The sequence below is a fragment of the Bubalus kerabau genome, chromosome 8 (assembly GCF_029407905.1).
Source record: "Bubalus kerabau isolate K-KA32 ecotype Philippines breed swamp buffalo chromosome 8, PCC_UOA_SB_1v2, whole genome shotgun sequence".
In the NCBI taxonomy this organism is placed as follows: domain Eukaryota; kingdom Metazoa; phylum Chordata; class Mammalia; order Artiodactyla; family Bovidae; genus Bubalus; species Bubalus kerabau.
Window position 1 is genome coordinate 69,436,301 of NC_073631.1, and position 72,089 is coordinate 69,508,389.

At 44.2% G+C, this 72,089-nt stretch overlaps 1 protein-coding gene and 1 long non-coding RNA gene across 3 annotated transcripts; one reads left to right on the forward strand and one right to left on the reverse strand.

The window, feature by feature from the left end:
• Window positions 1-17,471: 17,471 nt before the first annotated feature.
• On the reverse strand, window positions 17,472-47,044 carry MTURN (maturin, neural progenitor differentiation regulator homolog). 2 transcript variants are annotated; one of them, XM_055590502.1, is made up of 3 exons: window positions 46,522-47,017; window positions 34,011-34,133; window positions 17,472-19,227 (listed from the first exon to the last, which is right to left on the reverse strand). In XM_055590502.1, exons 1-3 carry the CDS (start codon window positions 46,681-46,683, stop codon window positions 19,117-19,119), a joined length of 396 nt encoding a protein of 131 aa, XP_055446477.1. In that variant the 5' UTR covers window positions 46,684-47,017; the 3' UTR covers window positions 17,472-19,116. The 2 variants fall into 2 exon arrangements, with proteins under 2 accessions (XP_055446477.1, XP_055446476.1); XM_055590501.1 differs by lacking the exons at window positions 17,472-19,227; window positions 34,011-34,133 and adding an exon at window positions 41,156-42,537 and having other exon boundaries at window positions 46,522-47,044.
• Window positions 47,045-50,651: 3,607 nt separating this feature from the next.
• On the forward strand, window positions 50,652-66,280 carry LOC129659275 (uncharacterized). Its single transcript, XR_008717925.1, has 3 exons — window positions 50,652-51,616; window positions 51,745-51,876; window positions 65,998-66,280. It is a non-coding gene; the product is annotated as an uncharacterized LOC129659275 (long non-coding RNA).
• The last annotated feature ends 5,809 nt before the right edge of the window (window positions 66,281-72,089 follow it).

Here is a 72,089-nt window from a genome sequence, read left to right on the forward strand (position 1 = left end):
TGTTTTCCAACCACGTTCTGAGAAGCTTTGGGGTTCACGGTGACCTCTGAAACCGTTGAGGAGCAGATCCCAGAAAAGGGTCCAGATTGTCCCCCCAGCTCCACTCTGATGAATGAGCTCCACTTTGTCAGTTTCATGCTTTTCTGCTCCATTCTGTGTTCAGTTTGCTGGACACAAGAGTTCTGCTCTGAGATAAATCTTAAAAACCACTTCCTCATCCAAAATGCCAATAGGAATTTGGCCAGACGTCAGGGAGAGATAGGCAGTAGGAAGGTGTTCCCCAGTCCTGCCCTGCTTTCCAGTGTAGACTGCAGCCAGCATTCTTTGGGAAGCCTGCTAGGTACCTTTTGTCATATATCATATCATTAAATCCTTACAAGGTGTTCTTTTCCCTCATTTCCAAGGGAGAAAATAAAAATGCAAAGAGGTTAAAGAAGCACAACCAAGGTCACACAGCAAGGGCAGCTTGGACTCAAGGCCAGGTCACTGGATACTGAGATTGGTTCTCATTCTCCAAGCGCGACTGCTGGTCACACCTGAGCAGATAGCCTCGCCCTGCAGGAGAATCACCTATGGGGGCATTGCAGGGGTGTTCAGATGGTACTTTTGGACTCACACATAGAAGGCAGCTGGCTTCTGTGCCACCATTTGCTCACACCAAGGCCTGGGGCAACTGATTTGTTTCTTCCAAAGTGAGTCATAGTCATGAGAATTAGAAAGTTCTAATTCAGAGGGGCTTTTCCCTATTTGCTAAATCAGTCAAGCTGGGAAGATGATCTCATCACACTGGTATGTAGGAATTGTGAGCTGAGAGTACAAGTAACTGAATCCCAACCCTATAACCATGTGAGCTCAACCGTACGGTCTTAGGCAAGTCTGCCCCTTCCAGTCTTTGTCAAATGCCTAAATAAATGGCCAGACTCACTACTTATCATCCAAGTTGGACTTGGAAACTGCACTAGATGATATTGAGAAATCTTTAAGCATCTTAGAAAGATATACTCCATAAGTATTTCGCCATTAATTGCAGCATTGTTTATTCATTGACTAAACCATGCCACAAATGTTTTTGAAGACTCATTTTTGCCTGTAGTTGTACCAGATTTTACCAGGTACTAATAACACAACTGTGAGCAAGACTGATGTGGTCCCAGCCTTCAGGGAGCCTACAGAGGGGTCGGGGAACCTCTGCTAATGGTCTATCCTATGTTGATCATACAGAAGTATTGTTAAGTATTTATTATATGCTGGGCACAATACTAAGTGCTACACACAAATTATTTCACTTAATTCAAACTGTATAGTCCTACAAGGTAGGAATAATGATCTTCAATTTACAGAAGAGGAAACTAAGTTTCAGAAAGTTTAAGTAACTTGCCAAAGTAGAGTCTCCTGTTACTAAATGGCAGGATCTATCTGACTTCAAGGCTCTTAGCTTCTATCAATAGGTATCTACGTACATATATATCCACACACAAGGAATTTCTCTGTTACAGCGCCTGCAAGGATGTCCAGCCTATAATGAGTTAATAAAAAGTCATTAAATAAATATGCCCATGTGGATCAAACTAGAGAGAGGGGTCCCAAGTGTTGAGATGAATGAGGGTGGTGGGAACTGTGTGAGCATTCTGAGGAGATGGGACATGTGGGCGCCATCCAACTGCGGCCTGAGATATAGGTGTAAACAGAGGAATACCCCAGACTGTCTGAGCTGCTGAGAAGCCACAGCGCTGGAAACTGTGGTGGTGGTTGTTCAGTTGCTAAGTCGTGTCCGACTCTTTGAGACCCACGGATTGCAGCATGCCAGGCTTCCCTGTCTTTCACGATCTCCCGGACTTTGCTCAGACTCATGTCCACTGAGTTGATGATGCCATCCAACCATCTCATCCTCTGTCACTGGCTTCTCCTGCTGCCCTCAATCTTTCCTAGCATCAGGGTCTTTTCCAATGAGTTGGCTCTTCGTATCAGGTAGCCAAAGTATTGGAGCTTCAGCTTCAGCATCAGTCCTTCCAATGAACATTCAGGGTTGATTTCCTTGCTGTCTGAGGGACTCTCAAGAGTCTTCTCCAGCACCATAGTTTGAAACCGTCGATTCTTCAGCGCTCAGCCTTCTTTATGGTCCAATTCAAATTGTTGGTGTCGGAAGTTTTCAGGGTGTGATGGTGGTGACTGGGGGGATGGGAATGACAGACACTAGCCATCTGTCCCAGCTGTCATCACAGACATTCCATCAGTCCATCCCTGCTCCATCGCACAGGCTGGAAGCTCTGTCCACGCCAGTGGTGTGGAAGAAGGTGGCTCCCTGAGAAGGCTGCCGTGACAGCGTGCTGGCTGCTTTCCTCCCGCTCCTCCATCACACCTGTCTCTCCAGAGCGGTAGCCAGTTTGCTGGGCCAGCCATACAGAGATTATTTACCAATGGTCTCTGAGTGCAGGACGGGGTTAAAAGATGACAGTTGTCAGCTGCCTTTATCACAAGGCATCATATTTGCTCCTCCCTTCGTCACTTCTATGCTTCATCACTTTAGCTGCTCGGCTTTAAATAACACTGCTTTAGAAAAGTATGTTAATTTAAAATTCCCATTTCTTGCTTGTTAAAATCAGGTTACTCAAGATCCCTGGCTAAAAGAGTTTTTAGTTGAGGCAGTCATATGACAAAGGTGATATCACTGTTACCTGTTACACTGTTCAGACAATAGCAAGGCATTGCTGAGGATCCAGGCTTGCAGAGAAGAAAAACCCAGACACTGGAGACTGACAGAGTTGAGTTAAACCCCAGGTGTTACTTCCTGTGGCAGACTGACTCAGATGGACCCCCTCATCCCCGCTCCTAGTATTCACACACTTGTGTAGTCTCCCCTTGAGTGTGGGCTGGCCTAGCAACTTCCTTCTGACCAATAAAATATAGCAAAAGTAATGAGATGTCACTTCTGAGATTAAGTGCTAAGAGATTGTAAGCTCTGTCTCATTCGCAGACTCTCAGTGGCCTTTTCAGCCCCACACACATTGATGATGTGAGCAGCCACATCACACAGGCCCCCAGGACAAGAAACTAAAGTGGCCTCCGGCCAAAAACTAGCAAGGAATTGAGGTTCAACAGCTCACAAGGAACAGAATTCTGTCCACAAGTGAGTACCCTGGAAGTGGATCCTCACCAACTGATCTTTCAGATGAAACCCCAGCCCTGCCTGACACTCTGATATCAGCTAAGATGTGCCCAGGGTCCTGAAGCATAGAAACTGCCAGATAACAGAGGTGAGTTGTTGTAAGCTTCTGTGTTTGTAGCAATCTGCCATACAGCAACAGGATACTAAGACACTTCCCTTCTGGGTGAATTTGGGCAGGTTAATTCCACTTCATAACCTCAGTTTTCTCATCTGTCAAAAAGGCACAGACAATAATAAAAATGATAATATGTCTGTCTTTGGGGAAGTGAATGAGAAACTGTGCCTCAAAGTGTGCACATGTTGAAATCTCCTGAATGAGCAAGGGATCTGGGCTCTGCCTGGGCTGGCGTTTGAGGAAAGGGGTGTGTGGGGTGGTTGGAGTTACTCAGGAGTAGGAAGGACTTCCCCTCAGCTCTGAGTATCTTGGAGCACACGGGTCTAAAGGCAGGATGTCCCCTTATATGTGAAATCTAAAAAGAAATGACACTAACTTATTCAGACTTGGAGAATGAATTTATGGTTGCTGGTGAGGCGGGGGAAGGGATAGTCAGGCTGTTTTGATCCCTAGGTCAGGAAGATCCCCTGGTGAAGGGAACAGCATCCCACTCCAGTATTCTTGCCTGGGAAATCCCACAGACAGAGGCGCCTGGTGGGCTATAGTCCATGGGGTCACAGAAGAGTCGGACATGACTTAGCAACTAAACAACAGCAGCTAATGAATGAAATCCTGAATGTTGCCTAAGGAAACCTTGCTGCTTCCACCAGAAACATCCCAGCTGCATGCTGCAGCTCCCTCCAGGAGCTGGGCCTTCAGGAAGGTCTTGGGAAAGCCATCAGGCTACCTGATAAACCACTGCGATTGCTGTCCTGCACTAGCCCTGGCCACCATGCTACAGCATTTAGCTGGAGGGCAATTACGCTGCCCCTTAAGAATCAGGCACAGCCAGAACTCAGTAGCCACCTATGGTTTATAACCATTTCCTTACTTATGTCAACTGGAGCTAGACAGTCCTTGGTTTTCGGTGCAGTTCATTCTCCTAAATCCAAACCCGACATAGTTCCCTGAATCTGGCAGAGCTCAGCTGTAAAGTCGGAGCAGGAACGTACAAGCTGCTGCTGCCAACTCGTCTGACATCACGCCAGGGCCACCCTACCATTGTCTGTGGCAGAACAAGGCCTTTCTTTGGCAGAGGTTTGCAGCCCCGCCCATCAGTGCCTGCTGGGAATCTGGCTACTTCTCAGCAGACCCAAGAGCCTCTGAGTGCCCCAGGAATGCCTTGTCTATAAATAGAAGTCCTTTGCAGGGTTTCCATGCTTGGCAGCCTGAACAGCATCTGTACCATGTTATACATTCTGCACAGAACCAGCTGCGGCCTGGTGGGAAAGATAATCTTGGGAGAGGAGCCTGCGCTGCCAGTGGGCAGCTGTTCAAACTCCCTAGCCTGGGGCCATCACAGATAGCACTGGGGGCAGACCCTTGCTGCAGGCAGCTGTGCTGAGTTTCACAGCCAGGCCAGGCAGCATAGAAGTTGGACTGGGGAGTACTGAACCTGATTCTTTTATCACTTCAGACTCATTTATCTCCGCGGACAGAGATTCCAGTTGGGTCTTTGTAAACAAGTTACCATGACTTGGGGGCTACCTGAGGTCAACACAGACCCTGCTGGAAGAAGATGCTATCTGTGGACCTGGTCCCAATCAGAACCCAGTTCTGCCACCCAGTGGCCCGGCTTTGAGAAGATGTCAGAGCTCTAATACAGCTCTCTCAAACCAAAATCCCTGTTCCGCATCTTTGAACATAGCAGGGAAATGCCAATTTTCTACAGGGTCTAAAGCAGAAGGGTCAAGTTTATGACTGGAGTGACCATTCCTGGGAACCAAAGCCTGATCCAATAGCCTCAGGCAGAAGGGCAGGCCTGCAGTGGGAGAGCATGTCCATGCAGCACTGAGAAGGGGGTGCAACCCTAGGAGCAGGAATCAACAACCAATTGGAAAGGAAAATGGAACAAGGAACAAACAAGGTTCTGAGAACACTGAATCCCAAAGGCCAGTTGTGCTAAGAGCTTTCATAGACTCAGTCACCCAGCATTGGTGGACTGGCCATAATGAGCACTTCAGGAATGTGCCCTACCCGCTTAGTGATGACTAAGTTGTGGGGCTGGGGGGTGGGGAATGGTGTGGATTCATGGAAGATTCTTTTAAGGAGAGAGTGTTGGAAAAAGAGGCCTTAGAGTTCCAGGGTTCCTATGACTCTGAAATCAGGTGATGGAGGCTGAATATATATAGTTCTAGATGCAGAAACCTGGGTGACTTTATGCTATAGATTGAATGTTTGTGTTCTTCCAAATTCACATGTGGATACCTAATCCCAATGTGATGGTATTTGGAGGTGTGGTTTCTGGAAGGTGATTAGATTGTGAGGGTAAAGCCCTCACGTGTGGGATTAGTGCCATTAAAAGGAGACCCAAGAGTTCCCTCAGCCCTTTCACCATGTGAGGACACATGAACCAAGCAGAGCCTCTTTAGACACTGAATCTGCTTGATCTTGGACTTCCAGTCTCCAGAACGGTAAAAAATAAATGTCTGTTGTTTATAAGCTACTCAGTCTATAGCCTCCTATTATAGCAGGTTGCACTGATTAAGAAACTTTAATAGAACAATGTCACATCAATCTCTCACCACTGGCTTGGAGGCACATGAGCCATTTTCCTACTCTCCAGCCTTCCTGCTCAAATGGGGCCATTTCTGAGTCTTCCCATAGATGGTGTGTAGCCAGGCAGCCTTGGAGAGCAGCACCAGCCACCAGAAAGTGAGTGTCTTATGTTGGGGGGTAGCTTCTCTCCTGACTTGGAAATTGTACAGAAAGTAGAAGGGGCCACAGCATATATCCTTGCCTTCCCACCAGGATGTGTCTGGGGCCAGGGCTGCTTCATGACTGTCTTTACCTACTGATAACACTTCCTGGAGGATCATTCAGGGATTATGGGGTAGAAGCAACGAGACCTGTGCCATGCATCCACTCGTGGGAAGTGTGTCCAGCTCACAAACTGGGTTCCAGGATGACAGTAAGAAAGGCTGGATGAAAAGGTGATTCCTAATCTCATTCAAAGCAATGTCCAACTCTTTGGACTCATGCCCCTTCAGCAAATGGCTGGAACAAAAAATAAATAAAAACAGGGTTGTCACCTGGGTGGCACCCTCCCTGGGGTCAGCACCCTGGACCACACACCCAGGGTCTCACGACCTCACGCTGGCAGCCTCAGGCCAATACTGGCAGGTGGTGGCAGCTAAGTGGACACCTTTGGTGGACATCTGGGCCTGTCTGTGGACACTGGCCCACCAGCTCCCACTTGGGAGTCTTGCAGCATTAGCAGGGATGGCTGCGAGTTCACCTAGCAAGAAGAACACCAGGTGTCACCAAAGATGAGCCTATCAAACACATATAAGACACCCCAGAGGCCAACCTCAGAGTATTTGGGGGGAATCTGAGGAGGACTGAGAACCGCTCAAGTGAGCATCAGAGCCAGAGAAATGAAAACTTGTGTCTGTAGCTGTGGCTGTCTCCTCACCCGCAGGCTGGCGGGTTTGGGGAAGATGAATGACATCAGTAAATGTCCAGAGGTTGGGAAACAGAATTAGTAACCCTGCCAAGAGGATCAATAGTTTCTGCCTCCCTGTGACATCACTGCTCCAAAGCATAGCACACTCTGGCACCAGATGAAAAGTTCTATTTCTAGAAAATCCACAAAGTGCCATTGTCTTGATGATGAACTAACACACCAAGGTCATTGTATCTCCCAGCAGCTGCTCTGCCCAACTCCACATCTGTACAGCTCTCCCTGGGCAGCAGGCAGGACCGTCCCCGGGAGAGGAGGTCCAAGCGGCAAACAGCATTCCTAACTCAGTGTTTGTTGTCTTGTGTCAAAATTCTGTCTGGAATCGCCAACACTAGCTTTCAAATGGGACTTTCAAGAGCATGTGGCCAACTTTGTTTATGCTTTTCCAGAGCTAGAGAGTGTGGAGTCAGAGCAAGGTTTGAAATGCACCCCAGGGAGTCAGCTTTCATGCATTAAGTAAAGGTTTGGCCCGAGTTCTGAAGGGACTGGACCGCGTGGTTGGGCTGGATGAGCTCATTAGCACTGAGCTGGATGATGGCTCTGGCTCACTGATGGATAACAGACCTTTTTTCAAAATCCTGGGAGGTGGAGGTCGAGAAGATGCTTCTCACTCACCACAAGAAGGGTGCTGGTTTGTGTTTCCTTCACAACAAGAGCTTTACACCAAGCCACTCATATTCCCTCACTACAGGAGTCATTTGGGAGCTGACCAGAGTCAGAAATAGTCTTTGAAGGAAGGAGGAAATCAAGAGAACTGGAGAGTTTAGCTCTATCACCAAGTTTTGCCAAATCACCAACTTTCTTTTTGCCTTTTTTTTTTTTTGCTGCATGGCATGTGGGGCTTAGTTCCCTAATCAGGGATGGAACCTACGCCCGCTGCAGTGGAAGCATATATTCTTAAGTCCTGGAACGCCAGAAGTCTCCCAAATCACCAGTTTTAACCATACTGTAAAGAAAGCTACGAAATGGCATGGGTTCAATATAAATAACACTTTCCTACACAAATTTTCCTATGAGTTAAGACTACTTGCAAAGATGAAGGACATATTTCTGAAGTAGTAATGTTGTCTATTAAAGGACTGCATTACATCTCCATGTTAAATTTAGATGAAGTTTGAATGATAAAGGGCTTCCCTGGTGGCTCAGACGGTAAAGACATCTGACTTGCATTGAGGGATACCTGGGTTCAATCCCTGGGTCAGGAAGATCCTCTGGAGAAGGGAATGGCTACCCACTCCAGTGCATCTTTGAGTGAGATGTGTAGATGCTTGGTCAGGATTGTTGTGGCTAGGCAGATAATCATGTCACTGGATGGACTGGGATGAGATGTTAGTTGTTAGGAAAGGGTTACTGTAACGGCTATAGGCATATGTCGTGTGGGTTGATGGGAGCTGGGTAGGTGTGTGGATGCATAGGTACAAGCCGAGGTGGCTAGGCATGTTGCAGGGTGGGATTACGTGAGGCAAGTAGTGTGTGGCAGGGTGGGATGGAGCTAGGTAATTAGGCTGTGCTGTGGCAGATTGGGACATGTATTCTTGCCTGGGAAATCCCATGGACAGATGAGCCTGGTGGGCTATAGTCTATGGGGTGGCCAAGAATTGGATGCAACTGAGCGACTAACACTTTCACTTGAATGATACAGGGCCCAGTGGCAGGTGAGGTGGGAGAGGAGGGAGTGGAGGCCCATTGGGTGTGGTGGCAAAGCCAGACCTGGGTGCGGTGGGGGTGGGGGTGGGGGGGAAGTCCTCAGTAGGGGGCCCCTGGTCAAGTGCAAGTCCAACCTGAAATCCCATTGCAGAGCAACATCGGGGGAGGCTGTGTAGTCTGTGTCCCTTCAGTTGTTAGATTTCCATTTCTGATAACAGGGCCTAGGGGAGTCAGAAACTGTTAAACTGGACGTTTTCCAGACATGTTTTAAAGTTGATTCTCCTCAAGAGTTTGTGTTTTTATAGCGCCCTGCAGCCCAAGTGGCCTGTACCATTTCTCAGCAGAAGAAACTCAAGATTGAAAAGACCAAAGCTATGCAGGAATCAAGACTCACATCCAAATCCCCTCTTCTTCATCACCATGTGACACTGTCCCCTTGTCTTTCTGATCCCGTGCAGTTTCATGCTCCCTGGAGAATTCCTACCCTCAAAGGTTTGGTTTTGACTCAGCTCCTTCATCTGATGCCAGCATCATTCGGAAAACAGAAAAGCACGGCTCCAGGGATCCAGCACTGATTCTCTGGAGCCCCTCGACAGCGAGCATGCTCGCTGGGTCCCACAGGATCCCAGCCATGAGGGATTATGCAGGATACTGGGGACCTCAGAAGCAGGGAAAGCAGGTTTGGGGCACCAACATTTCTAGGGGATGTGATGTGACCGGCTTTTTTTCCCCACATTAGCGGAGGAAACAATGGCAGAGATCATCCAAACTAGCAAGTGAGACTCAAGAGTCGATGGAATTTGCCTTTGAAGTGTTTTCCAATCCGCACACCTGAGAAGTACGAGTGGTGCTGGGGTTACTGAGGGCGTGTGGGAAAGGGAAGTATTGGGAATTTGGTATTAGCAGATGCAAACTAGTATATAATAGAATGGGTAAACAAGGTCCTACGGTACAGCACAGGGAACTATATTTATTATCCTGGGATAAACCATAATGGAGAAGAATATGAAAAAGAATTTATATGTGTATTGTTGTTGTTGTTATTTAGTTGCTAAGTTGGGTCTGACTCTTTGGCCCCAAGGACTGCAGCACACCAGGCTTCCCTGTCCTTCACTGTCTCCCGGAGTTTACTCAAACTCTTGTCCATTGAGTCATATATGTGTGTGTGTATATAACTGAGTCATTTTGCTGTCAGCAGGAATGAAACACGATATTGTAAATCAACTATACTTCAATAAAATTTTTAAAAAGCAAACCTTGAGATACAGAAAGATTAAAAAAAGGAGGGATATCAATCATAACATCTACCTTTTGTTGGAAGGATTGTAGGAGCCTAAAGGAGCTTAGTACAGTGCCCAGTACTTAGAAAGGGCTTTATAAAGTTTGTTAAAATAAACTATCACACATAACAGTGCACACGGCTGGGGTAATATTCATTTAGAACTATTTGCTCGATAGGAGAATGATCGAAACCTCCTCGGGCTATTCCATACTCACAAAGGATGCAGCAACACTGGGGAGCCAGGTAACCTCAAACCTTGTCCACACCCAACAGAATCAAAGAACACCATTCTGAGATCTAGTGGTAGCAGCGAGATTGCTGTTAAAAGTGAAGTGAAGTGGCTCAGCCGTGTCCGACTCTTTGCAACCCCATGGACTGTAGCCTACCACGCTTCTCCGTCCATGGGATTTTCCAGGCAAGAGTACTGGAGTGGGTTGCCATTTCCTTCTCCAAGGGATCTTCCCGACCCAGGGATCGAACCTGGGTCTCATCACATTGTAGGCAGACGCTTTATCGTCTGAGCCGCCAGTGGTGGTAGCGAGACTGCTGTTAAGCCACTGCTATAATGTTTCTCAGGGCAGCAGGGGCTTCCACTATGCTTGTGACATGTTTTTTGTCCTTTCCACTAATCTTCCTCCTCAGGGAGGGGGTCCCAGCTCAGCCAAGTCACCCAGCAAAGGACAGCTGTCAATCCTATGACCGTGATGTGAGTTAGACCTAACGCAGTAGAAACAATTAAAAACCTGAACAGATGGAGAAATGGGGAGAGAGGGAAGGAAAGGACTTCCTGTTCCTTCTTGAGCTAAAAGGAAACCCTGGGGCAACTCTGGGAGCCACTGGGAAGCCCCAAGGCTCCCTGGTTTTGGCTTTGTCCTCCAGTGGTCTGTGACATTCTATGCTGCTACTGCATCTTGTGTCCTGGGGCTTCCAGGAGCCTCGACCAGTTTTTAGGGGCTCCCAAGTACCTTCTGGCCAGATGTCCTACAGATGTGCAAATCCTTCCCCACCCACCCCTGGTCTGTGCAGGCCTCAGGGAGCCTGACTTGAGACCTGCTGGGACCCGTCCTTGGCACCCAGAAGTTGGGTTGGAAGCAACAGGGCTTCACAAAGCCTGCCAGCTGATCACCAGAAAGGCCTGGGCTACCTCAGAACACAGAGCGGTCTTTCACCTTGCTCAGAACAAAATGAAATATGCCATCCATCTTCTCTCTGGCACTTCCCCAGCCCTTCTCAGAGGGAGCTAAATGCCACGCTTCATTGATCGGTCAATAAGTCGTGTTTATTGAGCTGACAGTGTGTACGTATGGGGGTGGGGGAGCTGCAGAGAAAGATGGATGAGAAAGGAAGAAAACCAACTGGGGTCAAATGCTAGAATTCATGTATAAAGAAGGGACTCTACACCTTTCCCTCCTATGCATAGCTGGGCTGCTTGCTTCTTTCCTGCCAGGCTGGGGGTCTGCTTTCTCGCCTTTCCCAAAGGCTCCACAAGGAAATGGGGGAGAGCCTCGCCAGCACTAGGAAATCCTTTCTTTATGTGGTGCTGACCTCTAGAGGCTTCCAATTAAAAAGCATCCCAAAGGACCAACTTTATTTTACAGCCTGTTTTTTACATCCTGCATAGTTGCCATATTTTCCTGGAAAACAAGGAGGAAATTTCTCTGCTCCTTTAAATGCTGCCTAATAGGAAATGCCAACTTTATTCTTTGACTGCCTAATTACAGCCTGCTCAGATTTTTAAGAACACCATTGCTTTTTGCTCCAGAAAAGGGAAAAAGGTAGGTTAGAAATTGGCAAAGTATTTCAAAGTTAGTATCTGCCTACTATGAAACTAAAAGGAAAAGCAGAGGGCCAGCTATTTGGGATGTATTTCCGGAGTTTCCAAAGTGATCAGGTGGCCAAACCCACTAAGGGAGACAGGAATGTTTGCTCCTCACCCATCACCCCAGTTCAGCAGGAGGGCACGGTGGTGGTGGGAAGGGGGCACGCTCTGCCAGCCCCTCCTGCACACGTGTGCCAGCCCACTGGCTCCAGTTCTGGTGCAGGGTACAAACACTGGGTTTTGCTTATTTTATTTCAACCCACTGACATCCACAATGAAAACTAGGGACATTGGGAGGTCCCACTTGGCCTGACTTTATTATGAAAACGAGATTCATTTCTAAAGGAAAGACTATTCTTTACATCCCTCAGCAAATCACCCCAAATTTCCCCATCTTGTTATAGGTTTTTATTCTGTTTTTAGTATTTATTTACTTGGCTGCACCAGGCCTTAGCTGTGGCTCAAAGCATCTTTGGTCCTCGTTGCTGCATATTGGTTCCTTACTTGTGGCACATGGGATTTTTTTTTTTTTTTTTTTAGTTGTGGCAAGAGAATTCTTAGTTGTAGTAAGCGAATTCTTAGTTGTAGTATGTGGGATTTAGTTCCTTGACCAGGTATTGAACCCAGGACCCCTGCATTGGGAGCACAGAGCCTGAGTTACTGCACCACCAGGGAAGTCCCCTATCCTGTATTGTTAATCACAAAAAGAAGGGACATGTAGGAAGGCAGGAGAAAGTATCCAGGAATGTCAGCACTGGAGCTAATACACATCTACTATTTTGGCTGGGGTCTTTCTTTTTTTGTTGTTTTATTATTAGTGCTTACTTTTTATAGTAGCTTTAGAATCACAGCCAATATGAGCAGAAGACAGAGATTTCCCATTGATCCCCGGTCTGCACACATGCGTCACTTCTCCCATTTCAACATCCCCCACATAGTGATGCATTTGAAGCCCACACTGACACACCTTATCACCCAGAGTCCATCATTTACATCAGAGTTCACTTGGTGGTGTATATTCTATGGGTTTGGACAGGTTTACAATTATATGGATTCACCATTACAGTATCACAGAGAAGTTTCCCTAAAAATCCCCTCTGCTCCAACTATTAATCCCTCTCTTTTGGACTCTTTATTTCTAAAAGGGACCTTAGAGAACACGGGTTCAAAATGGAGAAATAGTTTTGCCATTGTTGGTCGTCCAGCCCTGGTTTCCTGAGAAAGCACTTTGCTTATAAACTTTGTTTCCCTCCTGCCCTGATCTCAGTAGCCAAGACATGTCCCCACAACACTAGTGCCCGGACGGAACTTGCAAATGAATTCATACTCTTGTCTTTACAGATGAGGAAACAGAGATGGGGGCGGGGAGGTGACAAGCCTATGATCACACAGCCAGTCAGGGAGGAGACTGGGCTAGAGCCTTGTCCTAGGACAACCGAGTAGAGTCTCTGCTAAGGGAGCACTAGGCCCTGCACTCAGATAGACTTTTAAAAATGCAAACCTGCTACTCTATCTGTGAGGGACTTCCCTTGTGGTCCAGTGGCTAAAACTCTGAGCTCCTAATGCAGGGAGTCCAGGTTCGATCTCTGGTCAGGGAACTAGATCCCACGTGCCACAACTAAGATCCGATGCAGCCAAATAAATAAATATTAAAAACCAAAAGGTCTATCTGTGAGAGTGCTCAACCAACAGTAACAAGGGAATTATCTTGTAAGAAAGGCTTTGTCTGGGGAAGACCACATCGCTGCCACTACGTGAGGTCTGCAAGCTTGCACACTGCCCACCACTCAGTACACTCTCTAACAGCCATGTTAAAATGAAGAAGCACAAATTAAGTTACCCGAAACACATACATAAGCTTCTGGGCTGTGTCTATTTCAGGCAATCGCAAATCTAATTTAACAATCTATGGAGACCTATTCATTTGGGGAAAGAAACTTGCTCTTAAATAATGGGACTTATTACCAACTTCCAGATTTATCTTTAAATGCCACTGTTTCTGAAAAACAAGTGGGAGGAAAGTAGTGGGAAATAGTGTCCTGTCATCACAGAATGACCACAGGTTTCTAATTGGTGCCATAATGGATTCCTGATTAGGACAAGGGAAAAAAAAAAATCTAAGGTTTGAAGGAAGAGTGGAAAATTACTAAACACCAGCTGCAGCATCAGAATAGATTAATGTTTCCAAATACATCAATTATTAACATCTGAATCGTATCAGTGGTTGTTACAATCACGTCCTCACTCGCCCACTCCCACCCCAGCCAGGCCCCAACAATAGCGACCACAGAGCTGGCAGATGATCCCCAGTTCCCGTCCCGCTTCGGATCAAGTAAGGTGTCCTTTAGGACCAAACGTGGTGGAGACGGTAAACAAGAGGCACATGTCACCAGAGATCGGAAGGCTCTTTAATAGCAAGCTTATGGTAATTACATCGTTGGATGAGATCCTCACCCACAGGGGAGTGAGGAAGGAGCAGGTGTAGACAGGGTTCAGTTTGGGGTTTACACTGCTGAAGCATCTAACGAAGGGCAACAGTTTTTGGCAACCCATTTCACAGTTCTGTAATTTACAAGAGATTTCTTCGAAAAGAAATATAAAGGCAAAGAAAGCATACACACCCTGCATGAAACATTTCTCACCTAAAAAACAAAAGCCCCAAACCGTTCCTTGCTTTTGCTTCTTATGCGGATAGCTCAGCGCTGCTCTCTTACACAAGTGAAGACTGGTTCACAGATGGTTTCAGGTTTTCCCTAGAACTGACGGTTTACTCTCGCGTCTAAAACGCTGAGGAGATACAAAGCACTGCTCTGTATCTTATCTGCCTAGCTATCAGAAGGTATTTAAAGTAAAAACTGAATCTGAAGAAACAAAAACAAAAGGAAAAAACAGGCAAAGGCAGTTTTTACAAAGAACAGACCGTCAGCTTTCTCCGTGGTACTAAACAACTTGAACGCACAGTTCTCAGCAAATTAAATGTTCATTTGTGTGTGGCCTGGCACCTGCTTTTAACTACTTGTGCCTATTCAACCATACCGTGCTTTAAATGGACTTTGTACAACATGAAATGCTCACGGGTCCTCTGTTTTTGTAATCCAAATGTGAGTGATACCCAAATGTGAGTGATATCCAAATGTGATATAAAAGACAACACCTTATTTAACAACCTGCCCAATGAACATGAGCTTTAGCAATATATTTTACCACAGACACCACGTTGCCACGGATACCAGTGGCTACTGGCATTCTGGCAAGTCTGAGAATTAGTCTGCATAAAATCCAGAAGACTTCAGCCTTTCACCTCATACCTGGTATCACCAAGATAACTGATTATGTCTTTATGGAAGAGGATTTGTTTTTAATGCAAAACATTTGAGGCTTCTCTGGTACTCTGGAGACTAACCAATCAGGCAACAGCATCTCTTTGGAGTTAACACTCACTAGAGGGAAGCAGGATCTGGGATCCACTTGAGTTTCAATTGTGCTCTTTCTACAATCCGGAGGAGGTGGGCTCTGCCCTCTGGCCAGCGGGGACATTTCTGATACAGACCCTTCTCTGCAGCGGACAGCGAGGTCAATTTCGGTTCTCCTGCCTGCCAGGTGATCAGAGGCCCCTCTCACATCTGACAGCACTTTGGAAACAGGCTTCTCTGGCAGGTGGTTTAATGAGGAACAGAACTCCACCAATTTGCAGGCCATCCACTGTCTCCTTGGCTGGGGTGGGGGTGGATTTTTAAAGCCACAAAGCCACCCCCAACTCAGGACTTGCCTCTCAACAGGCAAGCAGTCCCTTATCAGGAAAGCAGGCCCCTGGTGAGATAGCCAGGAAAATAGTTCTCTTGTACTTTATAGAATAACTGCCGCTTGGCTTTATTTATTTAAGGAGTCAGACCCTAACTCTGTCATTCTATTGGACACTTCACTCCTCTCCTCCTTCCACAGGTTAAGTCCTGCCTACTCTTACGTGTCTTCACTCAAACCATGGGAAATCAGGTCTGTTCCTACCACAGCTTCCCCACCTGTACATTTTTATATGCAAGATTTCTAAAATATAAATTCTGACAATGCTCTAATATCGCAGCTCCCCTGGGTCCAAACACTTTGTGCTCTCATGAACCAGAAGCAGAATTTAGAGATGTACTTGTGCTGGGGAAAGGTTTCTGCTCCTATGTGGACACTGACTGTGAGAGCAGAGAGGTTTCACTGGCAGACACTGGAAACCTTGATTCTGGCCCCAGGACACAAGGAGAATTCCTAAATAAGAGACTTTTCATGTTCTAGGCATGGGGGGGAAAGCACTATGTGCTGCTGGGAGCCTGGAAGACTTGGGTGGACACTGGGGTCTCCAGGGTGATCACAGGGATACTATGGGGTCTCACCTCCCTCCAGAATCTGTTCTTCGACTCCCCAAAGTCTCTTCAGTATGATTATTAGGCAGGGCAAGTAACTGTGTCACTGTCAGAAAAAGGTTTCTGTGATTCACTCAAACCTGGGATCCAGGTTTTGTAATGTTATCACAGGCATGACTTCACAGTTAGCCCACAGTGATTGATAAGCAACCAACCATCCCCCTATCCACACACCCACCCACACTCACACACATGCCTGCGCATATATACTCAGTCACTTCCTATTACTTCTTTCTCTCTCCCTGGATGACATGGCAACAAAGTACTCATCTTTCACTATCTCCCAGGTATTCCTCATGTGAATTCCCCTTCTCAGTTAAACTTATTCTACTTCCAAAGACCCAGTCTGTCAGGGCACCAGGAAAACCCTTGCCTTCCACAGCAAAGCACACAAACTGGAATCAGTATGTTTTCCATGATCCTGGGGGCCCTCCTTCACCTTCTCACCCAAGGAACAGAATCTCATCAGCCCCTTAGCATCGGGGCCACAGACCACAGACCAACACAAACAAGATTCATAAGGTATTTCCTTTGCATTTCTTGAAGAGTTTCCTTGACTGTAGCTCTTGATACACACACACAATAAGACAGTTAAGGAAGGGCAGTGGTTCAAGCAGGAAGGCAAACACCACCTGCTTTAGGTGAGTGAAGTGACTGGCCCAAGGTCACGGGCAGAGTCAGGACTAAATCCAGGTCTCTCTCCTAACTCCTGGGTCTCCACTCCTCCCATGGTGCCACAGCGCCTCTCCGCTCAGTGTGTTTATATGTTTGTGAGAGTCTAGCCAGGGAACCGCTTCCATAATGAGAACCACAGGCTGCTGTGTCCCTGACCAGCCAGCTGAGGCTCCACAGTGAGCAAGCTCTAGTACCACCCGAACAGAGAATCCACAGCGCTGGTGGGTGTGTGCATGTGTACATGTGTGTCAGCGTGCACTGGAGCGGATACGCACAATCAGAGAAAACGAAGCTTTAGAGGAAACAATCTGATTCGCAAAGTTCTTTGGGGTTTTGTCACAAAAATAAGAAACACACAGCGATGTTCCCCCCAACCCCTGGGGGCAGAACAAAGACCAGATTTCTCCCCGGCATGGAATGGCTGAGTTTATCTCAGCTCAATTTTTATAAACAGAGAACATTTGCATAATAATACCAAAATGCATCTGGTCAAAGCCTAAACACTTTTTTCATAAAATACATTTTATATTAATGTCCATTCCATTTTTGAACATATGTAAATTTAGATTTTTAAGCCTCGAACTACAAAATTTCCAATTTACCTCTGAATGGAGCAAGCTAGTCAAGCATCTTCATTTTGGTGGCAGAAGTCATCCTTTCGGCCTACTGTGTGAAAATGGAGCTTATGGATCTGGGTGCTACCTATGGGGAGGTGCAATTTCAATCACCTGTGCTCAGGTACACAGCCAATCAGAACACGGGCATAAGAGCAAAGCATGGAGTCTGCTCACCCCACTGGATGAAACCTCAAGGTTTGTTTTGTTAACAGGCTACTCTGAAGGAAATTCATTTCACCTTAAGTTAACCTTTAATATGTCTTTCCAAGAAAAAAAAATCAAGACAAAACGTGGGCACTGAAGCACGGATGGAAACCGCTAAATTATTTTACCCGATGACTTAAAACTGCAGGACACCATTTTAACCACAAGCAGCTGTGCTCCTCACAGCACCAATCAATTAAACAGAAATTGTTGAGATAATCAAGTTTACACCGACATGCCTGGAAGATATACAAGACTCCCATGAGCTCTGTGGCCTCTACTGCTGCTTTCTTAATCTAAAACTTTGACAACCCAACAGGCACACATGTGCATGTTAACAACAGTTCCACCCCAGATGTTATGACTTGTCAAGTGTTGTAAAAGAGGCAGTCCGCATCTTTTATTAAAACCAGAGATGCAGAAGGGTCTAAGAAAAATGAATGTTTTAAATAATTCCATGTTAGCATTGCAAAGAGTTTCCCCACTCAGTGTTTGTGGCCAAAAGGTGCCAGCAGTGTTTCCAGTTATTATCACAGTTGTTCCTGTGAGTTGTCTGACTATTTTGATCATTAAAACTTCCCCACTGAACCAAGCTAACCCATGATTTAAAAAGTCCCACCTTCATATCACTTTATGACTTCATTGCAATTGAATTCTTCAAAGCACTTGATTACAATTTTTAAATAAATTACAGAGTGGGATCTTTTTCTTGACTTTTTTTGAAAGAATAAGAGATGAATTAAGGAAGTAAAGAAGGATTCCATCATATTAAAAAAAAATTTTTTTATCCTGGTTTATTTTCCTTTTAAATTCATCTATGGCTTCAAAGTTTAAGTGGCACTTGGAGTCGGGATGTTTTCATAATTTAATAAGTTGCCATCTTGTTATAAAGAGAGAAGGTAAATGTTTCATATGGGGGTGGCTTATAAACATTTTCAAGAAATCAATAATTTATGTCATCCCATTTATATTCTCCACTTTAAAAGTAGCTTTGGAATCAGCATGTTTTAAAATAATTGAACATGCAGGTAATGTTTCTACCTAACCATGAACCAGTTGCTCTATACCCAGGTAACTCAGTAATGGCAGAACACTTCAACAAAGGCTTCTTTGCTTCTCTTACCCTCTTAATCCAAAATTAAGTCATTCTCCTTTTCTGCCCGTGTATTTGCACTTGGGCAGTTTTAATGACTAGATATTAAAACTCATGCTTTATAAGCAAAACCTTCCACTTACACACACTTAAAAGGTACATTAAAAGTGCAGACTGCATTTCTTCTCTGCCATGCTTTCCCTCAATAATGTCACCTGTGATGACTCAACGCATATCCTTAATACATTCAGAGTTCTCGACATTCGAGTCAGCAAATGTTAGTTCTCCAACATAAACTCAAGAGAGAACAGTCAGCCACAGAATGGACTCTAAATTCAAACTGGCAAAGGCTACCGAGACAACTCCATAGAGACCCACTGAAACGGGAGTAAAATTCAGGTCACTTCTGAGCAAAGCTCATCCCAGATATTGTGTGGTCATTAAAAAGGTATTTCATATTAATTTGGATGCTGGGAGTCAGACGTCCTGTTTCGAAGTGCTAATGCAAAATGCTAACCCAGGAGCTCACGACCCCACCCTAGGTACACGGGGCTCACTCTCCTTCGAAGGCGGGAGCCCTTGGAAGTCTACTGCTGACTGACCCCCATCTGGGGGTGGTCCGCTTCTGGCTCCTCCTCTTCCACGTCTGCACTGTACTCCTCAAAAGCGTCGTCATCTGCATCCGGAAGCCCCAGTAACTACAGGGGAGAGAAGAGAAGCAGCTGTGAGTGCCAAGTGGCCAAAAGGCAGGAAGACAACCAAAGGCAGCTGATACAAATTCAACAGCACTGATGACAAGGGAGGCAAGGATACACAGTGGAGAAAAGACACTCTCTTCAATAAGTCGTGCTGAGAAAACTGGACAGCTCCATGTAGAAGAATGTAATTAGAACATTCTCTCACATCGTATACAAAAATAAACTCAAAACGGAGTAAAGATCTAAATGTAAGACCAGAAACCATAAAACTCCTAGAAGGAAACATAAGCATAACACTCTTTAACATAAATTGTAGCAATATTGTTTTGGATCTATCTCCTAAGGTAAAAGAAATAAAAGGAAAAACAAACAAATGGGACCTAATGGAACTTAAAAGCTTTTGCACAGCAAAGGAAACCACTGACAATACAGAAAGACAACCTACTGAATAGGAGAAATATTTGCAAATGATATGACTGATAAGGGGTTAATATTCAAAATACATGAACACCTCATACAACTCAATATCAAAAAAAAAAAAATCAAAAAATGGGCAGAAGACCTGAGATACAGATGGCCAACAGGCACATGAAAAGATGCTCAACACTGCTAATTATTAGAGAGATGAAAATCAAAACCACAATAATATCACTTCAAACTTCAGAATGGCTGTTACCAAAAAGTCTATAAATAGCAAATATTGGAGAGGATGTGGAGAAAAAGGAACCGTACTACACTGTTGGTGGGAATGTAAATTGGTGCAGCCACCACGGAAAACAGGATGGAGGTTCCTCAAAAAGCTCAAAATAGAACTACCATTCGACCCAGCAACTCCACTCCTGGGCATGTATCTGAAGAAAACAAAAATACTAACTCAAAAAGACACATGTACCCTAATGTACACAGCAGCATTATTCACAATAGCCAAGATACGGAAGTAACCTAAATGTCCACCAACAGATGACTGGATAAGGAAGACATGAGACACACACGCACACACGCACACGCACACACACACACACACACACACTGGAGTTATTACTCAGCCATGAAAAAGAATGAAATTCTGCCACTTGCAACAACATAGATAAACCTAGAGAGTATTTTGCTTAGTGAAGTAAGTCAGATAGAGAAAGACAAATACTCTGTTATCACTTATATGTGGAATCTAAAAAATCATATGAATGCATACAACAAAACAGAAAAAGACTCATAGAGAACAAACTTGTGGTGACCAGTAGGGAGAGGGAAGGAGAAAGGGGCAAAACAGGAGTAGGGGGTTCAGAGATACAATTACGTGTAAAGTAAATAAGCAACAAGAATATATTGTATAGCAGGGGGATTATAGTTATTGTTATGTAATAACTTAAATGGATACCTGAAACTAACAAAATGTTGTAAATAAACTATATTTCAATTAAAAAAAATTCAACAGCACTTAACAGGACTCAGTACAGCAGCTATGGATACCTCATGGAAGTCAACTCCCTTTGTAATTATTTTCATAAACTTATTTGATGGAAATGTCAATTGCTCAGTGGATTGGTGCTCACAGGGCTAGTAGGTTTTATCAGAGAGTCTAGAGAGTCTCTACTTTTAACTATCATCCACATATAATATTTACGCACACACATATCTGGGCTGTCAGCAGCAGTACAATGAAGAGTGCTGACTACCCCATCAAGATGTTAATATCTATTCCCCTCTATATCTTCTCCTATAAAAATGCATGATGTATTATTCGTAACACACATGTAAAAACACAGAAACTACTAAAACATTCAACAAAATGGTTAAAATAAATTATGGTGCATCCATAAAATGGAATCTTATATATCCACTTAGAGTAATATTTTTGAATTATCTAATGATATAAGAAAATGTACTGGACTTCCCTGGTGGTCCAGTGATTAAGAATCCATCTGCCAATGCAGGGGACACTGGTTCGATCCCTTGTCTGGGGAGATTCCACATGCCTCAGGGCAACGAAGTCCACAGGCCACAACCGCTGAGCCCGTGCTCTAGAGCCCGGTCCCACAGAAGAAGCCACCACAATGAGAAGCCCACATACTGCAACCAGAGAAAGCCCAGGCACAGCAATGAAGACCCAGCACGGCCAAAAATAAATAAAAATAATTTTAAAAAAATGTTCTCATGTGCATAAAAAGATGATGAAAATTACATTTTCATTATGATACAATTTTTTTTAAGTATATACAAATGCAAAGAAAAAAAGACTTCAATGAAATAAGCCCAAATTTTAAGAGCAGTCTTTTAGGCAATGTGATTATGGATAACTTTTTTTCCTTTTGATCTTTCTGTATTTTCCAAATGCTCTATAATTATCATCAGGGAAATTCACAATACACAGTACACATTTTCTTGAAGCACTGGCTGGTCCTGGGTTAGAAACTGTGAGTGCCCCTTGCTGGGTCGGTTCAATATGGATGAATGCTCTGGTGTGGGCAGGAAGCCATGGCTGTGGGCATCTTGGCCTTGTCTTGTGATCCAGGGCTGCCAATACTCAACTCTTTGATGAACCTTTCTCACATGTGGCCCCTTGGTTGATCATTTTCAGGCAAGGATAAACCATTTTCAGGCCACTTCACTGAATGGCCCTATGAGCCAAACACTAAATGCATTAGAACAAAGCAAGATGGACTGTTCTGTTGACTCTGCACTGCCTCCCAGCACCCTGCCATCCGCCCCTTTGCCATTCCCTCTCAAAGACTTCAAGGAGGAAAGGGTAAGCAGAGTCCTGACCAAAGTAACACCTTTACCCTGAAGTTCTCAGACCACAACTCTTTACAGGTCTCAGAGAGCCCTCTGAACATACTTGGGACAAAAATCATCTGCCAGGCATCATGGATCATATGATGCACAAGGTCTGCCAAGGCACCACAGCCAACTGCAGACATGAGCTCAGAAGGCTGCAGCTGTCTCAGAGACACTGCTGACTGCGGAGAAGGGCAGGGAGGGTACATCTTGTCTCCACAGTGTGCATCTATCTTGTATGTGCTGGGGAAAGAGAGAAGCCCCTTTCTCCTACCACTGTCTCCCTTCTGTATCTTAGTGGATGGAATAAAAGGTAAAGCTGCACTCCAAGGAGGGAAAAAAAGATGGTTGGTTACAATGAACACAGTTGACTAATATTTCGGTGTTCAGTTTCAAGAGCTGCTGGATGACACAGCAAGGTGAGAGTATCGAATGAACGGTACCACTGAAGTAGCTGATAAAACATAAACATTGTCACTGTGACCAAGAACTTCAGAGTCACCAAAATGCTAAACAAAGTCTCATGAATTCAGTAAGAAATGTAACTTCTCATTGTACTGAAGGGATGCTCCTTGAAAGAGGAATGGTCACTGGATTCCTTTTCAGTTAGCAAATCTGACTGGCTGCCTGGAGCCTTGGGTTCAGGACGATTCTGAGGCTCAGTGGGGAAGATCCTGTTCAGTCAGCAATGGCTGTCACAGGCACAGAAAGTGCAGCTGAGGCAGGCATCTATATATTGGCCATCTTGTCCTAAAGTGACATGCCATTGATTAGCCTCTGTCATTATACTTTACATAATTCACATGGACCCCAACTGTAGGTATCCCTTAATACTCACCCTCTCTTCAGCTTACGTTGGCTTATAGAAGAGGTTCCAGCAAGCCAAGCATGAAACCCTACCCCTCTCCTCTGCCCAGCTTCCCACCTTATCTTGTGTGTGAATCCAAAGCACAAAGGTCTAGGTCCAGAGCATCAGCCACACTGGGAAGCCCTTCTCTTTGGCAGGAAACATTCAGATGCTAATTTGAGAGCTCAACATCCCTATCCTTGGGCTTCCAGGAGTGCTAGTGGTAAAGAACTTGACTGCCAATGCAGGAGACGTAAGAGACACGGGTTCAATCCCTGGGTAGGGAAGATCCCTTGGAGGAAGGCATGGCAACCCACTCTGGTATTCTTGCCTGGAAAATCCCATGGATAGAGGAGCCTGGTGGGCTGCAGTCCATAGGGTTTGCAAAGTGTCATACATGCCTGAACCAACTTAGCACGCATGCATGTACCCCCATCCTTACATATAGAGAGAAAAGAAGTAGCTCTCAGTGGCTGTCAGGACATTTCAGGTACCTTAGTAAAGGGTCTGCAGATTCATTGAGAGGTTCTGTGGAAAAGGCACTGGACCCGGCAGCTGGAAGCCAGGGTTCTGGTTGGGGGAACCCACCTTTGCTGAGCCTCAGCGTCCTTCTCTGTAAAGGACAGCTGCTCTACTCCAGAGAAACTATGGAGATTAAATGAGAAAGTGAATGTGGCCATGGTCTGCAAACCATAGAGCCTCATATGAATCATCTGGTTACAAAGACAGTCTGTTTCTCATTTTAAAGCACAGCCAGTTCAGTGATTCAAGGGGACTAACGATGCATGAATAGCCTGTCTCCACCCTCTGCTTCTTCTCTCTTCTGCTGGGCTTGCTTCTAGACCCCCTCATGGCTAATCAGTCCTAGGAAGTATGATGAGAACTAAGAAACTCAATTCTATCAGCCTCTTCATTTGATTCCCAGGCTTCCATTCCAATGAACCAACCGATTCTGTCGTACTTCAGATTCAATCTAAGAGTTAATATTGGTTAGGCTACTGTCATAGGTACAGTGTAAGCAGCTTTCTGTACATGAATTCCATTCGTCTTCATAATAATCCTATGTGGTAGGTATTATCTCTCCTTTACAAAGAGATGTTGAGTAAATTTGCCCAGTGTTACCCAGGAAGCGTCAGAGGAGGATTCAAAACCAGGCCACTGGGTTGTAGACTTCACATAGTTAACCACCAGGCTACCCGGGAGATTCCCTTCCAGCTGTCCATGCCATTTCTATAGCTGGAGGCTTCAGTGTTTTCAACTGGGTAATAAACATTAAAAAATTCAATATGCAGTGTTAGCATCAACATTTATGAGTATGTACAATTTGGAAGCATGCAGAGAACGAAAAAAGCATAAGAGCAAGAAAGGACACCATACAGAATGTAATAATCTAGCATTCCCACCTCTGCCTCCACTCTCATCTATGGTAGATAAGTCTAACTTCTGGGTTACCAGAGGTGGGGGTGGGGTGGGGAGGGAGAACTAGGTGAAAACAATCACAAAGTACAAACTTTCAGTTATAAGTTATTAATAAATAAATACTAGGGATGTAATGTACATCATGGTAAATATAATTAAACATTGCTGCATGCTATATAAGGAAGTTGTTAAAACAGTAAATCCTAAGAGTTCTCACTACAAGAAAGAAAGGTTTTATTTTCTATTTCATTTTGTATCTATATAAGATGATGGATATTCATGAAACTTACTGTGATAATTATTTTTCATGATGTATGTCAAACCACTATGCTGTACACCATAAACTTATACAATGCTTTATGTCAATTACATCCCAATAAAACGGGGTGGGAAAAGAATAGATTGAAGAGCCAGACTGGAAAAAAAATAAATTTAATTACTGCATCCAAAATTTTAACAGTCAAGAAGACATATCAGAAACAGGAGTATAAACATATTGGGAAGAATCCTGAGTCCTTGCTTTAACTGCACCCACACATTCTTACAAGGAAAAAGACAGGCCAAGAAATCCTGTCAAGTATATTTAAATTACTCCTGATAGAATCACTCACTTTTATTTTAGTAAAATTTTTTCACTTTCCTGGAAAAAAATCTTTATGATTGCTCTGGACAACAATGATAACATTCCCAGGGTCTTGCTCCTTCGGAACTTTCTCTGAACACATAGGGACTACTGGAGTCCACCCATCCTAACAGGGTTGTACCTAATGGGCAGAGATGCCAATCCTTGAGAACTAAAGCTCTTTGGACCCATGAGAATATCGGTTATCTGCAAAACTAACTCCAGGTCTTTATAAAGGTGGTATAAAGTTTCGTCTAGTCAAGGCTATGGTTTTTCCTGTGGTCATGTATGGATGTGAGAGTTGGACCGTGAAGAAGGCTGAGCGCCGAAGAATTGATGCTTTTGAACTGTGGTGTTGGAGAAGACTCTTGAGAGTCCCTTGGACTGTAAGGAGATCCAACCAGTCCATTCTGAAGGAGATCAGCCCTGGGATTTCTTTGGAAGGAATGATGCTAAAGCTGAAACTCCAGTACTTTGGCCACCTCATGCGAAGAGTTGACTCATTGGAAAAGACTCTGATGCTGGGAGGGATTGGGGGCAGGAGGAGAAGGGGACAACAGAGGATGAGATGGCTGGATGGCATCACTGACTCGATGGATGTGAGTCTGAGTGAACTCCGGGAGTTAGTGATGGACAGGGAGGCCTGGCGTGCTGCGATTCATGGGGTCGCAAAGAGTCGGACATGACTGAGCGACTGACCTGATCTGATCTGATAAACTAGCTGAGGCTGAAATCAGTTGGCATTTAGCATCTGCTATCTCTGAAGGTGGCACTCAAGCACGCAGACTATAGTGTCTTTATAAAAGGAGACAGTATCTAGGCCTTGGAGTGCATGGTCAACCAGCTAGGCATCTGGGGCTTCCAGGAAGAGCCCTGTGGCTTTTGAGGTCCCTGTAAGCTCCTTACAGAGGACTTTTTGAAGCAGCATTTCTCATACTTTGCTGTGTACATGACTCACCTTGGGATCTACCTAAAAGGGAGACTATGATTCAGTGGGTCTCAGGTGGGACCCGAGATTCTGCTTTGCTAACAAGCTCCCAGGTGGTGGGGATGCTGCTGATCCAGAAACCACAGTCTGAGTACTGAGACTCTAAAGCATTTGGGAAATTTGTCACTGTTTATCTTAAGCCCGGAGAAGAGAGTGGCAGAGGATGAGATGGTTGGATGGCATCACTGATTCAATGGACATGAACTTGGGCAAACTCCAGGAGATAGTGAAGTGAAGGACAGGGAAGCCAGGCGTGCTGCAGTCCATGGGGTCAAAAAGACACTACTTAGCCACTGAACAAAAACAACGACCTTAAGCCATGAGGCTGGGGCTACCAATAAACCTCTGATGGGATCCTGGTCAGTCTGTCTTCTTCATAATAGGAAAAGTAAATAGAGGTTAAGTGGCAAGAGTGATGTAAGACCCAAATAGGCAAGAGCAATAGGTACTCTCTTACTTTAGGGGCATCATACCCTAAATGACAAGGGTTTGAATGTTCAAAACATGAGCAAACAACAAATGCCATGATAAACTTAAATTGTCAGTGTTCAATGTGGTTTTCTTCTGGATGTGGTTGGCTGTTTTGTGTTTGTTTTTCTTATCAATATTTTTTGAAGTATAGTTGATTTATAATGTTGTTAATTCAATGTGTCTTTATTAAAACCCACATTTGTGCATAATCTTTCCTATCAGACTTTATGACCCACTGGGGTAGCTTCCCACAGGTGGATTCTTTCTCTTCTTCCAGACGCTTGAGCAGACTAGAAGAGTAGAAGCAAGAAATGAACTTTTTCTGGGTCACAAAGGGTTTTCCTGTGGGGTTTAATCCCTAGCTCTCCAGCCACTAGTGGCAAAAAAAATTAACAATCTTGCTCATGTCAGTAAGACAGAATTAAGGAATTTTTCTTGTGGAAATGTCTCTGCTTCTCAAAAGAGAAAAAAACGTGGAGTACATAGCAACCCCAGGGAGAGGACGAAGGTTAATCTGAGTGAGAAAACCTGGAAAAGCACGGGCTCTCACTCAATGAAGGGCCATGAAAGCAACATCAGCCAAAACAGCACAGAGAATTGTCATGGCAACAGGTGCCTCATGATCCTAACATCCACAGTGCTGGTAAGAGGAGGAAGAATAACACTCCAGGAGAATAGAGTAAGGCTTTGAGAGAGCTGAAAGGGCAAAGATGAGGTTTGGTTTTACAGCTAACTTGGAAATGGTGAGCTCTCCCTTCTCTTGTGAACTGTTCTCTAACCAGGGGGGAGACTGTCAATCACTACTAAATAAAAGATACAAAAACATGGAGGGGATAAAAAGGAACAGTATGGTCAATATTACTTAGACCCATAACCACTCTTTCATTGACTAGCTCACTCATGTGATAACCAGCGACCATCATTCAGGACCATTTAAACAAGAAAAATGCAGGACTCCCACAATTCTCCAACTCACATTTATCGAGGCTAGTGACAGGCATCTCTGAAGCCATTACTGGTCTCAGGACACAGAGAAACCCATCTGCTCACAAACTGCAGTGACAGCCTGCGTGGTGTTGTCACTGCACACATGTACCATTTGAATATGACAATCCGGCAGGAAGGGGGAAAACTAGGTAGAAGCTAGGACGCCCCTGGAGTGTAGCAGAGTATGGGTAAGTCCAGGAGGGAGGCTGCCCTGCTCCATCCATGGAGTCACATATCCACCTAATATGCATTTCCTAACAGCAGTTATGAGCTGGAAAGGGAGCTGTAGTTATTGTTTAGTCACTAACTCATGTCCTGTTCTTTGCAACCCCATAGACTGGAAGCTGCCAGGCTCCTCTGTCCATGTGATTTCCCAGGCAAAAATACTGGAGTGGGTTGCCATTTCCTTCTTCAGGGGATCTTCCTGACCCAGAGACTGAACCCGTGTCTCTTGCATTGGCAGGCAGATTCTGTACTGCCGAGCCACCAGGGAAGCCCCTGGAAATGGAGACTAACCTTGATAGGGCGGCTGGGCTTTGACAGCCCTGTGTGTGTTCTGATTCTGAAGCTCTCCATGCATCCATAAGACAGTGAAACATGTATGACCCCCATTTTAAAGATGGGAACACTAAGGCTGAACAACCTGCTAGAGGCCACACAGGCTAGGAGCTGGCCAGGCTGGGGCTGAGCCACCATGCCCCACGTAGGGACATCTCTAAGGTTCTCTCAGTAAAGGAGCCAAGGCAGGCCTTCCTGGTCTTTATTCTTGGCCAGCCCTCCTCCCCTGCTGACCCAATCCAGATCTTGCCCTTTCTTCAAGTCTCACCTCCCCGGGAAGCCCCTGCCCGTACATCACTCCTCAATGAGCCCACTCACATCTGAGATTCCCAGTCCTCTGGACACATTGTGGACAAAACAACATTTTAAAAAAAAAAAATCACAACATAATTCCTGATCATAAATGGTTTTTGTAACATCATGGAAAATTTAGAAAATCTAGAAAAGAAAATAAGTATCATTCATAGCCTTGTCACCAGAGGCTCTTTGGTCCTGTGTCCCTCTGCAGGAGAGGAGCATCTGGTCATCCCTCTTGTAGCACAAGCCTCCACCCCAGTGAGCTGCATGGATGAAGTACTGAATGGATGATTATTATTTTGCCAAAATCAATGTTGATAAACTTTTGGCTATAATACCTCAACACTACCCTTTGAAAATCCTTTACCTTAGCCAGATGATTCTGTTAAGTGTGTGCCGAAATGACTTAGCAAATGGTTTTCTCTCTCCACCAAAAACCTACGAGTCCCAAGAAAGTTTTCACTACTGAGCTCACTTCTCAACAATATTTTGCCAAGTGTCCTCATCCCATCCATGTCAATGTCAGCCTTTAATCAGCGCTTCTCATGTGTGCTGCACTGCACTAAGTCCCCAACAAAAATCGTGTCGTTTAATCTTCACAGCAACCCTAGGGTAACTATCGTCATTTGTTTCCTAATTTTAACAAATGAGGAAACTGAGAAACAGCAAGGTCAAGTAATTTAGCTGAGGTCACACAGCCAGCAAGTGGCAGACCTGGGATTTGAATCCAGGCAGCCTGCCCCCCAGAGCATGGGTTCTTCATCACTGTAGTAACCTGATTCTGCATAACTAGGTCAAGGGACCACAACCATCATGCTGTGGTCGGTGCCTGTTCACTGACATCCTCTCGGAAAACACTTCCCCAAAGAACCAGCAGAGTGGAGCAAGGAGACGGAATGGAACTCCCTCCCTCCATCTGCATAGTGTCAGGCAGTGTCTGGACCGAAATCAGTGCTTAGTCACGTAACCTGGACCTTCTTTGTACTTTTCTGGGCTGCCTCTCCTCCCAGAAAGCCAGCTCCTAGAGCACAGGACTAGGCACTGTGCCCTGTCTCCTACAGGAGCTTCCCAGGTGGCGCGGTGGTAAAGAAACCACCTGCCAACACAGGAGACACAAGAGACAAAGAGATGTGAGTTCTATCCCTGGGTCAGGAAGATGCTCTGGAGAAGGAAATGGCAACCTGCTCCAGTATTCTTGCCTAGAAAATCCCATGGACAGAGGAGCCTGGTGGGCTACAGCCCATGGAGTCGAAAAGAGTCAGACACGACTGAGCGCACATGCCTGTCTCTTACTCACCAATAGCAGATGATCCTGCATTTTGTTAATTATGTTATGTAGAGACAGAGGAAAAGGAGGAAGGTAAGATGGTGAATAAGAAAAAGAATAATTATTTTTTCTTGTCAAATCCAACAACAGATTTCTCTGGTAGGGCACGGACTCTGTGAGATTGGTTGTTTGGCAAGGGAGGGGCAGGGAGGCAAACAGAAAGCAGGGAGAAGCACAGCGTCTAGGAAACGGGAAGGTCTAAAGGTAAAGTGTGCTACGTAGCACGCTGAGCCTCTCGGGCGGGGTGCTCGGGAGGGCCAGGAGATAACTCCATTCAGGCAGGCAGGCATGTGTGGGCTTCAGCAAAGTGAACTGACTCTGCTTGACTGCTGCCCCCAAAGGCAGCAGAAAGCTGTCAATAGAAAGGTCCACAGGATAGGGGCTGGCAATGGGCCTGTGAAGGGAAAACAAGGATTCAAAGCCATGAGTGAGGCTGTTCTAAGAGGAAGGTGAAAATATTCCTCCTGTGGTTCCCCAACTATTAAAAAAAAAAAAGCAGCTGCACAATTGGATCAGATTATCAAAAATTTTCAGGCAAATGATAGACTCAAGTTCACCGGCTTGATAACCTTGTAGCATTTGGGTACGTGTTACTTCAACAAATACTACAAGCTACGACAGCAACAAGACCCTTTCCTGAGTCATAATCTAAGCCTCCTTTATATAAAACAGATAAACAGCAGTGGGGAGAAAGGCACTCTTCTGTGGAGAGGGAGAGGGTGAAGCTTCCCCCTGATCTCCAGAAGTCCTTCACCCGGGTCTGTAACACTCCCCTCTCATCCGATCTAGAGCACATCCTAACTGAGAGAAACCTAAGCCTGTGTGTATTTCACCCTCAGCAGCCCTGAGAAGGCACTTCCCTGAAGACAAAAAACTCAGCTGGAGCGCCCAGCACACAAAAGCTTCCCTAGCAAAGGGGGCCTCGTACCAGGCAAAGGCCCCACTTTGGGAGAACCATCCTGCCCTCTTTGGCAGAAGGCTCCACTTGAGAAATGAACTCAGGAAGCCCAACAGCATTAATAAAATGTGTGTCTCTGTTACACAAAGCAGCTTGATCTGAAAGAAAGTACTCAACCAAGTCAATCGCTTTTAGCTAAATATCTGGATTTTTTTGGACTGCATTTGTTTCCCCTTTACATACGGCTGCCTGGTTGCTTAAGCACAGCCATAGGCTTGATAAAGCAAGATGGCAAAAGGGGCTCTGGTGGGAGCTCACCTTCCCCAGTGAAGCACATTCTGCCGGTAACCTGTTGCTAGCCACCACAGATGAGAACCAGGTGGCCAGCTCATGAGTGGACCCTCTGTGGAAACCAGCTGCAAAGTGAGTATCATGTGCTAATCAGATATTTGGCGGGGGGGGGGGGGGGGGGGGGGTAAGATTTACAGGAATCCATTTTTTTTTCTTTAACTTTTGCCTGCTTTGATGTCTCTACTCGGATGTCTAACAGGCATTTCAAACACTGACAAGTCCACATCTGAAGTCTTGGTGGTCTCACTCCATAAGTTTCTTCCTGCGACTGTCCCCTTTTCAGTAAACGGATGCCATTCCCTTCAGTGAGTCGATGAGGAACTCTGGAGTCATCCTCATCTTCCTTTTGGCTGACAGTGACAGCCTCTTTACGGGGCTCCTGTACCCCCTCTCCCCCTCACAGCCTGCTCTCTGCTAGGTGGATCTCTCTGGTGCTCAAGCCCTTCAGAGGCTCCCCAGGTCAAGTCCTTCTGTGACCCGCAAGCCCTGGAAATTCCTCAGATTCATCTCTCACTCCTCCGGCCTTCCCCCTTCACTTGGGCCACACCAGCCTCCCCTTGTTCCCTGAGCCCTGGCTTTCTCTCCCCCTGTGGTTGTATCTGCTGTTCTCCCTACCTGGAAAGCTCTTCCTGTGGATCCCCTCATGGCCCACATCTCACTTCAGTTTCACTTAAGTAGCCTTCTCAGGGAAGCATTGCCTGCTCCCCTAATCTAAACTGTCAGGGCCTCGGACACTCCTCACCCCCTTTCCCTGACTCGTGTTGTTTTCTCCTTGGCGCTTGTCACTAACACGTTATGTGTTGTCCTCGTTTATCTTGTCTCCCTGACACTAGAATACAAGCCCCGTGAGATCTAAGATTTTCATCTGTCTGGTTCAAGTGCTAGGGACAGAGCAGTAAAGAGTGTCAAGTGCTTACTGGGTGCTCAGTAAATACAAATTGAATGGATCAAAGTGGGATAGACCAGTATCTGTAAGTCAAAAATCTATTTTGGATGAGTCAAACAGGCTTAGAAAATGAATAAACAACAAAAAGAATTGGTTGGACAAATGATACTCATCAGACAGAGTGACAAAGGCCATTTAAAATTCCTTTTCTTATAATGGTGGATTAAGTGATACTGGTCAGGACCAACTCTTCCATAGAGAACTAAAAATGCTGGATTCAATATGAAAAATGCCTTCTTAATTATATTGAGAATTAGTACCCATAGAGGTAAGCCTATCATAAAAAGCTGCTTTTGTCCTGAGGACATTTCATCTACTGTTCTCAAAAAAACTATGGCCTGCTTGGCCTACTCTAAGAGCTAGGGAGACCAAAGTCAACAAAGGAGCTTCTGTGACAAACCAACCTCACTTTAGGCTAGGACCCCAAAAGTCTATGCTATGGTCTGAATATTTATGTTCTCCCCTCCAAAGTCATATGCTAAAATCCTAACCCTCCAGGTGATGATATTAGAAGGTGGACCCTTAAGGAGGTGATCAGATCATGTAGGTGGAGCCCTCATAAATGACCAAGTGCCCTTCTAAAAGAGGCTCTTGGCTTCTCTCTCTCTCCTTCCACCATATGAGGGTCAATGAAAAGATGGCTGCTTGTCTAGGAAGTGAGCCCTCACGAGATACCAACTCTGCTTGCACGCTGGTCTTGGATTTCTAGCCTCTAGAACAATGAAAAATAAATTCTTGTTTATAAGCTACCTAGTGTTTTGTTATAAAAGCCTGAACAGACTGAGTCTGCTCTCAGAACAAGAAGAAACCAGGCCTGCAAACCTGGCTTTGCGTCACCTGGAGAGTTCTAAGAACTACAAGTCTTAAATTGTTTGAAGGTGGTCTCCGACTGAATCCTCTCTGGAGCAAAGTACCATTATCTTAGGCCTCAATTTATCCTGAAATATAAATTTTCAAATGCAAATATACAAATTTTCAAGCACACAGAGATAATCCAACACACACACAAACAAGATACCAGGAGGGGGACCCGGTGAAAACAAAAGATGACAAAACAGACTTGAAAATTTTGAAACACTGGAATATCCCAAAGTCTCTTATGCAGCTTAAACCTATCATGTTCAGAGAAACAAAAAACAAGTTTGAAGATTCCAAGAAAGAAATAGATATTAGGGGTTTCCCTGGTGGGTCATGTGTCAGTGGTAAAGAATCCCCCTGCCAATGTAGGAGACACGGATTCAATACCTCATCAGGCAAGATCCCACAGGCCTCAGAGCAACTAAGCCCATGTGGGATTGAGCCTGTGCTCTAGAGCTCAGGAACCACAACTACTGAACCCATGTGCTGCAAATACTAAAGCCCATACACACTACAGCCTGTGCTCCACAACAAGAGAGACCACCACAATGGGAAGCCTGAGCTAGACTAGTTCTTCCCACAACTAGAGGAATAGCCCCTGCTTACTGAAACTAGAGAAAAGCCAGAGCAGCAACAAAGACCCAGCACAGCCAAAAATAAAATTATAAAAAAGGAAGTAGATACTATATTAAAAGATTTGGGGGAAAAAAAAAAAGGAAATTCTAGAGCAAATAACATTGAAACTGTAGAGTGCTTACAGTGGGCAGGGAACTGAACTTGGGGGAAATGTCACACAATCTGACTTTGTCTTCCAATAAAGAGAGAGAAGTAGTTTATAAAATAGGGGTGAGTATTCATTTCACATGCTTTTCAGCTAGAATGAAACAAACTGTCAGCTAACCACAAACATCCAGATTCCTAAATCCTAAGGAGGCTGGGGGGCGGGGGGTGGGGTGGGGGAAGCAAGCTCTCTACAAGAGACTTTATCAAAAGAGAAAAGAACAACTATCCAGTTTCTTCGCCTCTATATCCATCCACATGAAGGTACATCCTTTATACCGCCTTCTGGCAATTTTCTATTACAAGAGAACCTCCATAGCACTTGCAAGCATTTTGGTGTTAAGTCTACTGGATGAGAACCGGAATACTCAGTTGTCTCATAAAAGACTGTGTGCTTCCCACCCAATCAGAGATTCTTAACTCAAGGGATGCTAGAAATAACCATCATCCCCGCAACAAACAGCTGTGTCACATCCCGTTTCCCCCTCCCTCTCCGCCTTCAGCCTCCCTCCACGAACTGCTATCTTTAAGCCACAGGGCAGACAAGAGAAAAACAATTAGTCATTCCAGGTTTTGCCCACTTTCCCCACAATCCGTGTTATTCAGAGCACAGTCACTGGAGACAATAAGACGGCTTTGGAAGCCAAGCAGGCACCTACAGGTCTGAAAGACTTGAAGACTTTTTCCAAGACTTCATGGAGCGTCTTCTTGCCGCAGGAGGAGATGTAATCCTGTGCTAGCTGCAAGAAAGGCAGGCAGTCTTCACTCTCACTCCACACGTGCTGCGTGCCCACCGGTAAGGGAAAGGAGAAAACAAAGACACACAGTTATACTCAGTCTGAAAGACACAAAACCAAGATTTTTTTTTTCAGTTATATGAATTTGAAGAAGGCCTCCATTCCAGAGTAAAAATCCATATAGTTATTCTTGATTTGTATCGAAGGCAGAAAATGAATACCCTGCAGAAACCTTCCATGCTCCTGGTCCATAATCTTACCTGCTCAATTTTCCATCAGATCTGCCCATATATAGTAAAAGGGCAGGGGGATCAATATTCCCCTACTGTGATTTCCAATGTCCCTCTCCTGATGCTGGCAAAGTGAAAGTGAAGTTGCTCAGTCGTGCCCGACTCTTTGCAACCCCATGGACAGTAGCCTGCATCAAGCTCCTCCGTCCATGGGATTTTCAAGGCAAGAGTACTGGGTTGGGTTGCCATTTAGGGTGGCTCACGATACTGGATGCTTGGGGCTGGTGCACTGGGACGACCCAGAGGGATGGAATAGGGAGGGAGGAGGGAGGAGGGTTCAGGATGGGGAACACATGTATACCTGTGGCGGATTCATTTTGATATTTGGCAAAACTAATATAATTATGTAAAGTTTAAAAATAAAATAAAATTAAAAAAAATAAAAATAATAAAATGGGAGGGAGGAGAAACCAAGAGCTTGCATAATCCTTACCACTGCCTTCAGCAATGGCTGAAGGATTAAGTAGGCAGAGTTTGTAACTGCTTACTCGGAAACATCCTTTACCCAGATGAGTCTGAGAGTGGGGACGATGGTCAATTTACTTCAAACTGAAATGAATTTAGGAGGACACATGGAAAAGTCATCCCTACTCACCAGGAAACAAAGGCTCTCTGAAATCTCACCTTTCCTTAAAATGCTTTACGAGGACATCGTAGGGCTTCCCTGGAGGCACAATGGTAAAGAATCTACCTGCCAATGCAGGAGATGTGGGTTCAATTCCTGTGTCAGGAAGATCCCACATGCTGTGGAGCAGTGCCACAACTAATAAGCCTATCTTCCAGAGCCCAGGAGCTGCAACTCTTGACCCCATGTGCAGCAACTACCAAAGCCCCTGCGCCTAGAGCCTGTGCTCTGCAACAGGAGAAGCCTGTGCAACTAGAGAGCAGCCCCCACTTGCCTCAACTAGAGAAAAGCCCATGTATCAATGAAGACCCAGCAAAGCCAAAAAAAAGAAAAATAAATAAAGTAAAAATTATTTTATACATATATGCTGCTACTGCTACTGCTGCTAAGTCGATTCAGTCGTGTCCGATTCTGTGTGACCCCATAGACGGCAGCCCACCAGCCTCCACCATCCCTGGGATTCTCCAGGCAAGAACACTGGAGTGGGTTGCCATTTCCTTCTCCAATGCAGGAAAGTGAAAAGTGAAAGGGAAGTCGCTCAGTCGTGTCTGACTCTTAGCAACCGCATGGACTGCAGCCTACCAGGCTCCTCCATCCATGGGATTTTCCAGGCAAGAGTACTGAAGTGGGATGCCATTGCCTTCTCCGATATATATATATATATATATATATATATATATATATATATATATATATTCATATATATATATATAAAAGAGGGCAACGTACCCAAGCAACACTTTGCGATGTTAACATGCACCAGGAGGAAACTGATTTTGGCTTTATTTTTTCTTAGACTAGACAAGTTTTTGTTTTTTTTTTTCCTTTCCCACATGAGGATATCCATTTTAGCACATCTTTAAGACTTGGCTAGTTTCTCCCATAAATGTTCAAGGATCTGGAATAAGCCCAAGAAACTGGTTTGAGAGATGAAGATGCAGAAGCCCCCTGCTCTGCATATCTGCGCAACAGGATGGGGGAAGGGGTTATTGAAGACCAGGATAACATCAGGGTGTCAGTCAGGTACCAAGAATTGCTGTTTACAGGGGCCAGATCAATGACAGCTTAACACTGGTGAAAAAAGTGTAGAAGAGAGGAAGATGTTTGGCAGCTGAGAGCAAGGAACAGGTACTGGGCAGCAAGGGACAGATCAATTTGGAGAAATGGTCCATGTCAAGCACATACTTACCCCTGCTATTAATACAAATGATTAGAGCATCACCCCCAGAAAGTCATATGCCCAACATACAATAAACAGATTTCCCCTTCTTCCTTTTCACTACAGGATCCTCAGGAACTGGAAAGAACGGAAAAGGCTGCTCAGGTTCAAGAGAGAATAACGTGCTAATATGCCATCTTTACAGCCCAATTATCTGTGTTTCACAGATGTGAAAGTCCAATTCTGATGCATGCTGCTCTATTTCCAGCAGACTTCCAGAGTAGCTTCCTCCTTGACCTAATAAAGATACCTTCTAGATTCTCTAACTTTAGACAACAGCTCAAACATGATTCCCTATTAAGTGGAGGCCCTTAAAGTTGTCGAGTCACTGAAATGCCAGTCATGTAATAGTCTCTTGCATTGTACAAAAAGCATAATAGTACAAAGTGCCTTTAAATCCATTATTGCACTTGATTCTTCATGGGGATTCAGCAAGAACAATAAAGTTCACTTTAATACAAGTTTGGCTCAACACCTATTTTCAAACTCAAATTTTAAAAAGTTATGGCATATTTCAAATTCTTATCCAAGTCAGAGATGGGATTAACACCTAGCACCACACAATGGAAAATCTTAAGACTGCTTTCTTCCCTAGACTTGTTATGAAGATTACAGAGAAAGTAAAAAGTTGATTAAGTATCTAGTACAGTGCCTGGCTGGCAGATAGTACATAGCTTTTCAATAAATGGTGGCTATAAGTCCCCTATTTCCCTTTTTGCATTTGCAGGAGGATGGTGTGGGGGATTTCCACCTGCAGTAACGCTAAATCAGACAGCCTATGTGACTTCACTGAGAACACTATCCAAGGCAACTTGGGTTAGAATTAATTCAGAAGCAGGTGTATCTATGAAAACCTTGTAGTTTTTACAAATATAGCCTATTTTTTAACTATCTTTTTTTTAAAAAGTATTTTAAGTTATAAATTAAGGAAATAAATTAAGAAAAGTATATCACCCAAAGCGTTAGTCACTCAGTCGTGTCCAACTCTTTGCAATCCCATTGACTGTAGCCCATCAGGCAACTCTGTCCATGGGATTCTTCAGCCAAGAATAGTGGAGTGGGTTGCCATTTCCTTCTCCAATATCACTCAAACTGTAACAGAATCACAGTGTATCCGCCACCGCCTGGCAATCAGTTTCTTCAGTTTAAGTGTTTCTAGGGCATCTACAGCCTCATGAAGAGGAGGTTCATGCCACCATTTTCATTACTCCACTTTTGGAGTTGTTGATTTATGAATACACTGGAGAAGAAAGACTTGCATACATGTCTGCTAAGTCACTTCAGTCATGTCTGACTCTTATGTGACACCATGGACTGCAGCCCACCAGGCTCCTCTGTCCATGGGATTCTTTAGGCAAGAATACTGGAGTGGGCTGCCACGTCCTCCTCCAGGGGATCTTCCTGAGCCGGGGGTGGAACCTGCGTCTCCTGCAGCTCCTGCATTGCAGGTGGATTCTTCACCGCTGAGTCACCAGGGAAGCCCTAGAGGAGACAGACTTAACACCTGTGAAAGGACTTTCTGTCCATTCTCCCTAAATTTCCTTGACGTGGCTTTCTAACTTATCCCGAATTGCCAGCAGTGCTGGTTTTCTTGTTTTAGAAAAGTTTTAACTGAATCCCTGCCCATATGATAACCTGACGGAGCAGGGGGTTTGGAATGAGACAAACCCAGATGTACACAGCCGCTTATAAGACATCACTTGCTAAATGCTAATTATTTCATATCCATTGTATCGCATAACAAAAGGAACTCAGTTTTATTGACTGAAACTGCCCCCTTCTAAGACTAATCATGGCAGTCAGCGAAAATCCACAGAATACAAGGTGAGATGAACCAAAAAATAAGTCTGTAGTTGGGGGAAAAAAGACAAAGGGAAAACAACAGAAAAATCATATAAAAACCAGTGAGATCAGGACAGCAGTGCCAGGGAAACAAGCCTGGCACATGCCATGGATGGAACACAGATTGGCTCCCACTGCTTTGCAGAGGCCTATGCAAAGAAAGATAAGCAACCAGTGACCTGACACAGTGCCCACATACAAAACAAACCAACTCTTCAGAACTAACAGGAATGGGACTAGGGGCAGGATCGCTGTAGTTGTTCAGGCACTAAGTCGTGTCCGACTCTTTTCGACCTCATGGACTATAGCCCACCAGGCTCCTCTATCCCTGGAATTCCCTAGGCAAGAATACCTGAGTGGGTTGCCATTTCCTTCTCCAGGGGCAGGAGGGTTACTCTTAGAAAATTAGAGAGGCCTATTCCCAAACCAGGGGAGGGCAGAGAGAGTATCTGGTGGCTGGGCTAAAGCACCTGAAAGCAAGATCTGGGGTCTAGACTTGTACAAGGACAAATGGGAACTTGACCCAGAGTCCGGCACCACAGGGCATGGCCACAAGGCCTTTCACTTGGAAAATATCTTAAGCATGAGAAACCAAACACCCACTCTGGCCATAAAAAAACTATAGCAAGGGGTCAGAGAACCTGTGGCTCTGAACAATGTTAACTCCTTGGCAAATATACATCTGGGAACAGAATGTACTGAACTTACAATCTGGTAGTTAGAGCTAAGGCAGATCACAGACATGGACTGTTACAATATTAGAAATGCCAAGAAAAGGCTTCACAAAGGAGGGGAAAGAGGTGGTTCTTATGCGTTAAAGTGCATCTCAGTCACCTGTGCTGTGCTGTGCTTAGTCACTTCTGACTCTTTACGGCCCCATGGACTGTAGCCCACCAGGTTCCTCTATCCATAGGATTCTTCAGGCAACAATACGGGAGTGGGTTGTCATGCCCTCCTCCAGGGGATCTTCCTGACCCAGGGATAGAACCCAGGTCTCCCCCTTTGCAGGCAGATTCTTTACCGTCTGAGCCACCAGGGAAGCCCTCTCAGTCACCTGAAGTGAAGTGAAGTCAAGTCACTCAGTTGTGTCTGACTCTTTGCGACCCCATGGACTGTAGCCTACTATGCTCCTCTGTCCGTGGGATTTTCCAGGCAAGAGTACTGGAGTGGGTTGCTATTTCCTTCTCCATCAGTCACTTGGAGGCTTATCAAAACACCATCGCTGGATCCCACACAGGAGTTTCTGACACTGCATTTCCAACAAGTTCCAGGTGATGCTTATGTTGCTGGTTCTGGGACCACCATTTGAGGACAGAATAGAACTGTGACTAACCACATATCTGAGGATGGGCATTACATTACATTACTTTGCTGACAAAGGTCCATCTAGTCAAAGCTATGGTTTTTCCAGTAGTCACGAATGGATGTGTGAGCTGGAACATAAATAGGGCTGAACACTGAAGAACTGAAGATTTTGAACTGTGGTGTTGGAAAAGATGCTTGAGAGTGCCTTGGACTGTAAGGAGATCCAACCAGTCCATCCTAAGGGAAATCAGTCTTGAACATTCTTTGGAAGGACTGATGCTGAGACTGAAACTCCAGTACTTTGGCCACCTGATGCAAAGAACCGACTCATTGAAAAAGACCCTGATGCTGGGGAAGGCAGGAGGAGAAGGGGAAGACAGAGGCTGAGATGGTTGGTTGGCCTCACTGACTCAACAGACATGAGTCTAAGAGAGCTCTGGGAGATGGTGAAGGACAGGGAAGCCTAGCGTGCTGCAGTCCATGGGGTCGCGAAGAGTCAAACATGACTGAGCAACTGAACAACATTACATTAAAAGGGCTTCCCGGGTGGCTCAGCGGTGAAGAATCCACCTGCAGTGGAGGAGACACAAGAGATGCAGGTTCAATCCCTGGGTCGGGAAGATCCTCTGGAGGAAGGTATGGCAAGCCACCCCAGTATTGTTGTCTGAAAAATCTCATGGACAGAGAAGCCTGGAGGGTTACAGTCCATGGGATCACAAAGAACTGGATACAATGAAGCAACATAACATGCACTCAATTACATTAAAAAAAAAATCTAAATGTCATGATCACCTAAAACCACTTCCATTTCTCGGGACAGCATGGGTTGCAGCGAAGCAGCCCCAACTTGCACCTGCCCTGAGCAGCCTACTCTTTCCTATAGATTCCTGCCCATTTGGAGCTGAAAATCCCCAGTGAGAACTCTGACTTCAGCACATGTCATCTGTGGCCCTTCTTTCTGTCATTAAGTTGGGTCGGAGTTTCTTATCAAAGCTCATCTGGTTTGAGACAATAAAACAGTGTCAACTGCAAACAGGAAAATGAGCACCTTTCTGTTTTCTGTAGTAGAGATAAGAATATCTAGCTTATCCAAGAATGGAATTAGATTATTAAAGTAATTCAAATGACAAATACCTTTTTGATCACAGTCTGTATGCTCCTACTGTTCTAACACTTGTGGGGATGGCGCTTGACTTCCTGGTGCTTAGGCCGAGTTGGGGATGGCAGGGAGCTAAGAACACACCCGCTGTCCTCCCAGGACTTAGTTATCTGTGTCAAAGGGCCATTGTGAAGCGCCTCAGTCTCACCACGTGGGTTTTCTGCTGCCAGCAGTTCTGGGGAGTCCATTTTAAGTTGGTACGGCTTAACCCAAAACTGACTGCTACCCACACAGTAAGAGGTGAGGTAAGAGTGAGGAGCCATCTCATGACAGCCTGCATTATTTCTGAACATGTCTGACCATACCTCCAATCTGCTCTAGGTGTCAAACACTGATCTGGTTTATCAAGGAGGAAACTGAGACTCAGAAAGTTTAAGCAACTTGTCTGTGGTCACACAGGAAGTAATGGGCAAAGCCAGGATATCAAGAGGGATGTCATGCTTTCTACCTGAGCCTCAGCTCCTTCCTTTGTAAGTCAAACAAAATAATAATACCCCCAGGGTGGACATGGGCTTCCCAGGTGGCGCGGTGGTAAAGAATCCACCTGCTAAACCAGGAGCTGCAGGAGATGCAGGTTCCATCCCTGGGTTGGGAAGATCCCCTGGAAGACGGCATGAGAACCCACTCCAGTATTCTTTCCTGGAGAATTCCATGGACAGAGGAGCCTGGTGGGCTACAGTCCACAGGGTTGCAAAGAGTCAGACACGACTGAGCTACTAAGCACAACAGGGTGGATATAAAGATTTCAGATTTCAAGAGAGGGACTTCCCTGGCAGTCCTGTGGTTAAGACTTTGCCTTCCAATGCAGGGACATGTGGGTCTGATCCCCTGTAGGGGAAGTAAGATCCTAAGATTCCACATGCCACAAGGCCAAAACACCAAAACATAAAACAGAAGCAATATTGTAACAGATTCAATAAAGACTTTAAAAATGGTCCACATAAAAAAAATCTTTAAAAAAAGGTTCCAAGAGATAAACTGCCTCTCATTTAGCAGAGGCCTATGAGTGCTTATGTCTTCTCCCCCTTACTTGAGTTTATATTAGCAGGAATTTTCTCTCCTTGGGATAACCACTCCATGAATGATAAAGGACATATCTTTTTCCCTGATGTAATCTCTCTAGATGAATAATACATGGCCACCATAGGAAACTTTACAGTCTACCACTACTGCTCATTTAACCTGCAAATAATGTGATATAGGCATGATTATCCCCATTAGACAGAAGAGGAAACTGAGGATAGGGTTTAAATTGAACAAGACAGGGCCTTTTCTCCACTATACCACCATGGAAACATGATGATGCAACCTCATTCAAACAAATTGTATCTTCTTTCTCCAAAATAAAAAGGTTGTTATTTAGTCACACAGTTAATAATAGAGACATGCCTAGAATGAAAATGGGGATTATATCTGTATATATAGATATAAAGTCACAGTCATAGGGACACATACAAAATTAAATCACATAGTTCTTCTATAAATAAAACATTTTTCTTTAATACTATGACAACAGCTATCTTTGTTTTTGTATTGAGGAGGGATTAAACTATACATGTCGAACCAAACATGTGAATGGTTGGCAGGACAATAAGGGAGCGCCCCCCCACCCCCACCCCCGGCAGCAGCAGGGAAAGGCTGGGCAGTGGGCTTTGTTTCCAGAGAGCTCTTTTCTCCAGGATGAGGCGAGGAGGGAAAGCAGCTGGTGCTGCCATGCCCAGGAGCACGTGCCCCTCTGTCCGTCTGGCATGTTAGTGGCTGCCAACGCCCAATTCCTCAAGCCTGACCGAACCCTGGGGACCTTTCGAGCTGGCAGAGGATGGGCGTGCCGCCTGTATAAGCTCTCGGCACCGTCCCTGTGACACCCGAAGAGCCAGGCAGGGTAGCCGTGTCCCTGAACCCCCAGCACACACAGGGCACTGGCAGCATTTTATCCCAGGACCTGAACTCCTCAGCCATCCGTAGAGAGAGACTTGAATCAGCAGCAGTTTGCAAAGGGACCACATGGCCTGTAAAGCAAGCAGGGGAAGGAGTTCACAAGGGGTCCAGGAGCTGCCAAAGAGAGGACAGACAAAAAGAAGTCCTTGTTCCTAGGCCCCAGCCTGATCCTGTCCAGGAGACCTTCTGCATGGTGGAAGGGACAGCCCTCTGGGCTTTGGCTCAAGTCCTGACTCTGTCACTTCTTACTGGCATAGTCCTGGCTGAGTCCTTAAAGTTACTAGCCTCGGTTTCCTCGCCTATAAAATAGGGGTATATTAATACCCACCTTACAGAATTTTTGTGAAGCTCAATAAGAAGTAGCCATTGAACCCAAGTCTGAATCGGGTCCCCTGTTGTCACCCCTGCGGTGCCAGGTATTCAGTACAGGGCTACCATCTATTAGCCGTAGGGAAGTTAGTAAACCTCGCTTGGCTTCAGTTTTCTCATCTGTAAAGTGGAGATAATTATAGAGAGTGGCTTCTGAGATTATTAAGATTAAATGGGTTCATACATACAAAGTCTGATACATGGTAATTCACACTTAAGTGGTAACTGTCTTTGAAGCTGTCACTCTTGAAATTTAACATGTCTTCTCTACTAGGCTATTATTCATTCATTCATTCTTACAAACATGGATTGAATATCTATCACATGTCTGGCATGTTCTGAGCACTGCCATACAGAGATGAATAAGACAAACTCTCATGAAGCTTATAGGCTAGTGGGCAAGGCAGAAAATAAGCAATGGACTATCAAGTATTAGTGAGTGCTATGGTAAGGATAACAGAGGGTGAAGTAAGGGAGTATGTGGTCAGGAAGGTTTCTCCCAGGCTGCAATGGTATAAAGAAAGGAGCTATGTAAGGATGTGGGGGAAGAGTGTTTTAGGCAGAGGGAACAGCAGACGTAAAGGCCCTAAGGCAAGAATGAGCTTGGTTTCTCTAAAGACCAGAAAGGCCAGTGTGGCAGGAACACACTAAGCAAGGGGGAAGAATGGGCCAGGATGAGGTCAGAGAGGCGGCGGGAGACAGATCATGTGGGGGCTTGAAGCCAGGAAAGCTTAGGTTTTATTGCAAAAGTGATGGGAAGTCAGTTTAGGAGAGGGAGGGAGTGGTAAGACCACAACCTGCCATTTTATCAACATTTTAAATAGATCCAGAGGGACTGCTATGTGGAAACTCTGCCTTAGATTGTTAATATCATCCCCACTTTAGGCACTGTTTTCAAACAAATCTGCTAGGGAGGTACTAATATCATCTCTATTTTACAGATGTGGAAGTCATGACAGAGAGGGGTTAAACAACTTCCTCCCAGGCACAAAGTTAGATGTGGGGAGCTGGGGTGAAAGCTCGAGTAGCCTGCCCCAGAGCCTGTGCCCCTAGGCATTATACCACACTGTTTCTCAGATGAAGAGAATGGCCCCATTCTAAGTAGCCCTGGCCAGGTACAGAGTGAGCCCTCAATAAATGTTTGTTAAATGAATGAATGACATAAAAACACTTTGTAAACTGAAATGCTATGTAAATATTCTTATTGTTAACAAATCCTTCAGATTACAAGGATTCCATTCATCTCAAATTTCTTCTAATACTTAGCAGATTTTCCTGGGAAAAAGAAATGAACAGAGGTAGCACATTTTCTTCGGGTCTGAGTTTCTTTAACTAGAGGCAAACAGCATCTTGACAAACCTGGCCTGCAAATCTGAGGCAAGGTTTGGGCTAAGAAAACTCCAGTGTTTGGCATCTTGTTTATTATGGCCTCTAGAAACTGAAAAAGGTCCAGTCTGCCCAATGAATTACTCCCCGCACCCACCACCACCACTTTCTTTCTTTCCTATTTATGTCATTTGTCAGTGAATGAATACTTTCAAAAGAAATACTTCCAAGTATTTCACTCATACAGGTGGAGATTTAAAATGTAATATGGGTGGCCTTGAAAACGGCCTGATAGACTTCATGTTTCTACATGATGGTTTGCTAAACATATTCAAATCAAGAGAATAGCCTTGCTTTTCTTCACCCACTTATTCTCTTTGGATATGTCTCCTGCAGTGACAGCAGGATGGCTGTGTGGAACCGTGAGTTCCGGAACCATGAGTGATTCCTGCCCCATTTCACACAGTAAGGAGGGGAAAGGCCACTGGCAGACCAAGGAAGCCCAGGGGTCGAAGGGACTCCTAGTCAAACCTTAACACTGCAATTAGTTGGACCCTGGTGCCCTTTCCACTACATCCCTGGCGCTTATTCATACTTTTACTATGAATAAATCCCTTTTTAATGATCTTCCACATTGACAAACAACACTTACTTATTTTAACTACAGTTAACAGTGTTCTTACATACATTTATACCTTACTTGCACTTCACGAATACCTACGATGGAGGCATTCTGATTAACCTCATTTTACAGGTGAGAAATTGAGCCTCTTAAAGAGACACGTTCTAAACTCTGGGGAACCCCAGATCTCTGACCCAAATTTGTGGGGCCCTTGCTGTGCAGTGGAGACTGTCAGGTGCATTATATATTTGTTCACCTGGGGGTTGGTATTATACCCATTTTTCAGATGTGTACAATGAACATTTTAAAACATTAAAATGCGTTTGACCAGAGTCACTCTGCCACAAGTCAAATCTGACTGTCACTCAAGGCTATCCCTCTTCTAGAGGGTCAGGAGGCTGGGGCCTGGTGAGTCTCTCACCTTCGTGGAGTGGAATGGAGGTGGTGGGAGGGGCATGCTTCATCTTGTCACATAGAGGACTTCATCTCTCTGGGACCAAGAAAGACAATCACGCTAACTCCTTGTCGAACTTTCTGTGGTAGTTGGGGTGCACAACAGCCTGGGCTTTGAACCAGCTTTGTCTCACCCCACCTGAAGAGCCAGCGCCAGGCCGCGCCTCTGCACTGCCCCACCTCGGTCCCCAGGGGCGGCAGCAGCGCCAGCTCCAGGCTCAGGCCGGCAACTCAGGCCGGTAACCTGAGCCCATAGCCGCCTCCATCTTACATGTAGGGACCATTATTTTTTCCCCGTCCTTATAAATACTTCACGGAACGCCATCCTCGTCCAGTCTCCACACCTCCCACCCCAACTCCCCGGCCCTCTACCTCCCCTTCCTTAACTGCCAGCGCCAAGATTCCAAGTGAGGGCAGGATACCAAGTCGAGAATTTGGACACCGCAGTTTCAGGTCCAAGTCCCTCCGAGCCCGGGGCGGGGCGGGAGGTGGGATGGGGAGGAGGAATTTCACCCCCATCTGGAAAAACCGAAAGGCCTTGGCAGGGCCAAGGCCGCCGCCTCAGCTGGACAGAACCTTTCGGGCTCCACACATCTCGTTGGAAGCTCATAGAGGAGCAATGGAAGAACCAGAGGAAAGGGGGCTAGGCGTGCCTGTGTGTGTGTGTGTGTGTGTGCGCGCGCGCGCGTGTGCGTTTTTAAGATCCGGGGTGTAATTCCGCAAAGATGGTCCAGGAGATGGGGCATCGCTAGTGTGGACAGAGGCTTTGTGTCCTAATACCACTGAGAATAACATGGGGAGAGGGGTCGGGATGAGGGTTCTCTAGGGCGAGGAAAACTGGAGGAGTTGTGTCTGCGCATTGAGAGGGTAACGGGATTCCTCACCCGGACGGGACGCCTGGGTGGAGGAAGCTCCGGACTCCCGATCCTTCGGGAGTGAAGGGTCCGTGCGCCCCGGCCCGGACTGGCGCTAGGCGGAGACATCCTCGGAGATGCTCTAGCCTAGCACTGCGCTCGAGCCGCGGGGTCGCGTCCCGGAAACTGCCCTCCCTAGCCCAGCTTCCCGGATTCTAAGGATGCCCCTGCCTGCCTCCTACTGGCCTCACCCGGAGTGCTGACCCCAACGCGCCAAGCTCAGGGGCTCGCCCGGCGGAGCGCGGAGCATTGGGGTGCCTGCGGGCGGTTACGCCCCCCCACCTCCCCGGCGAGCGGGAGCTGGGGCGCAGGGTAGCGGCCGCGCGTCCACACTCCCGCGCGCTGCGGCGGTCCCTCCCCCAAGCACTCACAAAATTGTCCCCGCAGCCGTTGTCCGGACACAACACGTAGAAGGAGACGCCGGGATCGGCGTAGAAATCCATCCTGCGCTCGGTCTCCTCGGTGGCGATGAGCTCGAAGGGCGTGTTGGAGCACCATTTCTCCGCAACGTCAGCCAGCTGCTGGAAATCCATCCTGGCCCGCCGCGCCCGCCGCTCCCTCAGCCTCCTCGCGCGCCGCCCGCCTCCAGCTCCCTCCGCCGCCCGCCCTCCTCTCCTCCGGCGCCCTCCTCCCGGACGGGCAGTACGCGGCTCTGTGGCTCTCGGGCAGGCGGCGGGGCCGGGCGGCTCGGGCTCCCTCCGGTCCCGGGGCTCCTCCCGGCGGGGACTGTTTACATGCTGTGTGTAACCGGGTGGGCGGTGGCCAGGGACTGCGCGGCGCCGCGCCCGGCTCCTCCCCGCTCCACCTCTCCGCCCGCCCCTTTTCGGGCAGCCCCGGAGGCTGGCGCGGCCCGGCCGAGCGAGGTTGACAATGGGCGTGGCGAGGCGGGACGGAGCACGGCTGGAGGCACCCTGTGCTCCGCGGACTTTCCTGTCTCCACCTGCCCCCTTTTTAAAAAACGAACCCGGAGCATCCCGGGGCCCTCAGGAACCTAGGGCCGCCCCGGCCCGTGACGTCATGGGATCCAGCCAATCACCGGAGCCTGAGACCAAAGCCGAGATCTGTGAGCCGGGTGACATCACAGCGCGGGCCCGAAAACGGCAGCTCGCAGGTTACAGTGAAGCGGAGTTATCTGGATCGCGTTTATCTGGAGTTTGAAGGCCGGGAAAGCATTTTTCCCAATGAGACTGAAGTGTAGAGAAATTCACAGAACTGCAGATAACGTGTACCTTGTCTGAGGCTAGGAATGGAGGAGCTGAGAAAACCAAAGGGAAACAGAGCTTATCTTTTTCAGAAATCACAGCTCTGTCATCTGAATGATGTAAAGAAATGTTTTCCATAAATACATTTACTAGACACTGAAATGAATGTCTGTTTGGAAAGGAGGATAAAAGTTTATGGATTTGGGGGGTTTTGTTAGTTTTTTGGCTTTAACATAAAGCTGAGTATTTCTAAAAATAAGCCTCATAAGTCTAGACTGAAGGCACGAGGAGAAGGGAACAACAGAGGACGAGATGGTTGGATGGGATCCCCGATTCAATGGACATGAGTTTGAGCAAGCTCCGGGAGATGGTAAAAGACAGGGAAGCCTGGTGTGCTGCAATGGGGTCAATGAGTCGGACACGACTGAGAGACTGAACAACAACAAATCTAGATTGAATAGTAATCACCTTAAATTCATACTGTAAAATCGAAAATGACCAACTGCCAATTTAGGAGAGGAGAAAGTACATTTTAAAACAAGGTCTAACCATTGCACCTGTTGAATGTTCAGTGGCTGCCGGGACCAGACAGACATTGCTGGATTGCAGAAAATGCTTTGGATAGAGCCCTGGCCCACAGGAAGTGACTACTAGCAGAGACAGGCCAAATAGCATTCATTCCATAATACAAACATTCAGTCAGCTTTTATCTTTAAAGTTGGTCTTCTGACGCAAGCACCATGCTAGTTCTAGGGATATAAATGTGTTGTTGTTGTTCAGTCGCTAGTATCTGACTCTTTGTGACCCCATGGACTGCAGCATGTCAGGCTTCCCTGGCCTGCACTATCTCCAGGAGTTTGCTGAAACTCATGTCCATTGATTCTGTGATGCCATCCAACCATCTCATCCTCTATCGCCCTCTTCTCCTCCTGCCCTTAATCTTTCCCAGCATTAGGGTCTTTTCTAATGAGTCAGCTCTTCACATCAGGTGGCCAAAGTATTGGAGTTTCAGCATCAGTCCTTCCAATGAATATTCAGGGTTGAGTTTCTTTAGGATCAACTGGTTTGATCTCCAAGGGACTCTCAAGAGTCTTACCCAGCACCACAGTTTGAAAGCATCAATTCTTTCACACTCAGCTTTCTTTTTGGTCCAACTCTCAAATCCATACATGACTACTGGAAAAACCATAGCTTTAACTATACAGACCTTTGTTGGGAAAGTGATGTCTCTGCTTTTTAATATGCTGTCTAGGTTTGTCATAGCTTATTTTCCAAGGAACAAGCATCTTTGAATTTCATGACTGCAGTCACCATCTGCAGTGATTTTGGAACACAAGAAAATAAAATCTGCTACTGTTTCCATTGTGTCCCCATCTATCTGCCATGAAGTGATGGGACCAGATGCCACGTTCTTAGTTTTTTTAATATAAATAGGTAATTCCACTCTCAAAGTGCTAGCAGACTAGGCAAGGGAAGCTCATGACACCTTGAACCCACTGAAAACACCCTTTACTCAACAGAATTGATCCGATTCTGGACAGTTGTTTCTCTTGCCGTTTCTGGGATAGGAATTCTTTTCCCCTTGACTTCCCTTAATGAAATCAAAGCTGCATTCCCATAGTGAAAGTAGAAAGTCCACTTAATCTTTTGATGGAGGAAGAGGTCATGATAGAGATCACCCTAAAGGCTACCTGGGTATTGCATCTTATTTGATCTTTTTCCTGATGGGAGTTGTCCTTACCTGAAAATTAACGCTTATATGTAACAATTTCATGACTTCAGTAATTTCTCAATCCCTTTAAAACAATTCAGTTCAGTGAACACTCATGGAGCATCTCTTGAGTACCAGACAGATGCACAAGACCCAGATTTTGCCATCAAGGAGTTTACAGACTGTGAACTAGGGTAGGGTTCTAAGATGACCTTCAAGATTCCTTGTAAACCAAGATTCCTGCTATATATAGATGTTCTCCCAGTTATTCAAACAAACATGAATCTAGGTACTGCTGTGAGGGATTCTGCTCGTGTAACTAAGGAGTCAAATCAATAGACCTCAAGATGGGGAGATTGTCCTTGGTGGGCCTCATGTAATAACATGGGCCCTTACAGGGGACTGGGCTTTTCTTGGAGATTCAAACCATGAAGCAGATTCATCATCAAGTGATATTCGTTCCTAACAGCTTTGATGATGGAGGGAGCTGCTTCACTGGAGAGGAGTGTAGATGGTCAATCCCTGACCATCAGCCAGCAAGTGAGACTTTAGTCTCACAACTGCAGTGACCTTAGTGAGCTTAAAAGTCAATTTTCTGCAGAGCCTCCAGAGGAGAATTTAGCCTGACTTGATTCCATGATTTCAGCCTCGGGAGAGCCTGAGCAGTGAAGTCAGTTATGCCTCGGCTATGCGTAACTGATTTCGGACTTGCAGAACTTCTGACTTACAGAACTGTGTGATAATTAATAGGTATTGTCTTAAGTTGCTAAGTTTGTTTTAATTTTTTCTGCAGCAGTAGAAAAGGAATACACAGGACAGAGAAGGAGACAGGCACATGAATAAGAAAATTCAATCTGCTGTTATGAATGTTACAAAATGTTGCTTTTTTCTTTTAAATACAGACACCCCAAGATAGAGATTCTTTAAATTTGAGACTAAAATATATAAAAGACATAGGTTTTCTTCTTTGGGGAAAGAAGGGAGTTTTACAAATACGTGTTTCAAAATCCATCTATCAAGTTTGCTCCAAGTGATGGATGGCCATAAGTACAGAGTTTTATGTATTTAACAAATACTTTTTGTCAGAAGATGAAAAATTCTTATGATGAAAGATAGAATTCTGAGTATAAAGGAATTGTTCAATAAATTGAATGCACACTGTTGTTTTTCATAGAAAGGCATTGAGTTAAAGATCAGAAACTTGAGCTCTGCATTGATTCCCACCTCAGTGAATTTAAGCTTCGTGTACATCTACAACTTAATTGCCCTGAACCTCAGTTTTCTCTTCTGAAAAATGGTGACAAAAAAGAGATAAAGTATATAAAGTCCTTTTCCCAGAACCTGGCACATAGTATGAACTCAGTAAATGCCATGATTACTCTTAACCTACTTCTTGGGAATGATTTGTAGGAAGATCAGCTGATGAATTTTAAAAGTAAAATTCAGGAGTGACATGAGAATGGTAGCATGATGAGTTCTGGTCACAGATAATGTGAAATCTCATTTTTTCCCTAAGCATTTGGAGCAGATAGCAGCACTACTGGTATTTGGAGCTGGATATTTCTTTCTTGTAGGGAGTTATCTTTTGCACTGTAGGATGTTTAGTGGCATCCCTGGCATCTACCCACTAGATGCCAGCAGCATTTCCCCCACTCCTCTCTGACGCTGTGACAACCAAAAATGTCTTAATTGCTCAGTCATGTCTGACTCTTTGTGACACTTTGGACTGTAGGCTGCCAGGCTCCTTTGTCCATGGGATTCTCCTGGCAAGAATACTGGAATGGGCTGCCATTTCTTCCTTCAGGGAATCTTCCCAACCCAGGAATCGAACCTGCATTTCCTGCATTGTAGGCGGATTCTTTACCCACTGAGCCATCAGGGAAGCCCCCAAAATGTCTCCAGACATTGTTAAATGTTCCCTGGAAGCCAAAATCACCCCTATTTTAGAACCACAGATTTAGAGAGAGAAGTCTTGCACCTTTAAGGGAAAGAGGTATCACATAAAAGCAGTGGAAATTAGTCCTGCAAAGTGAATCTTCAGAAGTTGCTTGGACCTTGATTCCCTTAAGGCAGCTAAGTCAGTTTCTTAGATAGGAAGACAAGTCACTCTGCTTCCCTACTGCTTGGAGAGTCCTGTGAGGCATCCCATGTAGAGATGTATATGGGCTCCAGATACAGGGCAGTGGTCATTCCAGAACTTCAGCCAGGTCTTTTGTGTAGCCCAGGAATGAAGGAACATCAGGGACTGCTGAGTCCCCTTTCCTGTTTTGCCTTTGGTCATTATTCAGAAGTAGAAGGAGAATTAAACTTAGCTCCATTAGTGGGCAGAGAGTTGTGCAGGCTTCATTGCATTTAGAGAAATCTTTCTCTCCTTATATATGAATCTAGACTTTTCTCCTGTTGAAGCACTGTCTTTCAGAGATGTTGTTAAGGAGAGAAGGCATCTTCAAACTCCACGTTGGCTGGGAGTTCTCAGGAACCCGATTCAGAACTGCAAAACCCACCCTAGATTCTCCTACTCAAGCCAACTCTTCCACCCACCCCCGTTCCCAGGTCCTCTGTGGCTTTTATTCTAGTGCGAGCAATGCTGACTTGAATATATAATTGTACCTTTTATTTACTCCCACATTGTAAGTCCATTTAACTAACCCTACCATCTGGTAAATCTGCTTCATCCACAGAGCCTCGTGGTTATGCAGTATGAGGAATAAGGCAGAACGGGAAGCGTGGCTGGTTCCGCATTCACGCTGTGAACTCAAGGGAGTCGCATTTTATCAAGAGGCCCAGCGGACGTCAAGCTCCAGGAGGTGACGGTCAGTAGAGGGGTATGTGATGCGTCACAGCAGTGATGGGAGAGGCGAGAGGACCCCGGGATCTGGAGACAAAACCCCCAAGACGTCAACATAAGAGGGATGAGAGGGAGGGAGGCTCAGGAGGGAGGAGATATGTGTATACTTACGGCTGATTCACATTGTTGTGAGGCAGAAACCAACAAAACAACTGTAAAACAATTAAAAATAAAAGAGGGATGAGAGCCATCTGTGTGCCTTCCCAATACACTCAAGAGAGGTAACACCTGGACGGTGGGATGGGGAAGATAAACAGAGGGTAGTCTCTTGAGTTCAGCCCATGTCAAAGTTCACGTTTCATTGTAACTGGAGTTTGGAAAAAAATTACATTGAAAAATCAGCAAAAATTAAAAATTAATATAAATGGGTCATTGTGACCCAAATACTCCATAAACCTGAGGAGAAGGATTTTCTTCTGCATTCTTGCCCTCTGGCCAGAAAAATTCATTCCAAATTGTGTTTCTGAATCTGCCGATCTGAATTTCTACAAAATCTTTTCTTTTTTGTTATTCCTCTAAAAGCTTTGCATCTAGAACTTGAGGAAGCTCTGGGTTACATAATTTGGCTACATTTGTTTTCAAAGCATGTCTATCTGATCAGATTCATCTGATAAGCATTTTCCTTCTACATATGTCAAAGGAAAAGAAATTGTTTCTATTTTATTTTTTTAAATTCATTTAAGACACCTCCGTATTCTGTTTTGTTCAGTCACTCCCTGTCCTTGCCCTTACTCTCAACTAAAATAGTTTCTCAAGTTCCTTGCTTCTAAACATTTTCATTGCCTTCTTTCCTTACAGCACACAAAATGTCCTTTTCAGTGATATCTCTTTGGTGGCTCTGAAAGAGAAACACAGATTCTATGGTGGCAAAATGGTTGTTTTAATATTATTTTCTTTTCCCTTTCTGATCATGATTATAGTCTTGCCTTTATTTTGTTTGCCTGCTGAGGCTTATTAGGACCTAGTTGTATTAGCTCATTCTCTAGCAAGGTGTCCCAAGAGCATTACTGGAGAACTCCTACAAGGCTGTAGATTTCCCTCTGGGAAGTCCTGTATCCTGGAAATTGGCCAAACCAGAAGCTGCTGTCCTTAAATTAGCAGACTGATCTCTTATTTATGTCCATTTAGTAAGATATGATGATCTGGGTAATAGCATAGCTTGCTTTACTCCAGCCTTCCCCCAGTCAGAGGGTATGCTTGTCCTCAGCTACAATGCCAGCAAAGTAGTTGATGAAAGAATACAGCTAAGATTTGTGACTTCCCTGGAGGCTCAGATGGCAAATAATTTGCCTGCAATGCAGGAGACCCAGGTTTGATCCCTGGGTTGGGGATACCCTGGAGAAGGGAATGGCTACCCACTCCAGTGTTCTTGCCTGGAGAATCCCATGGACAGAGGAGCCTCACGGGCTACAGTGTGTGGGATCACAAAGTCAGACACAACTGAGCTACTAACACTTTTACTTTTCAAGATTTCTGACACAATCGAAAAGTTTGGGTGTTAGAAAGACTTTGCCACTTTTTAATTATGTGACCTTGGAAAGGTTACCTAATGCCTGTGAACCGCAATTTCTTCTTCTGTGAAAATGGGGTAAGGGTACATACCTTGTTGAACTTGTAAGAATCAGAAAATAAATATGTGAGTGTGTGTGTGGTAGGGGAAGATGCTGCAAAGATCAGCAAGAAGCTTTCTAAAAAGTGAGAAATGACAACATATCCAAAGTTCTGATAGTAGTGGTCCTTGGTCTATAATGTATATAGAGGTACTGATTAAGTTTAGATCTTGTTACATTAAGTATACATGTTTAAAAATTTCAGGTGAATCAGTTAGAAATTGCATTCAGCTAATAATAAAAATCTTGACTAAAGTGACTAGAATAAGATCAGAATTGGTCTTTATTTCATATGAATAAAACCTGGAGGTGGGCAGGTAAGGGCAGATTTGGCCACTCCTTGTCACTGGGGCTCAGGCTCTTTCTGCCCTACTCTCCTGGGGTGTAGCTTCCATCCTTAAAATTGCCTCAGGGTGCATGATGGTTTCTGGAGTTCAGTTGTCATACCCACATTCCAAGCAGGATAAAGGAAGAAAGAATAAAGGGACATAGGCCAACTGTCATTCCTCTTTTCCTTTTTAAATTTATTAATTAGTTTATGTTCGGCTGTGCTGGGTCTTCATTGCCATTCTGGCTTTCTCTAGTTGTGCTGTGTGGGCTTCTCATTGCAGAGACTTCTCTTGTCACAGAACGTGGGCTCTACGGCATGGGGACTTCAGTAGTTGTGGTGCATGGGCTCAGCTGCCCTGTGGCATGTGGGATCTTCCCGGACCAGGGATCAAACCCATGTCTGCTGCATTGGCAGGCAGATTCCCAACCAGTGGACCACCGGGGAAGCCCCTGTCATTACCCTTTCAATGAGCCTTCCCAGATGTTCCAAGCAACCAACTTCTCACATACTGTGTCCCTTCTATCTATGAGAGAAACTCAGAAATGCAGTTTCTCAGCAAGGTTTATTTCCCAGTTTTATTGCTAAGGAAAAAAGGGAAAATGGCTATGGCAGAGACATCTAGCAGGTTCTGCCATAAAGAGAAACTTCCAAACAGATAGACTGGAAAATGGGGACCAAAGAAAGCCCACCAATTCAACAGACAGCAGGAACGGGAAAAACAGAAGCCAAGAAAAATCATTCTAAAGAATGATATACACAAAATAAGGTGGAGTAAATGATTCCAGAGTATGTGTAATCATAATTGAGGTAAATGAACAACCAAATTTCCTTGTGGGTTGTATTAGTAGTAGGCACCCCTCCCTCAGAACTTTAGCATTTGAAGATTACTAGCTATAAATTCGAGAAGGCAATGGCACCCCACTCCAGTACCCTTGCCTGGAAAATCCCATGGACGGAGGAGCCTGGTGGGCTGCAGTCCGTGGGGTTGCGAAGAGTCAGACACGACTGAGCAACTTCACTTTCACTTTTCACTTTCATGCATTGGAGAAGGAAATGGCAACCCACTCCAGTGTTCTTGCCTGGAGAATCCCAGGGACGGGGGAGCCTGGTGGGCTGCTGTCTATGGGGTCACACAGAGTCGGACACGACTGAAGCGACTTAGCAGCAGCAACTTTAAATTAAACATAACTATTTAAAATCTCTGCCATCTACAGGTAATATTTTTGGGAAAGTGAAAATAAAAAAAAACTTTTCAGAAGATATTTGGATACTTAAGATGGGATCATGGATGCCTAGGAAACAATAATTGATTACCTATTTAATTAGAGTCAAGATAAAGCACTGAAAAATAAACATAGATGGTAACAGGATTTTTTAAAAAGTCTATGCTCTTTCACAAGTGAAGAACCTTGATTCTTTTTCTTCCTTAAATAATCAAGGATATAGAAAAGTCAACATAAAGCACAGGAAATTATTCTAGTAAAATCCAGAATCTTTGCTACCCAGGCAGGTTACAAAGCAGATAATGATAACCTTTTAGGCTGTAGGCTGAGGCACTACTCAGTAAATCAAGGCAACAAGCTTACCAAAATTGGGCAAACTTTGCTAAGATTTCAACACATTACAGAGCTACTTTTCAGACGCAAGTATTATAAACTAAGGCAAATAAAATGTACTTGCCAAGTTTTGTCCTTCACTATCCTTTTTCCTATTCTGAAACAATCTAACATTTTACTTTAGAATACATCTTCAGGGCTTACAGGGTCAAAACTAATTTTATTATAACACTAAGATGTTATCTATATTAACCTACAATGCACTAATCATGGCTATTGGCAAATGAATCAGTATATATTTTTGAAAGTTTTCAGTTTCCACTTTTAATTAAAAAAAAAAAACAAACTTCTTAGTTTCCACTTTTAATGGGTTTCCCTGGGAGCTCAGATAGTAAAGAATCTGCCTGCAATGCAGGAGGCCCAGGTTTGATCCCTGGGTCTGGAAGGTCCCCTGGAGAAGGAAATGGAAATCCACTCCAGTATTCTTGCTTGAAGAAAACCATGGACAGAGGAGCCTGGTGGGCTACAGTCCATGGGGTCATAAAGAGTTGGACACGACTGGGTGATTTTCACTTCCACTTTCAATACAGTAAATGTTGATAATTATACCCCACATAAACAGAATGTCTTTGGAGTCCTCAATAAATTGTGAGTGTAAAGGGGTCCAGAACCTAACAAAAAAACTCCAAGAAGTATTACCTTCAGTTCAGTTCAGTTCAGTTCAGTTGCTCAGTCATGTCTGACTCTTTGCGACCCCATGAATCACAGCACGCCAGGCCTCCCTGTCCATCACCAACTCCCAGAGTTCACTCAAACTCACGTCCATCGAGTCAGTGATGCCATCCAGCCATCTCATCCTCTGTCATCCCCTCTTCCTCCTGCCCCCAATCCCTCCCAGCATCATAGTCTTTTCCAATGAGTCAACTCTTTGCATGAGGTGGCCAAAGTACTGGAGTTTCAGCTTTAGCATCATTCCTTCCAAAGAACACCCAGGGCTGATCTCCTTTAGAATGGACTGGTTGGATCTCCTTGCAGTCCAAGGGATTCTCAAGAGTCTTCTCCAACACCACAGTTCAAAAGCATCAATTCTTCAGTGCTCAGCTTTCTTCACAGTCCAACTCTCACATCCATACCTGACCACTGGAGTATTACCTTAGGATAAATTTAAATTTATTCATTTTCCTTGGAAAACAAAAGCACACTTATAGTTGTACAGGAGGAGAAGGGGACGACAGAGGATGAGATGGTTGGACAGCATCACCGACTCAATGGACATGGGTTTGGGTGGACTCCAGGAGCTGGTGATGGACAGGGAGGCCTGGTGTGCTATGGTTCATGGGGTTGCAAAGAGCTGGACAACACTGAGCGACTGAACTGAACTGATAGTTGTACATCAATTTATGATAGAAACTCTCTAGAAAGTGGGCATAGAGGAAAAATCATTGTTGTTTTAGTCACTAAGTCATGTCTGACTCTTTTGCAACCCCATGGACTGTAGCCCTCCAGGCTTCTCTGTCCACAGGATTTCCCAGGCAAGAATACTAGAGTAGGTTGCCATTTCCTTCTCCAGGGGATATTCCTGACCCAGCAACTGAACCCATGTCTCCTGCATTGGCAGGCATGTTCTTTACTACTGAGCCACTTGGGAGCCCCAGAGGGAACATACCTCAACACAGTAAAGGTCATGTATGCCAAGCCCACCGTTAACATCATACTCAATGGTGAAAAGCTGAAAGGATTTCTTCTAAGATCAGGAACAAGACAAGGATACCCACTCCTACCATTTTTATTTAACATAGTATTAGAAGTCCTAGTTACAGTAATGAGACAAGAAAGAAATAAAAGGAATACAAATTGCAAAAAGCAGATGACATGATACTATACATGGAAAATCCTAAATACTCCACCAAAAGAACTACTAGAGCTCACCAATGAATTTAGTAGAGTTTTAGGATACAAAATCAATATACAGAAATCTTTTGCATTTTTACACACTAACAGAGAACTATCAAAAAGAGAAATTAGGGAAACAATCTCATTTACAACTGCATCAAAAAAAATAAAATATCTAAGAATAAACCTGCCTAAGGAGGTAAAAGATCTGTACTTGGAAAACTGTAAGACACTAATGAAAGAAATTGAAGATGACACAAGCAGATGGAAAGATATACTGTGTTCAACCCACATACTTTTGGTCAATTAAGTTATAAGAACGGAGACAAGAACATACAATGGAGAAAAAACAGTCTCTTCAATAAGTGGTGCTGGAAAAACTGGACTTCTAGACATAAAAGAACAAAATTAGAATAGTTTCTAACAACATATACAAAAATAAACTAAAAATGGGTTACAGATCTAAATGTGAGACCAGAAACCATGAAATGCCTAGAAGGAAACATAGGTATAACATTCTTTGACATAATTTGTAGCAATGTTTTTCAACTTGTCACATAAGGCAAAGGAAATAAAATCAAAATTTTAAAAATGGGACCTAATTAAACATAAAACCATTTGCACAGCAAAGGAATCCATTGACAAAATGAAAAGACAATCTACTGAGTAGGTGAAAGTATTTGCAAATGATATGACCAATACGTATAACCCAAATATATAAACAACTCATACAACCTAACATTGAAAAACAACCTGATCTAAAAATGGACAGAAGACCTGAATAGATATTTTTGCAAATAAGACATACAGATAGGGACTTCCCTGGTGGTCCACTGGTTAAGAATCCACCTCACAGTGCAAGGGGGAAGGGTTTGATCTCTGGTCAGGGAAATAAGGGTTTTCCTGGTGGCTCAGCAGTAAAGAATCCACCTGTCATGCAGGAGACATAGGAGATTCAGATTCAATCCCTGGGTCAGGAAGATCCCCTGGAGGAGGAAATGGTAACCCATTCTCCAGTATTCTTGCCTGGAGAATCCCCATAGACAGAGGAGCCTGGTGGGCTACAGTCCTTGGAGTGCAGAGTCAGACATGGTTGAGCATGCACATGCCTGCAGGGAACTAAGATCCCCATGCCATGGGGCAGCTGAGCCCATGTGCTGCAACAAAGACCCCGTGTACAAGACTCAACACAGCCCAGCCGGATGAATAAAATTGTTAAAAAGACATACGGATGGCCAAAAGGCACATGAAAAACTGCTCAATATCATATACCATCAGAGGAATGCCAATCAAAACCACAATGAGATATCACCTCACATCCATCAGAATGGTTACCATTAAAAACTCTACAAATAACAAATGTTGGTGAGGATGTGGAGAAAAGGGAACCCTAGAATACTGCTGGGAGGAAAGTAAATTGGTGCAGTCACCGACATTATGGAAGTTCTTCAAAAACACTAAAACCAGAACTACCATATGACCTAGCACTCCACGCCTGCATATATATCTGAAGGAAACAAAAACACTAACTCAAAAAAAAGATACAAGCACCCCAATGTTCATAGCAGCATTATTTACAATTGCCAAGATATGGAAGCAACCTAAGTGTCCATCAACATGAATGGATAAAGGTGATGGACTACTACTCAACCACGAAAAAGAATGAAATTTTGCCATTTGTAGCAACATGGATGGGCCTAGTGGGTATTATTCTTAGTGAGATAAGTCAGACAAAGACAAATACTGTAATGATATTATTTATATGTGGAAGCTAAAAAATAAACAAGCTAGTTAACATAACACAAAAGAAACAGACTCACAGATAAGAGAACAAATTAGTGGCTACCATCAGTGGGCAGAGGAAAGAGTGGAAGGGTAAGATAGGGATAGGGGGCTAAGAGGTACAGCGTACCATGTATAAAATAAGTAAGCTATAAGTATGTATTGTACAGCACAGGGAATATAGTCAAAATTTTATAATAACTCTAAATGGAGTATAACCTTTAAAAATTGTGAATCACTGTGTTATACATCTGTGACTTGTACTATTATAAATCAACTATACCTCAATTTTTAAAAAGCACATATACACTTGTATTAATTTGTCACTATTGTTCCTAGTGTAGCCTCAATAACTCATTTATTTATTGATTTTGGCATGTTGTGTGGCATGCAGGCTCTTAGTTCCCTGACTAGGGAGCACTGGACTACCAGGGATGTCAAAATAACTCATATTAATTAAATTTTAAATCACAAAAGTTAACTTCCCTTTATAATGACCCAAAGATGTATCCTCTCTGTAGTATATGACAATAAGAAGCAAAGTATATAAAATTAAACTGTGGTTAGTAGTCAACATTTTGGTATTCTAACTTACTTGGCTATAGGTATCAGCAAAGCCAAACTAGCTTAAGCAGAGAGGAAACACACTGGGTCAGGTAACTGAGAATTTAGGAGCTGAAAACTTTGGCATGGTTGACTCTAGCTACTCAAATAAAGTCATTGGGCATCTGTCTCTTTTCATCTCTTGGTTCTGTTTTCCTCTGAGCTGGCTTTGTTTTTCAGAGCTGTATGTCTTCTCGTGCTAAAAAGAAAATCCCTAGAAGCACTAAGCTCACATGATCCCTAGTGTATTAGAGCTCAGAAAATGGAGATTCAGATCATCCCTTTTTCTCTAAGTATCTGATTATTCTCCCTGAAAAGTCCCTAGGTATCTCTCCTTTGGGCAGGAGCTCATCTCTGCGCCAATAGCTGGAGCTCATAGCTCACTCCAGAGGTCTGGGATACTTCAAATGTTCAGCCTGGACCAACTGACTATGTCAGTGATCATTCAGAATAGGGAGCAGGCGTTCTTTGCCCCAAGCATGATGCTAACTGTTTTCATGAAGAGGTAGCCTTGTTTAGCAGAAAGAACACTAGGCTGATATTCAAAGACCTTGGTTTTGTTTCTGGCTCTGCCATCTCCTAACTGTGAGACCTTGAGCAGGGGATTTCACTTCCTTGGACACCAATGTTTTGTTGTATAAAATGAACGGTTTGGATTAGATGATTACAGATATAAATGCCTTTAAATGTGTTTAATTCAGAAAGAGTCAAAGTTTATTTGTTTGTTCAGGGGCTCAAAACAAGATGGAGAAGTAGTTCTAGTAGTCTTAGTCAATACAACAGAAACTCATTCAAGCTATCTTAGGCAAAAAAGAAAAAAAAAATCAGGAGAACTTTATACAAAAATTCAGGGTGTCTCACAGAACCCAAGGACAGGAATGGACATCATGAAAACCAAGAACAAGGAACTAGAATACTAACAAGAACTATCGTTTTTTTTTCTCTGTGTGTGTCTTTCACACTCCCTGCCTACCTCCCTCTTTCTCTCTCTAGCCAGACTATTTTCCCCCTTTTTCCTTCATTACTCACATCAATTCAAAAATCAGTTTTTCTCTATAAATATCTACTTTCTTTGTTTCTCTTGGCATGTGGATGAGAATGGTTTTCTGTGATAGCAGTTTCTGCTCTTCATTTTCCATAACCCTCTTTCCAGCTAAAAGGCATAGTCAGTCATCCCCAAGTCCCACTCTGGTCTGATTGCCTCACCTCAGGTTAGGTATCTATTTATGGCCCCAGAAAAGCATGGTCATCAATTCTGAACATGGCTGTCTCATGGAGATAGAGATGCTCTCAATGAAATGGGAGTATTAAACTGGGAAGACACCCCAAAATGTACCTATTTCAACATTTAGAGTTACTGAGTCATGTCTGACTCTTTGGGACCCCATGGACTGTAGCCCTCAGGCTCCTTTGTCCATGGGCATTCTCCAGGCAAGAATACTGGAGTGGGTGGCCTATCCCTTCTCCAGGGGATCTTACCAACCCAGGAATTGAACCTGGGTCTCCTGCACTGCAGGTGGATTCTTTATCAGCTGAGCTACCACAGAAGCCCATTAAACTGGGAAGACACCCCAAAATGTACATATTTCAACATTTAGGGTAATTTTTAAATACAGATCAGTGCAAGGTACTATTGTTAGAAAAAAGAAGAAAAAGCAAATGTTGGAGAAGATGTGGAGAAAAAGGAACTTTTGTGCTGTGTAGGTGGAAATGTAAAATGGTGCAGCCACTGAGGAAAACCACATGCAAGTCCCTTTAAAAATTAAAAATAGAACTATCATATGATCCTGCAACTCCATTTGGGACTATTTATGTGAAGGAAAAAAAAACACTACCTTGAAAAGATATATGAACCCTCATGTTCATTGTAACATTATTTGTAGTAGATAAGACATAGAGGCAATCGAGGTGTTCACCAATAGATGAATGGGAAAAGAAAATGCCATACACATATACACACAATGGAATATTATTCAACCATGAAAAGGGAAATTTTGCCATCTGTGACAACATGGATATACCCCGAGGGCATCATGCTATGCGAAATAAGTCAGATAGAGAAAGACAAATTCCATAGTATCTCACTATGGAGCCACTGGTGATGGTGATTTGGTCACTAAGTCGTGTCCAACTCTTGCGACCCCATGGACTGTAGCCTGCCATGCTCCTCGATCCATGGGATTCTCCAGGCAAGTATACTAGATTGGGTTGCCATTTCCTTTTCCAGGGGATCTTCCCAACCCAGGGATTGAACTCAAGTCTCCTGCACTGTGGGCAGATTATTTACCAACTGAACTACAAGGAAAGCCCATGGAGCCACTGCTGCTGCTGCTGCTAAGTCGCATCAGTCGTGTCTGACTCTGTGCGACCCCATAGACAGCAGCCTACAAGGCTCCGCCGTCCCTGGGATTCTCCAGGCAAGAACACTGGAGTGGGTTGCCATTTCCTTCTCCAATGCATGAAAGTGAAAAGTGAAAGTGAAGTCGCTGTCATGTCTGACTCAGCGACCCCATGGACTGCAGCCCACCAGGCTCCTCCATCCATGGGATTTTCCAGGCAAGAGTACTGGAGTGGGGTGCCATTGCCTTCTCCACATGGAGCCACTGGGGATGCCCAAATAATTAAGTTGTACACTGAACACTAATATGATGTTACAAGTCAATTGTATCTCAATAATTTTTAAAGGGGTAAAAAGAACTTCACCAATATGAAGAATAAAATAAATAAATAAATAAAATGGCTCATAGATACTGAGAGCAGATTGGTGGTTGCCAGAGGTGGATGGGGGGCAGGGAGTGAGTGTGATGGGTAAAAGTGTGGTCAAAAGTACAAACTTCCAGTTATAATATAAGTCCTGGAGATGTACAGCCCAAGGGCTACAGTTAACAATACTGTATATTTAAAAGTTGTCAAGAGAGAAGATCTTAAAAGTACTTGTTACACACACAAAAATTGTAGCTATGTGTGGTGAAGGATATTAACTAGACTTATTGAGGTGATCATTTCCTAATACTTACATATATAGAAATCAAATAATTATGTGCTGTGCCATCATGCTCAGTTGCTTCAGTCGTGTCTGACTCTTTGCAACCCTATGGACTGTAGCCCACCAGGCTCCTCTGTCTATGGGATTCTCCAGGCAAGAATACTGGAGAAGAGTTGCCCTGCCTTGCTCCAGGGGATCTTTTGACCCGGGGATCGAACCCATGTCTCCTGCATTGCAGACAGATTCTTTACTGCTGAGCCACTGGGGAAGCCCAAATAATCATGTTGTATGCTGAAAACTAATACAATGTTACAAGTCAACTATATCTCAATACTTTTTAAACAGGTAAAAAGAACTTCACAACTATACGACTTTTAGATAGATGAACATGATTTTACAAAACTTCTTGGAAGGGGATGGATTCAGAGTATAAGACCCTGAACATGAGCCACAGTAACACCATTTAAAAAACACAATAGGGGGAGAAAAACAGTGGGAAGTGTAACCAAAAGTTTAATACATACATATATAGTTTTAGGATCTTGTATGATTTATATATACACAGCAATGAGGATACTGATAGATCAGTATACGAATCCGGTGGTATTTGCTTTCTGAACTCAGTTAGGAAACCAGATGGGCCAATTTCTGATAGCTGCTCCCAGGCTAGTATGTTTTCACTCCACCTCTTAGAAGAAAGGCCATCTGACAGAATGCCAGGTGGAATCACAAGCCATTTCATATTGATATGCTCATCTCTGGTCATAGTTCTTACAGTTATATATATGTAAATATATATTACATATTAGATAAGGAAATGGCAATCGACTCCAGTATTCTTGCCTGGAAAATCCCATGGACAGAGAAGCTTGGAGGGCTACAGTCCATAGGGTTGCAAAGAGTGAGACATGACTGAAGTGATTTAGCATGCACGCATATATTACATACATAGAGAAACCTAGACTTTTCATAAATATGGAATCATACGATATGTGTGGTCTTTCAGGTCTGGCTTCTTCCATTTAGTATGGATCCAATGTTTCATCAGCACTTAATCACTTTCTATTACTAAATAGTATTCCATTATACAGATATGCTAGTCTTCCCAGGTGGTGCAGTGGTAAAGAATCTGCTTGCCAGTGCAGGAGACTCAAGAGACATGGGTTCTGTCCTTCATTTGGGAAAATTCCCTGGAGGAGGAAATGGCAACCCACTCCAGTATTGTTGCCTGAAAAATTCCATGGACAGAGAAGCCTGGCGGGCTACAGTCCATGGGGTCACAAAGAGTTGGACAAGACTTAACACACACACACACACACACATACACACACACAGATATACCCCATTTTGTTCATCCACTCATCAGCTGATGGACATTTGGGTTGTCTCTACATTTTGGCTATTGTGAATAGTGCTGCTGTGAATACTTGCTTATGAGCGCTTGTTTGAACACCTGTTTTCAATTCTTTTGGGTATACACCCAGGAATGGAATTGCTGGGTCATATGATAATTCTATGTTTAACTTATTAAGAAACTGCCATGCTGTTTCCATAGCGGCTGCACCATTTCACGTTCCCCCCAGCAGTGTGCGAGGATTATGATTTCTCCACATCTTGCCCCTCTGTCTTTTGACTATAGCTAACCTGGTGAGTATGAAGACAGATCTCAAGGTGGTTTAGAGTTGCTTTTCCCTAATTACTAAGGTCTTGGGTTTTTGATTGCACAGAAAAAATTGTGCGTCTCAGAGGCATGGATTGTGTCTTAGAGATTTAATATTCTCAGGGCTGAGTATACAGTAGGTGATTAATCATTACCTGTTGACAAATATTTCATTTGGCAAACATTTACAGTCTGGACTTTGTGTGAGCTCAGCACCAATCATAAAGAGTTATATTTAGCTTTGGGAGGTCAGAAGATCAGAGCACATGGACAGATTCTAAAGACACTATGACAACAGGCCCCTAAGCTGACAAATTCACACCTCAACATGAAGCAGCGCAGGAAGCTTTAAAAGCTCTCTGATCCATCCACCAAACGGTGGCTGAAGGTCAATCACAGTTAAAATCGGTATAGGCAGCTGTTTTAATCTCCTTTTTCATTTTTCATACAACGTGTCTTGGCAGAAACCCCTTAAAGCAGATGGGTGCCCACTTCGTAGAGGTGTTTGGTGGATTAATGTGAGCCAAACACTTCATGATGGTAAGACTGCCACTGTAATTGAAGAGTCAGGTGCTCTTATTAATGAGACTTTTAATTCTGAGCACTTGCTCCACGCAAGATCCTGTCCCAGGCAATTTACCATAGCTGAGAATGTAACGTGCTGCTTTCAGACATTATCTCAATCTTAATAGCTCTCTCCTCTCCTGCAGCACTGGTTCTGTCTGGGTTCAGATCTGAGCTCTGCCCCTTACAAGCGCCGAGATTTAACCTCTGCAAACACCAATTTCCTTATTTGTAAAGATGGAAATTAAAATGCCCATATCTTAGGTTGTTTATAGGACAAGTTAGGATAACCTGGTTAACTTTACTACAGTGTCTAGTATCTGGGAGAGAAGTTTAATAATGCTAGTTCTCTTTGTCTTCATTTAGAAGTAGGGATTTATAGATATTAATCCTCTTACGTTTTAAATGGCAGAAGCAAGGCATAAGCCTCACAGTGAATGAGTCATCATCTTGTCTTCCCAGCTCATGGCCGTTTCCAACTCCCTGAGGACCATGCCCTGGAACAGGATGAGGACCATAGCAGTCATGTTTGTGCCGTAGGCCATGGCTTTTCAGGTCACTGCCAACTCAACTGAGGGAGACAGACATGGGATTAAAGTGGGCCAATCAGATTCTTGTGTAAGAATTTGGAATTGAGACTAAGAGACAAAGTTAGAATCTGTATGTGGCTAGAACTGTGTCACATAATTTAGGATCTCGACGCCACTATATTCTGGCATATGGATGGGGAAATACACACAGTTGATCCTCAGAGAAGATGGAAACGGGTGTGCATAAGCAGCAGCAATGAGAGCCGAGAAGAGAGTTTCCAATACTTGGTTATAGTCTTTTATGAACCTAGCTCACACGTTTTTCTCTTGGATTCCATGAGACACTTTCCTATAGACTTACAACAAATTTCTCATGTTGCTTCTCAGAGTTTGGTGGGCAAGATTTTCATAGGCCACAAAACTCTTAACACATAAGTGACTGAAACTTATTTTTCTGTGATAAAATTACATTTCAGTTTTCAATTCCACCCAGCAGCAGAAAAGCAATCAAGTTCAGCTCCAGGTAAACTCAGTCATTTCAGCGGTGTTTTTTTTTTTTTTTTTTTGGCAGGGGGGCAGTTCCTCTCACCAGCATGTCATCTCCAGACTTCTTCAGCATCCTTCTTGCCCTCAGAGGAGGCATATAGCCCATGCTGACCCCCCTGGAGAGAGGCATTCCATCTGCTCCAGGGTCATCATGTCCTTGCAACCACTCTCCAACTACCTGATTTTCACGAAAGCCCTCTGACAGCTCTTTGCTCACTACCAGAGATTTTTGTGCCCCTTTTAAGAACTCACTGGCATCTAAATCTTTTTATATCTTTTTTAAATAAAAAAAGATATATTTGACAAAATCTCAGCGATCTTTAATCTGCAGGAAGTAGAGCCTTTTCGTTATTCTTCTCATTTCTTTCTAATACCTTGTTTAAAACATAAACTTTGTGCATTGATCTTTTGAGGGGAAGAGTCTTTTGAAACTTCAAATTCCTTTTTCTCTCAAAAATCCTGGCTGCTGTAAATCAAAAGTGCTGGATTTTAAGACCATTGTTTCTACTATAAATGAGCAGCACTGGAGTGGCGAGCAGCCGAGAGGAGATACCCCACGTACAAGGTTAGAGAAACCCCAGTAAGATGGTAGACACTGAGAGAGGGCAGGCAGAGTGAAACCACAATCACAGAAAACTAACAAATCTAATCACATAGACTACAGCCTTGTCTAACTCAATGAAACTAAGCCATGCCGTGTAGGACCACCCAATATGGACAGGTCATGGTGGAGAGTTCTGACAGAATGTGGTCCACTGGAGAAGGGAATGGCAAACCACTTCAGTATTTTGCCTTGAGAACCCCATGAACAGTATGAAAAGGCAAAAAGATAGGACACTGAAAGATGAACTCCCCAGGTTGGTAGGTGCCCAATATGCTACTGGAGATCGGTGGAGAAATAACTCCAGAAAGAATGAAGAGACGGAGCCAAAGTAAAAACAACACCCAGTCATGGATGTGACTGGTGATGGAAGCAAGGTCCGATGCTGTAAAGAGCAATATTGCATAGGAACCTGGAATGTTAGGTCCATGAATCAAGGCTAATTGGAAGTGGTCAAATGAGATGGCAAAAGTGAATGTCAACATTTTAGGAATCAGCGAACTAAAATGAACTGGAATGGGTGAATTTAACTCAGATAACCATTATATCTACTACTGCGGGCAGGAATCCCTCAGAAGAAATGGAGTAACCATCATAGTCAACAAAAGAGTCCGAAATGCAGTACTTGGATGCAATCTCAAAAACGACAGAATGATCTCTGTTCATTTCCAAGGCAAACCATTCAGTATCATGGTAATCCAAGTCTATGCCTTCAGTAACGCTGAAGAAGCTGAAGTTGAATGGTTCTATGAAGACCTAGAAGACCTTTTAGAACTAACACCCAGAAAAGATGCCCTTTTCATTATAGGGGACTAGAATGCAAAAGTAGGACATCAAGAAACACCTGGAGTAATAGGCAAATATGGCCTTGGAATACGGAATGAAGCAGGGCAAAGGCTAACATAGTTTTGCCAAGAGAACACATTGGTCATAGCAAACACTCTCTTCCAACAACACAAGAGAAGACTCTACACATGGACATCACTAGATGCTCAACACCGAAATCAGATTGATTCTATTCTTTGCAGCCAAAGATGGAGAAGCTCTATACAGTCAGCAGAAACAAGACTGGGAGCTGACTGTGGCTCAGACCATGAACTCCTTATTGCCAAATTCAGGCTTAAATTGAAGAAAGTAGGAAAACCACTAGACCATTCAGGTATGACCTAAATCAAGTCCCTTATGACTATACAGTGGAAGTGAGAAATAGATTTAAGGGACTACATCTGATAGACAGAGTGCCTGATGAACTATGGATGGAGGTTCGTAACATTGTACAGGAGACAGGAAATAAGACCATCCCCAAGAAAAAGAAACGCAAAAAAGCAAAATGGCTGTCTGAGGAGGCCTTACAAATAGCTGTGAAAAGAAGAGAAGCAAAAAACAAAGGAGAAAAGGAAAGATATACCCATTTGAATGCAGAGTTCCAAAGAATAGCAAGGAGAGATAAGAAAGCCTTCCTCAGTGGTCAATGCAAAGAAATAGAGGAAAACAATAGAATGGGAAAGACTAGAGATCTCTTCAAGAAAATTAAAGATACCAAGGGAAAAATTCATGCAAAGATGGGCTCAATAAAGGCCAGAAATGGTATGGACCTAACAGAAGCAGAAGATATTAAAAAGAGGTGGCAAGAATACACAGAAGAACTGTACAAAAAAGATCTTCAAAACCCAGATAATCACTATGGTGTGATCACTCACCTAGAGCCAGACATCCTGGAATGTGAAGTCAAGTGGGCCTTAGGAAGCATCACTATGAACAAAGCTAGTGGAGGTGATGGAATTCCAGTTGAGCTATTTCAAATCCTAAAAGATGATGCTGTGAAAGTGCTGCACTCAACATGCCAGCAAATTTGGAAAACTCAGCAGTGGCCACAGGACTGAAAAAGGTCAGTTTTCATCCCAATCCCAAAGAAAACCAATGCCAAGGAATGCTCAAACTACCACACAATTGTACTCATCTCACGCGCTAGTAAAGTAATGCTCAAAATTCTCCAAGCCAGGCTTCAGCAATAAGTGAACCATGAACTTCCAGATGTTCAAGCTGGTTTTAGAAAAGGCAGAGGAACCAGAGATCAAATTGCCAACATCCGCCGGATCATTGAAATAGCAAGAGAGTTCCAGAAAAACATCTATTTCTGCTTTATTGACTGTGCCAAAGCCTTTGACTGTATGGATCACAATAAACTGTGGAAAATTCTGAAAGAGATGGGAATACCAGACCACCTGACCTGCCTCTTGAGAAATCTGTATGCAGGTCAGGAAGCAACAGTTAGAACTGGACATGGAACAACAGACTGGTTCCAAATAGGAAAAGGAGTACATCAAGGCTGTATATTGTCACCCTGCTTATTTAACTTCTATGCAGAGTACATCATGAGAAATGCTGAGCTGGATGAAGCACAAGCTGGAATCAAGATTGCCGGGAAAAATATCAATAACCTCAGATATGCAGAGGACACCACCCTTATGGCAGAAAGTGAAGAAGAACTAAAGAGCCTCTTGATGAAAGAGAAAGAGGAGAGTGAAAAATTTGGCTTAAAGCTCAACATTAAGAAAACTAAGATCATGGCATCCAGTCCCATCACTTCATGGCAAATAGATGAGGAAACAGTGGAAACAGTGGCTGACTTTATGGTTTTGGGCTCCAAAATCACTGCAGATGGTGACTGCAGCCATGAAATTAAAAGACGCTTTCTCCTTGGAAACAAAGTTATGACCAATCCAGACAGCATATTAAAAAGCAGAGAGGCATTACTTTGCCAACAAAGGTCTGTCTAGTCAAGGCTATGGTTTTTCCAATAGTCATGTATGGATGTGAGAGTTGGACCATAAAGAAAGCTAAGCGCAGAAGAATTGATGCTTTTGAACTGTGGTGTTGGAGAAGACTCTTGAGAGTCCCTTGGACTGCAAGGAGATCCAACCAGTCCATCCTAAAGGAGATCAGTCCTGAGTGTTCATTGGAAGGACTGATGTTGAAGCTGAAACTCCAATACTTTGGCCACCTGATGTGAAGAGCTGATTCATTGGGAAAGACCCTGATGCTAGAAAAGATTCAAGGCAGGAGAAGGGGATGACAGAGGATGAGATGGTTAGATGGCATCATCGACTCAATGGGCATGAGTTTGGGTGAACTCCGGGAGTTGGTGATGGACAGGGAGGCCTGGCATGTTGCAGTCCATGGAGTCGCAAAGAGGTCGAACATGACTGAGCGACTGAACTGAACTAAACTTGGAACTACTCTGAGTTTCAAGAGCCTAATTTGGAACTCAAATCCATTTGGCTGAGACAGTATATATATATATATAGTGGTGACTTAACTGAGGAGGGCCAAGGAGTAACTTACAGGAAATGCACATTTTTTCAGCCTTCAAGGGTTTGTCAGGCTTCAAGGGTTTGAGTTGACTCCTTGATTACTGTGAGCTGGAAATGCTGGCCTCCCAAGAATGCTTTCCATTCTTTGACCCTGTCTGCCTGTTTGAATTTCCAGGATTATCTCCTTTGCAATGTTCCATCTGCTTTCCACAATCCTTGTGTCAACTGGGGCATGGATACTGGTGGGCAGATGGAAAGGCTGTGCCAAAGTTAGACCTGCATTTGCAAGACTACTGGAAACACAACGCCCATTCTCCTGAAGCCAGACTGCTTTTAGAAAGAGAGAAGAGGAATGCCATTCCACCACGCATGCTTGTGATTCCCCAACTTTGGTTTCTAACCATCTTTATACCCTGGCCCCTGGAGAAACCTGCAGTTAAATTCTGTTCTCTCCTAGCCCTTAGATAGCAACTGTGTTGGGGGACCACTTCAGAATTCCAAGCTTCACTAAGACAGCAATTTTCTAACAAGAAAACTACAATGGAGGGAGGGGGCATGTAAGATTTAGGTGCAGCAAATTGGAGACCAGACAATATAATCAGCTTATTTAGAATAGTCAGTGAAAATCAGCTCTATGGGAGAGACACAACTCTGTCTTGCTTTAAATGTAAGGCATCTATCAGTTAGTTAGGATTGTAGGGCTCTTAGAGTAAGTACTCCCTTTGTTATTTCTAGGTCATGGGGTACAGAAAAGTAAATTTAATGAATTTTAATGATATAATAAAAATATAATACAGGTGGAAAAAGTAGTAAGCAGACGAACACCCATGAACAGATGTAAACATACATATAACTACATGCATCTGGACACATATAAGAATGAAAAATGGAAGCAATAAACAGTGATCACTTCCAGGTAGTGATATCATGAGTAGTTTACGTTTTCCTCCTAACTCTTTAACATGTCTCAAATTTTTCATTATTCTTATCAAGAGAAAATAATTAATATCATACTTTTTAAAAGGGTGAAATGGGACTTCCAATTCTCATGAGAGGAAACGATAACCTGAAAGTTCTCCTGCCACATAGAAATGCTTGATGAAATATAGCAAAAATTATTTAAATATGTGAGTGAACTGGTAAGAAAGAAGGGAAGGGCCAAGTGCGTCAGTAAGAAATAGGATAGTGTGGCAAGGATGTGAGAGGCTGCTGCAAACTGGGATTAGGTCCCAGAACCTGAGTAAAGCAGTTTTTAAAGGGTTGTACGCTCACTGTAAGAGCATTTAGGAAAAATATCAGTCCACTGGCACAGACACAAAAACGTATTTGTATGTCTCTGCCTGGGTGGGGAAAATGTCCACTTGAGAAACAAAATCTCCAGGTTTGTTTTTACCTCAAATTCAGAGGTGTAAATTTGCAGAGGGGCTTCCCTGGAGACTTAGTAAAGAATCTGCTTGCAATTCAGGAAATGCGGGTTCGATCCTTGGGTTGGGAAGGTCCCCTGGACAAGGAAATGACAACCTACTCCAATATTCTTGCCCAGGAAATGCCATGGACACAGGAGTCTGGTGGGCTACAGTTCATGGGTTGCAAAGAATCAGACATGTCGTATCGACTAAACCACCACCACCAAATTTGCAGATGATCCAGGAACTGTGATGGTAAATGACCTCCAAAGTGATTAAATGACCGAAAAGTTGGTCCAGGTATGGTGATCTCTCTGTAGCAAAAGCAAAATAACTTTTGAAGGATACACTCTAAACCCAGGGGATTCTCACAGAAAAACTGGTATTGCTAAAGATGAGCTCAGGAACAAAAATGATGAAATGCAGAAGGACAAAGTCCTCCAGGACAGTCAACAGACTGAAGAGTCAAGAGCACCAAGAGGTTCTCTCAAACTGTACATAGAAGAGAGGCAATTTGAAAGAGAATGTAACATGATCACTCTGGGAAGTAGCAAAGGCTTAAACAATGTAACTAAAACACCAAAAGGGAAAAAAAAAAAAAAAGAAAACTAGGTCCTATGAAAGGCACTTTGCATGATAGTTACCAGCACAGAATGTGGAGCTAAATTGCTGGTTGACATCTCAGCTCTATCATTCATCAGCTGAATGGTACCACCTATTTGCTTGATTTCTTGATTACTAGGAGCTAAAAACCCTGGTCTCTCAAGAATGCTTTCCATCTTTTGACCCTGTCTGC

Excerpts from the sequence above, each read along its gene's own strand:
- MTURN (XM_055590501.1), bottom strand. The coding sequence starts at position 46,683 with ATGGATTTCCAGCAGCTGGCTGACGTTGCGGAGAAATGGTGCTCCAAC. Across the intron at positions 42,538-46,521 it reads ACGGCTGCGGGGACAATTTT|GCCATGTGGTCCCTTTGCAA; the intron begins GTGAGTGCTTGG and ends CTTGCTTTACAG.